Source organism: Primulina eburnea, chromosome 15 (assembly GCF_022965805.1).
Source record: "Primulina eburnea isolate SZY01 chromosome 15, ASM2296580v1, whole genome shotgun sequence".
Taxonomy (NCBI): Eukaryota; Viridiplantae; Streptophyta; class Magnoliopsida; order Lamiales; family Gesneriaceae; genus Primulina; species Primulina eburnea.
The window spans coordinates 30,181,974-30,254,062 of record NC_133115.1 but is presented as its reverse complement, the minus strand read 5'-3'; the positions used below and the strand labels follow the sequence as shown (position 1 = coordinate 30,254,062).

The 72,089-nt window shown below is 33.7% G+C and overlaps 4 protein-coding genes across 4 annotated transcripts; all 4 read right to left on the bottom strand.

Annotated features, from left to right (window-relative positions):
* Nucleotides 1-23,665: 23,665 nt before the first annotated feature.
* On the bottom strand, nt 23,666-25,672 carry LOC140813952 (uncharacterized). Its single transcript, XM_073172785.1, has 2 exons — nt 24,969-25,672; nt 23,666-24,539 (listed from the first exon to the last, which is right to left on the bottom strand). The coding sequence occupies exons 1-2, from the start codon at nt 25,626-25,628 to the stop codon at nt 23,748-23,750; spliced, it is 1,452 nt and encodes a 483-aa protein (XP_073028886.1). The 5' UTR covers nt 25,629-25,672; the 3' UTR covers nt 23,666-23,747.
* Nucleotides 25,673-29,203: 3,531 nt separating this feature from the next.
* LOC140814515 (uncharacterized) lies at nt 29,204-29,916 on the bottom strand. Its single transcript, XM_073173529.1, has one exon. The coding sequence runs from the start codon at nt 29,718-29,720 to the stop codon at nt 29,346-29,348; it is 375 nt and encodes a 124-aa protein (XP_073029630.1). The 5' UTR covers nt 29,721-29,916; the 3' UTR covers nt 29,204-29,345.
* A 9,861-nt stretch (nt 29,917-39,777) lies between these two features.
* Nucleotides 39,778-45,690, bottom strand: LOC140814214 (ubiquitin carboxyl-terminal hydrolase 24-like). Its single transcript, XM_073173131.1, has 7 exons — nt 45,341-45,690; nt 43,937-44,578; nt 43,647-43,834; nt 43,073-43,317; nt 41,875-42,020; nt 41,448-41,624; nt 39,778-40,257 (listed from the first exon to the last, which is right to left on the bottom strand). The coding sequence occupies exons 1-7, from the start codon at nt 45,356-45,358 to the stop codon at nt 40,069-40,071; spliced, it is 1,605 nt and encodes a 534-aa protein (XP_073029232.1). The 5' UTR covers nt 45,359-45,690; the 3' UTR covers nt 39,778-40,068.
* A 16,059-nt stretch (nt 45,691-61,749) lies between these two features.
* LOC140815060 (protein IQ-DOMAIN 11) lies at nt 61,750-64,635 on the bottom strand. The gene is made up of 5 exons (XM_073174163.1): nt 64,162-64,635; nt 63,755-64,063; nt 63,280-63,495; nt 62,730-62,861; nt 61,750-62,642 (listed from the first exon to the last, which is right to left on the bottom strand). The coding sequence occupies exons 1-5, from the start codon at nt 64,234-64,236 to the stop codon at nt 62,019-62,021; spliced, it is 1,356 nt and encodes a 451-aa protein (XP_073030264.1). The 5' UTR covers nt 64,237-64,635; the 3' UTR covers nt 61,750-62,018.
* Nucleotides 64,636-72,089: the final 7,454 nt, after the last annotated feature.

Here is a 72,089-nt window from a genome sequence, read left to right as displayed (position 1 = left end):
GAACTTTTTCTTAAAAATTGCAATTATCCTATTGCAACAATAGTTGAGACTTGAGAGTACTTATCCGTCTTTATGCAACACAATCAACGATACTGCATATTTTTAGTAGGAAATTTTGGTGTCGACTCTTGATGTTTTTCAGTACATAAATGAATACATGATATATTCAAACCATTATATGAGAGAGTAGGTCTTATGCGAGACAATCTCACGGATCATAATCTGTGAGACAGCTCAACTCTACCCATATTCACAATAAAAAGTAATACTCTTAGCATAAAAAGTAATACTTTTTAATGGGTGACCCAAATAAGAGACCCGTCTTACAAATACGACCCGTGAGACCGTCTCACACGAGTTTTTGCCATCTCGTGAATATAAATCCGTGACACGAGATATATTTTCCCAATTTAAAGGGCAACTTTTATAATTTTCCTAAATATTCATTGACCCGCCATTGTTGATTAAGTGTTTTAACATTCAAATCTCTCTGTATGTTTAGAAAAAGCGAGAGGTAAGATCTTTAAAAAATCGTAAATAATTCTTCTCCGACATTGATGTCCAAAAATGGGCGAGCCAATTGGCCAAATAATTAATCTCTAACGCTACGTAGGTCCATTTAAATCTAATTGTAAAATATGACAATACATGTCCGTCCTTCCTTTAATTGAATTCTGAGTTCTGACTACTCCAAAATTTTAAGATGTTTTAATAATCATTTTGACCCGGTTTAAGATCCAATTTTATTAATCAAATAGTTATCCATAAAATTGGATCTTAAACGGGTCAAAATGATTATTAAAACAACTTAAAATTTTAACGATAAATATTTGACTATTAATCTATCCTTATTTAATCCACTCAACCAAACACACACTGAAAATTTTTCTTATTAGTAAGGCTTACTGAATCTGTTTCCCATAAAAACGTGTATTATAAGACTAATCAATAAGGCCTAAAATATTTTTAAAATAAGAAAACTTAGCATCGGCGAGTGGTTTGGATAAAATTTCAGTTATCCGTTATACAGTGGAGACATATTCCAATCGAATATTCTTTTTCAACACATGATCTCAGATAAAATGAAGACAAATGTCGATATGCTTATTTTGAGAATGCAAGACTGGATTATGAGTGATTGTGATTCCACTTGTGTTGTCGCAAAAGATAGGTGATTATGTTGCATCAATTTCGTAGTCTTTAAGTTGTTGAATCCATAACTATTGGGCACAACAGCTCCCAGCAGCTAAGTACTCAGCTTTGGCAGTTGAGGTGGCAATTTATGTCTGTTTCTTCCTAAACCAAGATATTAGTCTGTCTCCAAGGAATTGACAAGCCCCACTCGTACTCTTTTTTTCTAATTTGTATCCTAAATAATCTGAATCTAAATACCCAACTAAAATGAAATATGAGTCATTAGGAAGCAAGAGTCCTACACTCTGAGTAGCCTTCAAATATTTCAAAATCCTTTTAGCAGCTAGATACCTGATTGTTTAAGATCTGATTGAAAGCGAGCACAAATACATATTGCAAACATAATATCATATTGGCTAGCAGTTAGGTATAACAATGACCTTATTAAACCTCGATGCATTGTTACCTTGATTGATATTCTCCCTTCGTCTTCGTCAAACTTCGTCTCTTGGAAGAACTTTTTCTTTAATTTTAATTAGTATCACTCGAGTGATGTACAAGATGTTATTTAATATAATTAATTATTAAAATTAGTAAGTATGAACATTTGACTAAATAATTAAAATAAAAATGGACTAAATTGATTATAGACCGTACAATTAAAAAACAAGAAATAATAATTTAAATTTTTTTGAAAAACTTCTTAAATATAATGTTTGTCGTTGAACTTTTCTTATTGTCATCACTATCACATATAAAAAAATTTAGACCACTAAGATTCGTAAATTTGTATAAGATGACATAAAACTTACCACGGCTAAAAACGGGATTCTTCAAAATAATTTTACATGAGACAATGATTGACCCCAGTTTTTGTTTTAATTGTCATTGTCTATGATATAATCAAAGGATATTGTGTTTGTTGGAATTTAAAAAGAAGTCTTGGATCCGAAAGGTCAATGACATTATTGGAATAAGCATTGTATGATATGCATAACTTCCAGTAAAAAAAATTCCCTCCTAAACATGGGTTTTGAGCCTCGTCGCGATCATTACAGTTCCATTGAAATATCCAAGAGAATGATATATGTTGCGCATCATAACCAAAGTTTCAGCCTTCAAGTTTAACTCATGATTCGATACTCTGGAACGTCTTATTGAAAGGGGATCGGTTACGGTGGCTGGAAACGCAACGGAAGCACAAAAAATTTCGATTTTAGCATATATATTTCGGCCACCATAGATTTGTGTAGGAAATACAATAAAACACCAAAATGACATTCATAGTGTGTTTAGAAATAGTTACCTATCAACCTCTTGAGGTTGATGATGGCTCCAACTTAGTTGATATACAACTAAGCTCTTGATGGCAAGACAATCTACAAGCTTCACCTTGTTCTTGAATCTTTCCTTCAAAATTAGGCCCACCACTAGCAAAGTAGAACCACTTTTATTTTGCACTAGAAAAATAAAAGGATTTTTCAAGGAGAAGTATTTTTCTTCCTCAACACTTGAAGAGAAAAATTGAGAGAAAACTTGAGAGAATTGTGTATAGAGAATTCGGCCATCTTGCATGAATGAGGGGGAAGGGAGACTTGTCTTGGACTTGCAAAAAGTAGAGACAAAAGTAGCATGCCATGCCTTGATAGTTGCAAAAGTTGTCTCCAACCCTTCACCTTCCATGCATGCATATTATATGGTTTTATTATCAAAATAAAAACCATGGACTAAATTTAATTATCTCAAACATATTTGAGACTAATTAAACATTAGTTGAATTTACCCAAGTCCCACTAGTCAAATAATTAATTTAAGTTGAGCTCTACAAGACTCAATATGATTTAATTAATTCAACACTTGAATTAATTTAATTATTTGGACTCTACTAGGTCCACTAGTGTTTAATTAATTCAACACTTGAATTAATTTAATTTAGTCCATAATAATGTTTATGAAAATCACATTTTTCAAATACATTATTCACTTGGCCAAATTTTAATTTAGGAACACTTCCATAAATTAAAATTTACGTTTCTCTCATAGAAGTCATACTTCTATTTTTCCATACACTTATAAACTCATTTATAAGTCGTTCAACACATTGAACTAATTTTACTTCTCAACGGGATCTAGAAAGCCAGCACTTGTGTGGCCCTCAATGGTTCATTGATACAACTAGCCGTGGGTTCACATCTCCATGTGATTCGGACTAAACATGTCCTTATTTGAGCATACCCCAATTGCTCCATTCTTACTTATCAACTCCTTGATAACAAGAACGTCAGAACTCAAGTCTGATAGCACCCAACGAATCATGTTAAACACCTAGCAACATCGCTTACATGATTCCCTAGGTATCAAATGATAGTGCCTGCAAGAACCATTCAATTATGGTTAGCGTACAGTACGGTCCCTTCAACTCATATATCCCGACCGATTCGACAACCATTGGTTTATCGAGAGTTGTCAATGAATCGATGCTATGTGTCATGTTGTAGTTGCATCGATGGTGTAATCTATGAAACCCCTTTCATAATTACCACCATACTCTGATCAGAGATTTCAATCTACATACACATGAGAACACATAGGATATCCATACCCGAAGGTAAGCGGTGAATCCCCGACTACAATGCATCGACTCCTATATGTTTCGACAGAACACCCAACCTTGCCACTTGATGACCCCATGAGAGTCGGTAAACAAGCCAAAGTGTAATTCTAGCACATAGAGTCTCAATGTTGTCCCGGGTCATAAGGACTAATGGTGTACAACCATAAACTAGGACTATTCCACTCGATAAGTGAGAACCACTTGGAAAGTCCTTTTATGGAGGGTTGTTCAGTGCACTCTACAAGGAGCACCTATCTGCATGTTCGGACATCACAATGTCCCCTACCAATGAAACATGGTACTCACATCGCAGATACTAGTCTCTAACTCGAGCGGCCTATATCCTTCTTAGTGGCGGCTGAATCGACTAGGAACCGTTTAGAATATACAGTATTCCAAATATGAGTTTCATGATACTCATCATATGAGCATCTCATATTCTTTCTACTATTTGTATATTCAAGGACTTTATCTATGTAACTAGCATGGGTATACAGATAAAGATGCGCCAATATAATAAATTCAAATATTATTAAAATAAAGATCGTTTATACATAGAGTTTCATCGTGAACACTCGGCCAACACTTGGCTCGACGGGCACCTACTCTAACAATCTCCCACTTGCACTAGAGCCAACTACCCATATACTTCAGACCCATTGATTCGCAATGCTTCTCGAATGAGGGTCCTGGTAAAGGCTTAGTTAGTGGATCAGCAACATTATTTGCGGAGTCGACTTTGTCAATCATGACATCTCCTCTTTCCACGATCTCTCTGAGGATGTGGTACTTTCTCAATACGTGTTTGGACTTCTGATGAGACCTCGGATCTTTTGCTTGAGCAATCGCTCCCGTGTTGTCACAAAACACAGGGACATGAGCAACTCCATTAGGAATGACGCCCAACTCTTGGACGAAATTCCTTATCGAAACTGCCTCCTTTGCTGCAGCTGATGCAGCAATGTATTCTGCCTCAGTGGTGGAATCCGCTGTACTGTCTTGCTTGGAACTCTTCCAAGAGACAGCATCACCATTGAGCATGAATATGAATCCAGAGGTTGACTTTGAGTCATCAATATCGCTTTGGAAGCTAGAGTCGGTATAGCCTTCCAATTTTAGTTCTCCACCCCCATAGACCAAGAACAATTTATTGGTCCTCCTCAAGTACTTGAGTATGTATTTCACAGCTTTCCAATGTGGAATACCAGGGTTCGATTGATATCTACTCACTACACTTAGTGCGAAGGCCACGTCAGGACGTGTAAATATCATCCCATACATGATGCTACCAATTGCAGATGCATATGGAATGCGTGTCATCGCCACTATCTCTTCATCAGTCTTGGTAGACATGGACTTGGATAGGGACACGCCATGACACATTGGTAGATGTCCTCTATAGATCAAGACTGGATAGGGACACGCCATGACTCATCCATCCAGAACCGCTTCAGGATGGTATCAATGTATGTGGACTGGGTGAGACCAAGCAATCTTTTTGATCTATCTCTATAGATCTGTATTCCCAATACAAAAGATGCTTCACCCAAGTCTTGCATTGAGAACTTGCTTGCTAACCATATCTTAGTTGATTGCAACATTCCTACATCATTCCCAATGAGTAGAATGTCATCAACATACAGCACCAGGAATGTCACAGCACTCCCACTGACCTTCTTATACACACAGGGTTCCTCAGGATTCTTAGTAAAATCAAACTCTTTGATTGTACTATCGAATCTAAGGTTCCAACTCCTAGATGCCTGCTTTAGACCATAAATAGATCTTTGAAGTTTGCATACCATATGCTCACTTCCGATAGATGTAAACCCTTCGGGTTGAGACATGTAAATCTCTTCCTTAATATCCCCATTAAGAAAGGCTGTCTTAACATCCATCTGCCATATCTCATAGTCATACCATGCAGCTATGGCTAGCAAAATCCTTATGGACTTGAACATTACAACTGGAGAAAAGGTTTCCTCAAAGTCAACTCCTTGTCTTTGAGTATATCCTTTTGCCACCAATCGCGCCTTGAAGGTCAATACCTTCCCATCCGCCCCAAGTTTCCTCTTGTAAATCCATTTGCACCCTATGGGAACAATTCCCTCAGGTGGATCCACGAGATTCCACACTTGGTTCGAATGCATGGAATTCATCTCATATTCCATTGCTTCAAGCCACTTGGATGAATCGGCATCAGATAATGCTTCCTTGAAGGTCTTTGGATCACATCCTAGGTTAGGCTCATCATGGTCCTCTTCAAGAAGCAGACCATACCTCATAGGTGGTCTCGAGACTCTCTCGGATCTCCTAGGAGCTTGTATCTCCTCTCTTGGCTCTTCGGGTGTGGGTTCTATAATTGTGGGTGTCTCTAGAACTTCTTCGAGTTCTATCATCTCCCCTTTTCTATCCAATAGAAATTCCTTTTCCAAAAAGGTTGCATTCCTAGAAACAAACACTTTTGTTTCTTGGGGATGATAGAAGTAGTATCCAACCGAATTCTTTGGATATCCCACAAAGTAACATAAAATGGATCGACTATCCAATTTATTTCCCACTACCTGCTTCACATAAGCAGGGCACCCCCATATTCTAAGATAAGAATAATTGGGTGGCTTACCCATCCATATCTCATATGGAGTCTTGTCAACTGCTTTTGAATGGACATTGTTCAACAACAGTGCCGCTGTCTCAAGCGCATATCCCCAAAATGATGGCGGCAACTCCGTGAACCCCATCATAGACCGAACCATGTCCATCAAAGTCCGGTTACGACGCTCCAAAACATCATTCAACTGCGGTGTATTAGGCGGAGTCCACTGCGAGAGAATCCCATTCTCCCTAAGATACTCTTGGAATTCGGCACTCAAGTACTCACCACCTCGATCCGATCGAAGTGTCTTGATGCTTCGTCCCAATTGCTTCTCTACTTTACTTCTGAATTCTTTGAACCTTTCAAAGGCTTCAGACTTGTATTTCATCAAATACACATACCCATACCTCGAAAAGTCATCGGTAAAGGTGATGAAGTAGGCATGTCCATGCTTAGTAGTGATGCTAAGCGGACCGCACACATCTGTATGGATCAAATCCAATAACCCTTTGGCTCGCTCCACATGGCCCTTAAAGGGAATCTTGGTCATCTTTCCTTTTAGACAGGATTCACAAGTCGTGAGAGCATTAATATCGGACATATCAAACACGCCCACTCCCACTAGCTTGTTCATCCTTCTTAGGGAAATATGTCCTAATCGAGCATGCCATAATTGTGCCGAATTAAGAGTATCTTGTTTGCGCTTGTTTGTTGTTGTTACAGCTTGGACATTGTTAAGTGGGATATCTTTCAATTTTAAGGTGTAGAGATCGTTTTTCAAGTTCTCCGGTACCAATTAAACATTCGTTCTTGTAAATGTTGCAAACACCTTTGCTAAATAAACAAGAAAATCCATCTTTGTCCAACATAGAAATGGAAATAATGTTTTTCACCAAATCTGGTACAAACAAAACATCTCTCAAAACAAACTTAAAATCATTGTTCAGATGCAAGTAAACATCTCCTACAGCCTTGGCAGCAACCCTTGCCCCATTGCCCATCCTTAAGAAGGTCTCACCTTCCCGGAGCCTCCTACTTCTTCCCATCACCTGCAAATCATTACAGAGATGTGAGCCACAGCCGGTATCCAATACCCAAGAAGTAGAGTTAATTGAAATGTTTACTTCAATATAGAACATACCCTTTCCAGAACCCTTCTGGGCAAGATATTCCTTGCAATTACGCCTCCAATGTCCAGGCTTCTTGCAGTGATGACAAATATCAACAGTCTTGTTAGCTTTATCTGGTGTAGCTACCACAACGGGACTCGGAGCTTGCCTCTTCAAGGGCACGTTCTTCTTGGGACGTTGGAAAGAACGCTTCTTCCTCTTCCCACGTGGATCGGTCTTCGTACCAGATGAAGAACCCACATAAAGAACCGACTTCTCTTTCTTGATGGTGGACTCAAAAGTTACAAGCATGTTCACCAACTCTTCAAGGGTCGGTTCCATCTTGTTCATATTGAAATTCACCACAAAAGGATCAAACGAGCTAGGCAGCGATAACAGCAACACGTCGGTGGTCAACTCCGAAGGCAACATCAAATCCATGCCAACAAGCTTGTCCACGAGTCCAATCAAATTTAGGCCATGCTCATGGACCGAGGCCCCATCTCGCATGCGCAAAGTGATTAGCTCCTTGACGGTAGCATGCCTAAGAGGCCGAGTCTGCTCACCAAAGAGCTCCTTGAGGTGCAAATGAATGTCAGCAGCACTCTTTGCACCCTCAAAACGCCTCTGCAGCTCATCATTCATAGAAGCCTGCATATAACACTTGGCCTTCAAGTCATGGTCACACCAATCCTTGTAGGTCTGCAATTCCTCAGGAGTGCAGTCAGTCGGAGCCTTATCAGGGGGCGACTCATTTAGTGTATATGCAATCTTTTCCGAGTTCAAGACAATTTTCAGATTTCTTAGCCAAGTGAGGTAGTTAGGTCCGGTTAACACATGTTTTTCGAGTATGGCAGAAAGCGGATTGCGAATTGAAGACATTGTCAAATAGTACTGAAAAGTAAACAGATAAATGTTAATGACTATTTTAAAATATTTAGTAAGATATAAAGTATGGACTTTAACTTTATAAATGTTTACTCCCACTGTTTTGACATCTTTCACAACCCTCTAGTGAAAACGGGAAACTCCTTTCCTCAGTAGATACGTAAGGTCCAATTAGCGAATCATGATCCCGAATAATATCAGCCAATCACAATTCCTAAAAGGTAGTTTCCAATTGCATCACAATGCAATCCTCTACGTAAACTTTTGTCTCACGTTTGATTAGGACCCAATAATATGACGTCGTTCATCTTTACGTGTCAAGCCTAACCCATCGATATGGAACCTTAATGGACGGTCGCCATGAGTTTCCCCAATAATATGAGCCGAAATCATGAGAGTTCCACGTAGTTCACATCACCATGTCAATGGATGTCACAGCTTTCCGGCACCCAAAGCTCCCCCAATAATATGAGCCGAGCCCCGAGTACGGGTAGCGTTCATCATGCACCCATTGTCGATGGAAGACAAGGAAATTATAAACAAATTTATAATTCCCCTTTTCGGGCTTGATATTAATTTTGAATCTTATTCAAAATGAGGGTTTTTAATTTTGAAAGGTCTCATCATTAATTTTACTTTAAAAGCTCGCCATTTTTGATCGTATGTTTGCCGGATTCATGCAACTTTGTTATTATCATAATAATAACGCACATACTTATTATTTATAACATATCATGCATATATTATAAACAGTAAACAAACAAGGATGATCAATCGCCCCAATACTAACGGACCGTGTGAGCTAAACACGGGCCTAGGTCCAATCCTAGGGAAATGCACGGGATGCAAATGCAACTATTACATAAGCTTCCAATATTTACATGTCTTCGATCTTCATAATCATCATGGCCACCATCTTCCAATCTTGATCATCCACTATACTAATATTTACAAATAAATATCCATGGCAAATAGGGATACATCTCATGGGGTGGGAACGGGCCATAAACCAAGCCCACTTTATGAATTGATAATTATTACAATCATTCAACACAAAATATCCTAGCATACACCTAGCAAATTGGGCTTGGGCTTTTGATCATCCTTCATGCATAATATCACATATCATACACCATCAATTAATTATCACAATAATTAATTGATCCAATATTATATATCTTGATCCAATCACTAACCGCCACGATTATAAACTAAATTAACAAAGTATACAAACACCTTTGTCTACTTTCAAATTAATTTATTTATAACCGAATTTCTTATAAATCACCATTTACTATAAATATTTAAAGTCCAATTTAAAATATATATTTCATGAGAAAATATTTGCAACTTCGTTATTTTAAACTTAAGGGCCCTAAAATTATTTTTCACCAAAAACCGTTTTGGCCCATTTAAAATCACAAACATGTTAGCCATCTAATGGCCCAACAACTCAAGGCCCATGACACTTTGATAATCCAAAACACTTTTGTAAAACCCTAGTCGTCATCGCCGTCGCCGGATTCCGGTAACAACTAAATTTTTTTTTATTTTGAAAAGAGGGGCGTTCGGGCAGCCCGAGCTGGCCGAGACGGGCAGCCCCTCGGGCAGCCCGAGCTGCCCGACACGGGCAGCAACATGCTGCCCGAAATGTCCCCAAAAAGGCCTTGGTATTTTGTTGCAAAAAATACACTCATGCGGTTAGAAATCGATCTCAACATAATATCTTGTATTTGCTACACAAAAACGTAACCATAGCTCAGATACCACTTGAAAGGGGATCGGTTACGGTGGCCGGAAACGCAACGGAAGCACAAAAAATTTCGATTTTAGCATATATATTTCGGCCACCATAGATTTGTGTAGGAAATACAATAAAACACCAAAATGACATTCATAGTGTGTTTAGAAATAGTTACCTATCAACCTCTTGAGGTTGATGATGGCTCCAACTTAGTTGACATACAACTAAGCTCTTGATGGCAAGACAATCTACAAGCTTCACCTTGTTCTTGAATCTTTCCTTCAAAATTAGGCCCACCACTAGCAAACTAGAACCCCTTTTATTTTGCACTAGAAAAATAAAAGGATTTTTCAAGGAGAAGTATTTTTCTTCCTCAACACTTGAAGAGAAAAATTGAGAGAAAACTTGAGAGAATTGTGTATAGAGAATTCGGCCATCTTGCATGAATGAGGGGGAAGGGAGACTTGTCTTGGACTTGCAAAAAGTAGAGACAAAAGTAGCATGCCATGCCTTGATAGTTGCAAAAGTTGTCTCCAACCCTTCACCTTCCATGCATGCATATTATATGGTTTTATTATCAAAATAAAAACCATGGACTAAATTTAATTATCTCAAACATATTTGAGACTAATTAAACATTAGTTGAATTTACCCAAGTCCCACTAGTCAAATAATTAATTTAAGTTGAGCTCTACAAGACTCAATATGATTTAATTAATTCAACACTTGAATTAATTTAATTATTTGGACTCTACTAGGTCCACTAGTGTTTAATTAATTCAACACTTGAATTAATTTAATTTAGTCCATAATAATGTTTATGAAAATCACATTTTTCAAATACATTATTCACTTGGCCAAATTTTAATTTAGGAACACTTCCATAAATTAAAATTTACGTTTCTCTCATAGAAGTCATACTTCTATTTTTCCATACACTTATAAACTCATTTATAAGTCGTTCAACACATTGAACTAATTTTACTTCTCAACGGGATCTAGAAAGCCAGCACTTGTGTGGCCCTCAATGGTTCATTGATACAACTAGCCGTGGGTTCACATCTCCATGTGATTCGGACTAAACATGTCCTTATTTGAGCATACCCCAATTGCTCCATTCTTACTTATCAACTCCTTGATAACAAGAACGTCAGAACTCAAGTCTGATAGCACCCAACGAATCATGTTAAACGCCTAGCAACATCGCTTACATGATTCCCTAGGTATCAAATGATATTGCCTGCAAGAACCATTCAATTATGGTTAGCGTACAGTACGGTCCCTTCAACGCATATATCCCGACCGATTCGACAACCATTGGTTTATCGAGAGTTTTCAATGAATCGATGCTATGTGTCATGTTGTAGTTGCATCGATGGTGTAATCTATGAAACCCTTTTCATAATTACCACCATACTCTGATCAGAGATTTCAATCTACATACACATGAGAACACATAGGATATCCATACCCGAAGGTAAGCGGTGAATCCCCGACTACAATGCATCGACTCCTATATGTTTCGACAGAACACCCAACCTTACCACCTGATGACCCCATGAGAGTCGGTAAACAAGCCAAAGTGTAATTCTAGCACATAGAGTCTCAATGTTGTCCCGGGTCATAAGGACTAATGGTGTACAACCATAAACTAGGACTATTCCACTCGATAAGTGAGAACCACTTGGAAAGTCCTTTTATGGAGGGTTGTTCAGTGCACTCTACAAGGAGCACCTATCTGCATGTTCGGACATCACAATGTCCCCTACCAATGAAACATGGTACTCACATCGCAGATACTAGTCTCTAACTCGAGCGGCCTATATCCTTCTTAGTGGCGGCTGAATCGACTAGGAACCGTTTAGAATATACAGTATTCCAAATATGAGTTTCATGATACTCATCATATGAGCATCTCATATTCTTTCTACTATTTGTATATTCAAGGACTTTATCTATGCAACTAGCATGGGTATACAGATAAAGATGCGCCAATATAATAAATTCAAATATTATTAAAATAAAGATCGTTTATAAATAGAGTTTCATCGTGAACACTCGGCCAACACTTGGCTCGACGGGCACCTACTCTAACACTTATTATATTTAATAATTCAGAGGTATGCACATCATCTAGAAGATCAACTTTTCTATCTGAGTGGAACGTCTTATGAAACTTAAATACAACCTTTTCATATAGGCAAAAACTTGTGTGAAACGGTTTCACGGGTTGAATTTGTGAGACAGATCTCTTATTTATGTCATCCATGAAAAAATATACTTTTTTATGCTAAGAATATTGCTTTTTATTGTGAATATGAGTAGGGTTGACTCGTCTCACAGATTAGTATCCGTGAGACGGTCTTACATGAGACTCACTCAATATATAATTATCATAACGAAAAGATACTATTAGTCAATGGAAATAATTCAGTTTATGCCTTCAACATGCTAGTTCTAATTTTTTTTAAAAAAAAAACATTCTAGTTAATATTGGTCAAAATGTTCATACTGTTAAAAGTAAAAATTTACGGTAAACAATAAAAATCTCAAAATCACATATTAAACTAGACATTTTATAAAAAAAAAAAAATTCTACTCAATTGTGTTCTTCTTCACAAATTGAGTGACATATTTATAGAATTTCTTGGGAAATAATTCAAAAATAAATACATCATTACATACATCATCACACATTATTTTTCAATATTTACAACTCTTATTTCAATATTCAATAATTTCAACTCTTTATTTCAACACATACAATAAATTTTGATGCCCAACTCTTTCTTTAGTAGGTCTCTTACACAATCTCAAGAAGTTTTATTCGTGAGGCTTGTCAACTATGTTCATATTTACAATAATAAGTAATATTTTTAGCATAAAAAATAATAACTTTTCATAGGTGACCCAAATGTGAATCTACCTCACAAAATTTATTCGTAAAACTGTTTTACAAAAAATTTTTGTCCTCTTCCTACAAATTACGAACTTGACCACTGCTTTAAATGGATTAATTTAATGGACATGTGAAATGTTTCAATGTCTTCCTTTTGCGGTGAAGACAGAAAGTGTATATGTTAATTAATTAAAAAAAAAAAGGATGATATGTCTTATACTTTTTTATAAATAACTATCAAATTTAATCTTCCCATTAAATAATTCTGCACTAAATTGTTTTTAGATTAGAGGATTTTATTTTCTTCAATCATACCATTTGGGGAAAATTACAATGCTCGTACTATATATTTGTTTCTTTGTAATTCCAGACATTTATCTTTCAAAACTAAGTTTTAATCTAGATTTTTTTTTTACAATTTTAGTATTTCTTTTGTAATTTTAAGTCATTTTTCATCAGAGTGTTGATGTAGTAGTGTCAACCAAAGCAGCAATGGTCAACGTCGTGTTAACACTCTAATGAAAAAAAATACTAAATCTCAATTTCTTTAATAAAAAAAATATCAAACTGAAACTGAATATTTTAACTAATTTTAAGACAAAAATCGCAATGAATCTAATATATATGAGCAAAAATACAGTTTTTCAATCCATTAATTGATCTCCATCCTAACTTCCCCACCACGCACCATGTCCCTTTCTTCATCCTCACCACCTTCATTACTTCCCCACCACCATTTAAAACTTCATGTAGATCCTAGTTGCAACCACTTGAAGCTATCTATCCAAATTTGGTGGTGAAATCTAAATTTTCTTTTTCTCCAACCCCTATAAATATGTTATTATTTTTCAACATTTTCACACAACAATCTTATTCTTCTAATTCTATATTTCTCTGCACTTAATATCAAATTTGCAATTATTTTCAACGCATTTGCTATTCGTTATTATTTACTTTACACATTCACCAAATTTAATTTCAATTGTGCCGTCTTTAAATCAAAAGTTTCATGTTGGTGAAGATTTTGCTTACATTCCCGACTTTGATGACGTCAAACTCGGCCACGAGGAAGAAGAGGCTATGGAACTTCACAACGAAGGTGGTGGGAAATTTTTTTGGACATTATCATCTGTCGGAGGACACGACGCAATGACAAGCACGATGATGGGCTGAGCCAGGGACGGAGCCACCCCAAAGGCTGGGGTGGGCTTCAGCCCAGGCTAAAATTTTGGCCCAAAGTAGTAATATGTATTGGGTTTTTTTATATTAAATTTTAGCCTTCTTAGTAAATTTTTTGAGCTCACTTTTAGCTCATTTCTTTCAGCTAAATTTTGGCCCAAAGTAGTAATATGTATTGGGTTTTTTTTTTGTAATAAATTTTAGCCTTCTTAGTAAATTTTTGAGCCCACTTTAGCCCATTTCTTTCAGCCTATTTTTTTAGGTCACTTTAGCCCATTTCTTTCAGACTATTTCGTAGATGAATGGCATGCTTTTCATTTTTTAGGACAACAATTATATGATTATGGTATGCATCTCAGCCCAAGATAAAAAAATTCATGGCTACGTCCCTAGGCTGAGCAAGTGAAGTAAAGTTTGGGATCACTTCGACATTGAAAAAACCAGATACAAATGATTCTTTTGTTGTGTGTAGAATTTCCAAGAATATATATTCTTACAAAACATGTGTGGTCCGAGTAGTACCGAAACATTGAAAAAACATTTGATCAAAGTACATAAGTTTGACCCTGATACTTTACAGCTACTCGGCGGAGAACCAACTCAACAACAAGTTAATCATATAACTGCTGAAGGCTTTACAATTACAAAAGGAATTTATCGAAAAGTTATTGTTAAATTATATACGAAATGTTGTCAACTTTTTGTAATAGCTAAACAAGATGTTTTTGTAGAATTTACTATTACTATTCAACCTGATTTTTACAATTTATCTAGACATATACTTAAGAAATATTATTTTGATATATACAAGTAATACAAAGAGTCATTAATTTCGCATCTTTCAAGTATAAATTGTAGAGTTAGTTTAACAACTAATAATTAGACTAATATAAAATTATAATCTTATCTTGTTGTTACATGTCATTGGATTGATGAAACTTTAACTATGCAAAAGCAAAAAAACAGCTTTAGATAAATTAGAATAATCTCACACCGGATATACTATATTTAGTTATATTTAAATGTTGCTAATGTTTATGAAATACAAAGGAAAATAATGTCGATCATATTAGATAATGTGAGTGCCAATAATGTTGCGATGTATTAGATTAACTAAGATCAATTTTAGTAGGTAATTTGCTTCATCTTAGATGTAGATGTTATATTATCAACTTATGTATTAAATATGCCTTTAAAAAATCAAAGTATGTGATAAATTATTACATCAAAAAAGATATGGCCGTGATTGGAAATCGGAGTAATTGCAAACTGAATTAGAGCGAGTAACCAGCCAGAGCCAATGGAAGAGTCGAAAGAAAAAATCATAATGGAAGCAATCAACTTCTTTCAACATTTGAAAAGACAAAATTTTTAAAAAAATTGGTTACAACAATATAGTCCAATGAGATACAGATATATTTAAGCCAATATTTTTTCAGACTCCAGAAAATTTCGATGTTCTATAATGGTAGAGAGTACATTCACAACTTTATCCATGCTCCAAATCAATTTTTCCAAAATGCGGCAGAATTATTAGCGAAGAAATAACTAATTTAAAGCCAAAAATGCTTAGTGTGCTATAATGTATACAATATTTGTTTGCAGCATAAAAAAATAGGTTCGTCAGAGCGAAAGACGAAGTTTCAAGCTCAATTTCCGAGGAAGATTTGGAGTATTTCAAACATATTTTAGTAAATTATGATGAATTTTAGATTTTTAAGGTAGACATCAATGGTTCATTTATATTTATAATTTTGTGTGATGTATTTTCTCAAGTCAAAGTACTGAATAAAAATATTTTTTTCTCATCTTTTATTTTTTCCCATTATCATTATTCTTTTTAAAAAAACCATGGAACTGATTCGAGCCGAACCAGAACTGGTCCATAAACTACCCATTGGGTAGTGGGTTTGATTGGTTCTAAGGCAAATACCTTTGAACCTTACCAAAACCGGGTCTGAGGAACTGATAAGCATGTCTAGTGGCATGTACCATTCTAATGAAAAAGATGTCTGCTTATGTGTTATTATATTGCGGTGCTACACACTCGTTTATAGATAAGATATCTGCTGAGTTAGGCCTAAGAACTTAGAAAAATCATATAGAATAAAAATTTTTGCAAAGCGACTTTAGAAACATGTACTCTATATTGAGATGTAGACATCTTGATAGCAAGTCAAAATTTCAAGAAGGTCTAATCCAGCTTAATATGATGGGATTTGAAGTAATCTTTGGGATGGATTGGTTATCTAAGAACCAAGACATTATAGATTGTCGTGGAAAGATGGTGACACTCAACTCTCAAAGTCGAGAAGCATTGGTATTCCATGGCAAGACTAAAGAACATCTCACTTTCTTCTTCCCAAACATGAAAGCCATGAAGCGTGGAGAAGATTTTTATCTTGCAATGATAATTGAAGTTAAAGAAGGAATTGAGACCAGACTAGAGAAGATTCCAATAGTTCAAGAATTCTCAGATGTGTTTCCTGAAGATTTATGAAGTGTATCTCCTGATCGAGAAATTGAGTTTGAGATCAACCTATTGGCGAATACAGTGCCTATTTAAAAAGCATTATATCAAATGGCACCAGCAGAACTCAAGGAAGAACTTCAAGAGATATTAAAAAAGAAGTAGATTCGACTAAGTGCATCCCCGTGGGGAGCACTTTCTTATTTGTGAAAAAGAAAGATGAGAGCAAGAGATTATATATAGATTACCGAGAGTTGAACAAGATCACAATCAAATACTCCCAAGAATTGATTATATCTTTGACCAACTAAAAGGAGCTAAAGTATTGCAAAGCTCGATTTGCAGTCTTGATATCATCAGCCGAAGATAAAGGCCAAATATGTTCTTAAAACTAATTTCAGAACGAGATATGGATATTACGATTTCACAACGATTCCTTTTGGCTTAACGAATGCCCCTTAAACTTTGATGAATCTCATGGACTGGGTATTCAAACCATTTCTTGATAAATTTGTGGTAGTCTTTATTGACGAAATCCTTGTCCACTCTCCAAGCAAGGAATACTATGCAGAACACTTTTGGATTACTCTCCAAACCTTTAAGAAGAAGGAGCTTTATGATTAGTTCAAGAAATGTGAATTTGGCTAGATAATGTGACATTCCTAGGTCATATAATATCCGATAAAGATGTATCGGTAAACCTCTTAAAAGTACAAGCCATCATGGAATGGCCAAGGCTGAGGCCAGTAGTAGAGATTCAAAGCTTTCTAGGGTTGTCATGTTATCACTGAAAATTTGTCGAAGGATTTTCTTTGATAGTAGTGCCACTCATTAAACTCACACAATAGAACTTTAAATTCAATTTGAGTGAGGAGTCCGAAAAGTTGTTGGAACATTTCATGTTCGCAATCTTGATTTTGATATTAATAAAACTTGTTATTTTGTTATTAATGGTTTATCATAGTGCACATGATTTTGTAACTGATCAGTTATCTCACCTAACTGAAGCTTTCGAGAACGCCAACTGATTGCCTAAGCTGAATCAGTCCAACTAATGTATCAAAGAACAGTTCAACCGATTGATAAATTAGGTAATTCAGCAGAAGACCTTCAGAAGCCCGGCCAGTTGATGAAGTGCTCAACTGATAGAAAGTCCAATTGACCAGTTCAACTGAATCAGTGTAACCAGTTAAGCTGACGAGCCAACTGATTTCACCAGACAAGTTCAAAGCATCAGTCATGAATCAATCAGTATGGAGAACATGACAAGCTTATTTAATGAAATCCAGTTGTGTGCACTGGGTAAATATTTGTACTATCAGTAGTACAATTATGTACATTGCAGCAAAGATTAAAGCCGAGAGATTCCTGGAGACTTGTCGGAAAAGTCGAGACACAAAGTACTAGGAACAAATTCAAGCTGCAATGTGTGGCGCCCCAAACCTCGCCACGTAATCATGCAACATGTGACGTCATATGCATAAAAACGTTCAACACAATAGTATTCATCAATACTAAACAATAACAACATATGCTCGTACGTCAACACGTACCTGATAATCGAGTATATATACAATCTGGCTATTTCTTTGATCCTGAGGCTTGTGATGTATCTAAATAATTCAACAACAATATCAGATCATTGTCACTGTATCAACATAATCATAACAGCATCAATATATCACATCAAATATCCCGACAACAATTAATTCAACAAAATATAAAACTCGATTATAAATTATTATCGCTCAACAATTTAATATTCTGGTGTATTTAATTCACAATACTACTATCAAATATACCCTAATTAATTTAACATCAAATAATAGGCTATGTTACAACATCCGTCAAATTGTGAAAACTTTATATCAACGTGTAGCCTATACTTCGTAGACTCCGAATATATAATCAGAATTAATAACAACTGACAAACAACTCTCCAATCTCAATCTAACGATTAAAAATCCCTAATTATAATAAATTAGGAATTACTCAAAACATCATCACTATAATCATCTCTACTTCGTTAAAATCATACACTATTCAACAATCTTCAATTTCAGTATGATTTTACAATTTATCAGATTTATTCCAAAAATCGACGAATTTCAAACATCACCAAAAATATAAAATTTATATCTCAAATCGAAGACATCGTGTCAACGATCCCAGAACTGAAGTCGGTTCGTCGATTGGATAAACCGATAAGTCACAAAATCGAAAAGAAATATTTGAAACAGTATTTTCTACTATATCTCGTTTTTTTGCCTCTGATCCTCGTAATTCTCGATCAATTTGGTGGAATTCAATGAATTCCACCGACTCAACATTTATTTATATATTTTTTTATTTTTTTTAATATTATATTGTATTATATTAATAATATAATATAATATATAATATTAATATTTTAACACCGGTATATCTCTTTGGACCAGTCAAATGATCAAATTTTCCAAAACTCAAAACATGAAACTTCTAAATCTTTGAGTTTTCTACGTTATATCCAAATTTCAAATCATTTGGACTTCATATGACCAACATATGTCATATTTCATTCTTTAAAAATCATTAATTATTTAGTAATCTCATATTACTAAAGCAACAACTTGTAATATTTAATTCAGACATTACACAATGGATACAATTATTGAGTCTCACTGTACGATCAGTTTCCTTTCTATAAATTGAAGTTCAATGAAGACCAATAAAAGAAGAAACATATGAAGTGTGTGAAAAACAGAGAGAAATGGAACGCACATTGCATATCAGCTTTCAAGAAGCAATCAACCCAGATGGAACACTTCATCGTGTTATCAGCTTAGATTAGAAGCACAATTCCTCAGTGTGTGAGAAAAATTTCGTGTTATACTCAGCGATCAGTTCTCAAATACACACACACCACTCAAATATTGTCTTGCAAAAAAATGTTAAACTTGTGTATGTAGTCTTTGACACACATACGTTAAACAAGTGTTGGCTGGAAGGTGATGCTTTCAGTTTAGGCTAGGAGTTCAGATGAGGCAGTAGTGTAAGTCCTAAGCTGATTGGGTTTGTACAAGTAGTTGTATAAATCAAAGTATTCTAGTGGATCCTACCCGAGGTTGAAGTCTCCGTATTGGAAGGGGTGACGTAGGAGCAGTTGAAGTCTCGAACATCCATAATATATCTTTTGTACTTAACTGATTAACTATTGTTTTCCAACTGACTTTATAAGTTAGAGCATCCGTCAGTTTGGTTTTCACCATAACTGAATTTATATATGCGAAAACCGATTCCTTGTTTTTCAGTTATTCAAATTACATAAGTTAAAATGTTTTCTAATATAACACGTTTCTTCACGAAGGACTACTTCGAGTTTCTTCCGTGTGGTTTTTAAACCAAACTATATTTAATTCATCGGTGTTAACATTTTTAAAACACGAGCTATTACAGCTCATTGATTTATTGTGTTCGAAGCATCTTCGAAGGTGCTAGCACACGATCCTTCAAAAGTGCTTTGAAATACTGAAGAAAAAGTTATCCTCTACTTTAGTCAGTGTACTATTAGCTGATGGAAATGACTTCACCAGTTCACCATCTACAGCGATGCATCAAAGCAAGGTCTTGGGTGTGTACTCATGCAGAAAGAAGAGTGATTGCATACGCATCAAGACAATTGAATTCGTAAAACAAAATTGCCCTACATATGACCTAGAGTTAGCTGTTGTAGTATTTTCCCTGAATATTTGGAGGCTATACTTATATGGAGCTAAATGAAAAATATTCACCGATTACCAGAATATCAAATGCTTATTCACACACAAAAAAAAAAAAACTGAAAATGAGACAAAGAAAGTGGATAGAGATTTTGAAAGACATTGACCTAACAATCAGCTACCACCCAGGAAAGACGAACAAAGTGGTTGACGCTCTGAGTCACAAGAACATGGGAAATATGATCATAGCTTCTATATTTGCTTAACCATGTTTGTGTGAGGGAATTAAGCGAAGTCATGAGCAAGACACTAACTTTACAAGAATCAAAGCTCAAGTCGAGGACGGAAAGAAATTTGAATATCAAATCAACCATAACGGTGTGCTTTGTATGCAAGATAGACTTTGTGCGCCAAACATTGAAAAGCCATGTAAGAAGCAAGAAAGTCAAAATTTTCCATCTATCCCAAAAGCACCAAAATGTACAAAAATCTAAAGAAATTTTTTTGTAGATTGAGATGAAGAGAGATGTTGCAGAATTCGTCTCCAAGTGCTTGGTATCAATATTTTATAATCGGACCGGTGATCGAACTGATTTATCTTAAAAACTATTCAACCCGTCGGACCGAAAAATCGTTATATTATATAAAATAATAATATAATATAGTAAATAATATATTTTAAAATCTAAAGATCATAAATACGTATATAAATAATAAAAATAAATTTGTCTAAGTTTAAAATCTAAACAACATGTATATAGTCAAATATAATTTTTTCTACATTTGAAAAAATCAAATATGTCTAATATTAATAAAATAATATTTTAATAAAGTTCAAAGTCCAAATAATCATATATATATAACTAAAAAGTAAAATATTTAATTTAAATATAAGAAATAATTTTTTTAAATAAAATTAAAATTTAAAAATAAAAAAAATTTGTGAACAAATCGAACCGGTTCTTAATTGGTTCTGACCATAAAGTGGTTTAAAAAATTGTTCCGATCCGGACTCATGATCGATTATCGGTCGAACCGAGTCTATCCACAAACACCCATATTCCATCATGGTTCTGTCGTGATTTTGGCAATCTCAGTATGGAAACCATGAAAATTTTCTTCCATTTCCGTTGCGATATTTCTAATGATTGAAGTAATCCACCGGGTGTGTGGTGTTAAGCTTTCATTTTCGACATACCAAGCATAATTTGATTCGTTTGCACACTAGGAATGAGGTCGTATGCGCAAGCGAAGTTAGACACAAATTTAAGATAAAATTACAACTTTTTGGTCCTATAAGTTGTTCTCTTTTTAATTCTAATACTTTATGTTATCAAATTTTAATTTTAGTATGTTTCAATCTTTGATAATTTAATCATTTTTCCACTGAGAGTGATTGTGACACTATGTGGAGTAGGTCTCATGTGAGACCGTCTCACGGATCCTAATCTGTGAGACGAGTCAATCCTACCCATATTCACAATAAAAAGTAATACTCTTAGCATAAAAAATAATATTTTTTCATGGATAACCCAAATAAGAGATCCGTCTCACAAATATGACTCGTGAGACCGTCTCACACAAGTTTTTGCCCACTATGTGTGTAAGCATCACATCGACTTCGTATCAGCATTTCTTGGGCAGAACATCAATGACCTGCTAGGAAAATTACTTAAATTGAAAAAAAAAAGTAGACAAAAACAAAGATAACGACTAAAACTGAAATTTAACAATATAGAAATCATAATCGCAAAGAGACAAAATTATAAATACCAAAAGTACAAATTTTCATAAATTAGTTTATTATATAAAAAATAAAGGTCTAAGTATGATATGTATTTATATAATAATCTCATGCGCCCCATGCCCATAACTAAATGAATAGGTTTCTTGTGAGATGATATCACAAATCTTTATCTGTGAGACGGGTCAATTATATCGATATTCACAATAAAAATTAATATTCTTAGCATAAAAAATAATGTTTTTTCATGGATGACCCAAATAATAGATTCGTCTCACAAAATATTATCCGTGAGACCGTCTCACACAAATTTTTCCCTAACTAAATAAAAGAGGTTAGAAGTTAGATAGATTACATTTGGTACCGACAAAATATTTTTAAGTTTAAGAAAAGTCTCATTTTTTAAGGTACGGGTTATTTAATTTTCGTAGCTCATTTTTTTGTTATTATTTAGGTTTATGTGTTTTTTTTTAATAGTTTACGCACAGTGTATTTTTAGTGACGAGTCGAGCAATGATTGGATTGAAGAAGTGGAATGAGGAACTCAAGTCTGAATACGCGTTTTGGGACAGGCCAATGTCTTGACTAGAACATTTTTTCAAGTGGAACGCGTTAACAGTTTGTAGTTTTACGATTTATGATAAATGTATTTTTGATTGTCGATCAATGTTCATCTACTCTATCCATTCGAATATTCTTGAAAATAACATCTCTATATTATTATTCAAATCCAATTGTGTATAAATCCTTTTTTTGTTCATGCCCTTTTTGTCATTTTACTTGCTATTTTGTTATATCAACTACATAATGGCAAACTTACTTTTTCATTTTTCAATTTAGGTTAAAACAATTAATTTCATGTTTGTCCTCAATGTTTTTATATCTTGTAGTTTTTATGTACAAGATATGTTCAACAAATTGCACATAAACTCTTATGAGATTATATCACGAGTCAATTTTGTGAGGTGAATTTTCGATCAGACTCGACTCATAGAAAAATATTATGTTTTATGTCAACGTTAGTTTTCACTGCAAATATGTATCGGATCGACACGTCTCACGGATATAAATCTATGAGACTGACTAACAAGAAAACTACTCAAGTTTAATCTTATATATTTATTATGTCATATCATATTAATTAGTTTTATTTTAGTCATGTAAGTTAGCATGCTTTTTGAATTTAGTCTCATAAGTTATCAAAGTTTTGTTGTCATCCAGTAATTTAGAAGTTTTTTTTATCTCTTTTTGCCAGAAATCACTTAGTTCATCGAACATGATTTATTTGATACGGATAATCTCTTATCTGACAACAATAAAACATATATTATTACACACATTAAAAATCAACTATGTAAAAAGAAGGAAAATAAGATAAAACGACTCACAATACTTCAAAATGTGAGGAAATATATTTGTTGTTTCTCTTTATTTTTTTCACGTAGATTTTAATGTATGTGATATATGTTTTATTCTTGTCACATGACTCACGTATAGTAACATTTGTGTCAAATAAATAATATTTTAGTGGGTTTTGGTAAAAAAAACAAAAAAAATAAAAAATTACGCGATGAAAATCAAACTTCGACAAATTTTTGACTTTGTGAAATTAAGGACAAAAACATATTACACCTCTGAGTATATTAACACAGAAGAAAGATTTTGATAATGATCAAGCACTGACCCTCCTACTTGCGAACGAACACCGTCGCACCTTCCCATAATCCCTCACCACGACGGTTGATATGGGCATGATTAGTGGCAATACAACGGAAATTACTACAAAAAATAACGAAATGGTGCCGCCAGGAGCAATGCTTGTCATGCAAGTGTCATATGTAACTGTCAGCGCGAAAAGTGACACTCTAATTTCAAGCTGCATGGGAATTCCAGAGGTCAGACAGTATATAATTTGCAGTGACATAAAGAATCCCATCGAATTGAAAAGCAGAAATAGCCCATATGACAATGGATTTTTTGTCCCCATAACCGCCTGCCCGGCAAAGTGTGGTGGTGGTTGTTTGACTGTGGAATTAGAAATAGGCCAGAAGTCTTCCTGCCAGACGCCACCTGGTGGGCTGAGCACTGCTTGATATGTTGCCGTTGCTATCAACACAGCTAGGACGAGTAACGTGGCACGGACTTTACTTGAAGATTCGTTTTGTTTGTTGAACTTCAAATACTCAAACAATCTTTCAGAGGTAGATCGGAGTCGTCGTCGTTCGGGTTGGTCGTGTGACGAATTGGGAGAAGAAGCCATTGAATTTTGTTGCGATAATGTTGCTTGCACTTCTTCAAATCTTTTACCACCGGATGCCCTAACCATTTCCTCTACTTCGCGGTCAGCAGCACCATTTGATAGTAATACATCAAGTGGGGTGAGACAGCTTTTGTTCAAGGAATTTATGTGTTCCACCACAATGTCTTTGTAATGAAAACTCTCATCCAGCAGTAAATCAAAAACCTTGTAACGAATTTCAGTCCATAATAAGTAACTTAGATTACACAACCAACAACAAAAAAATGAAATTGAGATGATAGTTGCAGTACATTGAAACCCAAAAAACAATCGAAGTTACTGGATGAAACCAAACTTACTTTGACGAGCTACGAGACTAAAACTCAAATCAAACCAGATTATTATATGAATAAAATTTATCTGAAATTCCAATTTACAATATATTATTTTGACAAGCAATTTGGAACTACCATTCCATTCAGGATCAACAAGAAAAAACCCTCCTGAAATTTGGCAGACGGCCCCGTCCGACAGCTCTAGCCACGGGCCTCTTGTCCAGTAGTACAATCATCTCCCCGATAAAGGGAGAAACTATCTCCGGACAAAACAAAAAACCCTCCCCAATCACAATAAAAAAAAAGTCAGTGAACTCACCTCGTATTGCTTCCCATAGGCTGCAAGATGGAAAATGTTGTTTCCTCGCCAATCTTTCATATTCAGAACTTCCCCTTTCTCATGCCTCACCACGAAGTCAACCAATTCCTTAAAAGCCTCGAACTGATTGTTCGTAATAGCAAGATGAAAACAATTTTCTCCTCGAGCAGTCATTTCCTCAATAGACTCCAAACTAAAAGAAAGCAACTCCCTCATAACTTGTTTTCTTCCCTTACAAACTGCATAGTGAAGTGGAATTCTCCCATATTTTCCTTTGACAAAACAAAGGTGACTCCCAGTTTTTAATAACTCTTTCACAATCTCTAAATTCCCATTAGCTGATGCAATATGCAAAGGGCTTAAACCATCTTTGTTTACTTCTGCTGCCAATTCGGGTTCCAAACTCAGGAACTCCTTTACGAAATCCAGGTATCCACCGAGGCAAGCGATATTTAAAGGGTTATCTTCTTCGAATAACGTTGTTGCCTTCAATGCCAAAGGATCGCCTTTGATCAAATTCTGTAGTGTAAGAACATCTCCTTTCTTGGCTGCCTCGACAAGCATCCTCTCCATGAATTTTCTTCTTTTTTTTGGAATTATTATATTGGTTGGACTTGATTCGATCGAGGCAATGAACTTAGGTGATCTTAAAAGGGACATAAAGTCAACCGTTGAGGATTAAATACGTGTTCTTGGTGAAATGTTATTATTATGAGACAGTCAACAACTGCGGATTAAGTTGAAGTTATTTTGATTCGGATGATGAATTTAGGAAGTTTTAATTAAAAGGACACATGCAATCTTGCAAATTAAATATGTATTTGGTGACATTTGATTATCTTAACCATGACATAGGAGGGGAGGTCAACGATATCATTTTTTATATAATGATAACTATTATTTTTTTTACCACAACTTTTATGTCATTTTAGTTTTGATCCATTAACTTTTGAAGTAAGTTACTTTGATAATGACAAGATATCGAAAAATAATGATGTACATGTCATCGGAAACTGCTATAATGACATCAAAAATGCCTGTTGTGACATTGAAAATTGGTAATTTGTCCGGCACCAAATCGACAATTGGAAACAAACACCTGAAAATTAAAAGTTGGTACCCTAAAACTAAATTTTGAATTAAGATAGTTGGTGTAGTAATGCATGTTATCCAGTGTTATAAAAAACGGTAGGTCGGCGATCACCCGTCGCCTAGTGTTAGGCGGTATTTTGTGTTGATCATAAATTTATAATTCTTATTGTTCATTTTTATATTTCTCCAACAATTTCTCTATATCGGATTATATATATATGTTAATCCGCAAAGGCTGCCCTAGGTGGATTTCAAATTGACCAGGAGTTCTGCTGGTCACCGTCTATGCAACCTTTTAATGTTGAACCACTCAAAGGAGTCATCTTTGCAAAAATCTGGGCGTTGGGTAACTACCCGACGCCTAGACACTGCCTTTTAGAACACTAATGTTGTGTTTTTAAAAATTTTGAAATTTAAGATTATTCTAATATCATAATATAAACTAGTCGATGCAGTAATTCAGTGATAATAATGTACAAATAACATATGTGACCCATGACTAATCTAGACCATGTCGTAAAGGTTTATCTATTAATTATTATATTATGCGTTCGATCTCTTGGTATTTTTCTCAAATGACTATACTACGTTGATCCTACCTAAGTATTAGTATTAACTAACTGGTCATCAGAAAAGTAAATTTAATAGCATCATAAATATTTTTTTTTTAGAAAAAAAAAAAAAAGACAACGAAAGTATTCTAAAGACAACAATCAATAATTACTTCATAATACCTCGTACAAAATCAATTTATGTATTTCCATTCTTTTAAATTTGACCAATTCTTTCAATTTAATTTAATAATTGTAAAGTTCATTGCGTGGCCGACTTTAGTAAAGTCAGCATCCTATTAACCGTATGTTGGGGAGGATGATACAAAAAAGAGAGCCCATGCTTATTGGGCTAAGAAAAGGGTTGTAATCCATTTTTTGATATTGTGGACAAAAAATATAGAAAATGTTATAAATATATTATCATGCAGATGATTTTTCATATTTTACTTAGATTTGAGATATTTGTAATCAAAATAAATATAATTAGATAATATTTGTAAATATTTGTATGTTGTATTTTTCATATAAATAGAATGATTGATTTCAATAAAAACTGCACATGATTATTGATTCATTATCTTTTTTTTCATATAAATAATTATCTCCATTCATTTATCATTTCTCTTATACTTTATAACACTTTATTAGTGTGATATTATAACTCATTGAGAATAACGATAAATATCATTATGTGATGATCATGAAGAAGCACAATGTTTAGTCAATACTCTATTTTATGAGATATTTATTGGTGTTCGAAGTATCACAATTATAATTATTGATACATTAGTACCTATTAAATATCATGTTTTATAATTTTGATGGCTCTAAAGTAGTACAACATGATTTTATATTACTCAAATGGGATAAGGGTATTTGTAGATTCCATCCCTACAATATAGGAAAACTTACTTCCTACACATATTGTTTTCCAAACATACTGATGTTATTTATAGTTAGACATCGTTTGACGTGAAAGATTATACGTTAGTTGATTACATATATTTATTTCATTCAATATTAAACTTACATTTTATTTAAAAAAATAAAATTATAAATCATTATATCATTCGTAGTCGTCTAATCATATCAGTCACACGACTGTGATAAAAAGACTATACGAACACATATGGTTACCTGAAATTTTGCTACAAGTAGATCGCACCATGGAAACTGAGAAAGATGAATATGAATGTGTAAGTTCTTTTTTTACTTCTCTCCCAAAATATATGTAGACTTTATATGAGATTTTGGTTTGGTATTGATGGATATTTCTAAAAGTAAGAGTAAGTCTATCTATCGGATCAATGAGAGTTGCAGATTCGATTGAGATATGAGTTGAAGAGACCATACTATACGTTAACCATAATTACGGTTTTTGCAGATACTGTCAGTGATATCTTGAAAATCATGTGAAGATGCTAATAGATGCTCTTACTATGATTTGATGGGTAAGACTCGAGTTTTGATGTTTTCTATCAAGTGATTGATGAAATTAATGTGGTTAATTAGGGTAACCAAAATAAAAACAAATGTTGTTTTGAAGCACACGAAGTTGTATCCGAGACAGCTTTCTCAATTGTATGAATTTCTGTTATTTAAATCATACTGAACGAATTGTTTGTAACCGCATAAGAAATCCAAAATCCAGGGCTTAAAATTTTTTGAAAAAATAAAAGAATTCTATACACGCGTACAGCAGCTGCCCGCACACAGACACAATAAATCTGGAAGGTGACTGCCATGATATGTTTTAAATTAAAAACATTAAAAAATAGGGCAGCGTGATGCCCCTAAGAAACGATGCTGCTAGCCGGCGGCTGTCTGTAAATTTTGGACAGCGAATATGGCAAAAAGGAAGGCGCACCAGATGGTCTTGGGTAGTCCCTGGCCCATGGGCTCGATAAATTGGGTGTGAGTGTGATTTTAAAAATTTTCAAAAATTATGGATCAAAATTGATATTTTATAAAAATTGAATAATTTTGTCATTGAAAAATATTTTTAATAAAATAAGGGGTTTTCTTATAAAAACAAATAATTAAAACTCTAATTTTTATTATTTACGATAAAATGTATTTAAAATAAATTTAATAATTAATAAATTGAATAATTAAATAAAGATAAAATGTATTTAAAATAAATTTAATAATTAATAAATTGAATAATTAAATAAAGATGTTTATTTAATTTTTATAAATTAATTAAATAAAACTTATCAAATCAATTATAAATTAATCAGTCGAACTTTTGTCTTAACACAAAAATATTATAAGATCGTCTCATATATCAATTTTGTGAGAAAGATCTTTAGTACGACCTAATTTATGTGAAAATATTATTTTTATGTGAAAATATTATTTTTATATATAAATATGAATCAAATAACTCGTCTTACGAATATAAATCCGTTAAATAATCTTAAGTTAATTAAAATAGGGAGATAAGATAAGATGCCTATACTTTATTGTACATGTAGATTGTTGATAGCGAATATAATATAGTATATATGTAGTGTTTCTCCAGATGAAATCTACAAAGTTAGATGATAAATTTTCTAATATACAACAAAATTTTGCCAACAAAAAATATATATCTAATTTATTTCTTGAAACTTTATATAAATCATGCAATAATTAAACAATTTTTGATTTATTTTCGCATAAAAATTTCAAATATCCAATTATTTATTAATATATATGCAATCAATCTCCGCCGCACAAATCTATGCGGCTACAACGAAAGATTGAGATCCAACTCTTCACCGTCGTTTTCCTCATCATTTTTGGTCTTCGAAGAAGGACCTGGTTTTCGGGCCTCCTCGTATTCATTGGCCCGTGCAGCCAGCGGCGGCGTAAAATCTTCAAACCGAAACGTCGGATTCCAAGCAGAAGCGGCGGCGGCGGCCTTCTCATTGTCTGATTTCTTGTGGTGCGATTGGCTGTTACCCATCGCCAGGCGTTCCTTTAGTTCTCGGCTGCTTTTAAGTAAAGCAAAGAATTTCTCCATCTCCTCCTCTTCATCTTCTTCTTCTTCATCCGCATGATCTGTTACAATGTTATTGATCTTCTCTTCCATTTTCCTTTTCTTCTTGTCTCCTTGATCCATCGGTGGAAGAATAAGATGAAAGAGATCTGGGTACGACTCTCCTATGGATAAAGCTCGATTTGGTGGGCACTGCACAAATACTTAAATACACAGTTTGAAGGAAAAGTGTCGGAAGGAAAACGACGAGTTTGCAAACACAACCTTTAAAAAGAGAAATAAATAATATTATACTTGAGGAAGAATTACAAATGAAATTGTATTTGAAACTTTGAGTAAAAATAGTTATTTATATATATATATGAGATAGATCGATTTGATTAATAATTACCATAATAATAATTATATTTTTTTTTATAAATTGAGTTAGATAAAAAATTTGATTTTTACAATTATTTTTTGAAATGATATCACAATGATTTTGTTAGTCAAAAACTTGTGTGAGACGCTTTCATGAGTCGTATTTTATGAAACAATTCTTTTCTTTGGGTCATTCATTAAAAAATATTATTTTTTAGTTAAGAGTATTACTTTTTATTGTGAATATCGGTATGATTAACATGTCTGATAGATAAAGATTAAGTAATAAAAAAATCAAATTTAGATGATAAAACTCTAACGTGTGTGGATAAATAATAAAATAAGGCGGCTTAGTAAATTCAATATTGGCATATCAAATATATTAATTATTAATTGAGACATTTTCTCAATAATATGTAAAAGATAACTAATAACCAATTAGTACGTATGTCGATCGTGTGTTGTTAACGCGTATATTTTACTTATTTAAATTATTTTAAATTTAATAGTATGTAATATATACAATCAATTAGAATATATATTAGCCAAAGAAATAACATAGAAAATTTAAATACTCATATTTTTGAATAAGAAAATATAAAAAGTTCTTCAAAAAGTTGCTGTCGAAAAAAAAAATTTTAACATAAAAAATAATATTATTTTATAAATATGATAAAAAAAAAGCTTTACAAAACTAATTCGTGAGAATATGATTTTTGTTTGGAAAGGAATTATTGATATAATTTTCGTAAAAATAACTATTAATTTTTTTCTTAGAAGCAATAAATATTAATTATGACATGACAATTTTTTCTTGAGTCAATATATATATATATATATATATATATATATATATATATATATATATATATATATATATATATATATTATCAACGATCTATATTTATTTATTGCATATTAAATAAGAAGAGTTTAAACTAGACAATTTTTAGATATACCAGTATTTAGTAACATGTGATGTGTCATATTAATTTTTTTTGTTTGACATTTTTATGTAAAAATACATTATTTTATTAGGATATGATATTCATAAATCGATGATTAGATAAGATTTATTAAAATAATTTGAACTTTCAGATAATTTATAGATAAGTTAGAGGATCAATCGAAAAAAATAGAGATACGTACAAAAATTAGTAATAATCTCACAACAGCAATGTTGAGTGGGTCTCATGTGAGACCATCTCACGGATCTTAATCTGTGAGACGAGTCAACCTTACTAATATTCACTATAAAAGGTAATACTCTTAGCATAAAAAATAATACTTTTTCATGGATGACCCAAATAAGAGATTCGTCTCACAAATATGACTCGTGATACCGTTTCACACAAGTTTTTGTCAGCAATGTTAGAAAATAAATTAACAATAATATTCTCTCACAAATCTATCTTAATCACTCTCCCAAAAAAAAAAAATAGCTAGATTATATTTTACCTGTTATCAATGATTCAAATTGTGATGAAATTCAAATTTAGACAATATATCAGAGTTGAGACTTAATTATAACAAAGTTTTCCTCAAACATGAAAAATAGGAATGATCACTCAATATTAACTCAAAAGACATGAATATTCAAATCCATACATTTTATAAAAGTGTGAACCAAATTTAATAGTTTTTCATTGTGTACGGTCAACTTTGTCATTGATTTGTACACACTTGAGTAATTTAGTAAAGTTATTTTTGTAAAATCAATTATTATGATAATGTCAAAATTGGCAAAATACATGTTTGTTGAATAAGAATCCAGTTTGATTGAAATATCAAAATACTTCGATTATTATTATTATTATTATTTTTATTTGGTTACAGATAAAATAAACATATTGTATATTGTCAACTTGGTCATTGGTTTATACACACTTGAGTAATTTAGTAATGATATTTTTGTAAAATCAATTATTATGATAATGTCAAAATCAACAAACTATGTGTTTGTGAATAAGGATCCAATTTGATTGAAATATCAAACTATTTTGATGATTATTATTATTTTTTTTTTTACACATAACATGAACATATTTTTTCCTACGAACACTTTGATTTTTATTATTATTTTTTATTTGGTCATATTTTGTTGAATAATAATCCAATTTGATTGAAATATCAAAATGCTTTGATTTTTATTATTATATTTTTTATTTGGTTACAGATAAAACGAACATATTTTTTTTCCTACGAAAATCTACGTATTTGTTGAATAAGGATCAAGTTTCATTGAAATATCAAAATACTTTGATTTTTATTATTACAGATAAAGTGAACATATTTTTTCCTACAAAAATCTTCTTAAAAATCATATAATATATGTAAAAGTTGTAAAAGAGTTTTTGTAATCGAAAAAGGTCATTTATCTCTCATATTATTATCTCTCCTCTCGTCTCTTTCCCTATTAAGAGTAAGTTTCTTGTGAGACGGTCTTACGAATTTTTATCTGTGAGACAGGTCAACTCTGCCGATATTCACATTAAAAAGTAATACTCTTAGCATAAAAAGTAATATTTTTTATGGATAACCTAAATAAGAGACATGTCTCACAAAATACGACCCGTAAGACCGTCTCACAAAAGCTTTTGTCTACCATTAAATAAAGTTTATGTCCCATTAAAATTATGATGCAAATTCTAAAACCTTTGCCACCAGTTTTTGTCATCGGTTTGCCGCCGTACGTCATCAAAACTTAGAAATAACTATATATTCGAAAAGATCTCGTCATAATATTTCAGAGTGCTATTTCGCAACTTTGTTTCGACCTTTTTTTCTTCCGATCGTTCTTCCGCCGTCATCCGCCACACCGGGCCTCCTTCGTGGCTTGGACCTGATTTTTCAAGGCATTTGGAGTTCGAAATATTGCCCTACCTTGAGTTTCATAGGTAGCCGATGAATGAGTTTTTAACCTATCAATTTAGCTCGACTTTTGGTTCGATTTTGGTACTAATATTTGATCTTTGTTATATCTTTGGATGTAGGTACAAATGTTGCCTTGATTCGAGGTATCAACAGAACTTTTAGCCCCTGTTGGTAGACTTTACAAAATTTTTGTTTATTATGGGCAAAAAATCTTCCTCAAATTCAAATAGGTATCGATAAAAAGCTATATTTATTTAATCTCCTTGGCATCTTTGATAATTTATTGAAATAAAAATTATGATTAATTTTGTTTCTAAACAGTAAGTTATTTGAACTAACCAATCCATCAATTGAAAATAGAACTGACTAAGGTACATCAATTGAAGATTTCAAATTTGTAGTATTTAATTGAATAATATATATCCAAATTTGATTACTAACAAGTTGTTTAGTTTATTTCAAAATTGCAGATGTATTCACATTTAATATGTGTTGCATTTTCAAAAACAAATATTCAAAGAGTGGGTATTATGTGAGACCGTCTCACGGATCCTAATATGTGAGACGAGTCAGCCCTACTGATATTCATAATAAAAAGTAATACTCTTAGCATAAAAAGTAATACTTTTTCATGGATGACTCAGCTGACCTTAAGAGGGTTTTTACCGGTTCGGTCGACCCTGGCAGCAAGGTCACTGTTCTGAACCAGTCAATGGATGACACATCACAAGTATTTTCTGTTAGTTAGGTTGGTCAAAACTTAAAAAAAATAAAATATTAACACATGACAAAATGTGAATGAGATGAGAGCAGTGTCCACAAAGGTACGATGGAATAAACCGGATTTACCACCCCTTTCCATCCCACGTCTACCAACTGACAAAATGGGTGGAGTTTGTAAGGTGGTCTATGCTGTCCCGCTCTACGCCTCTACCAAATAGAAAAGTTGAGTGTCGGACATTTTTCAACCCATCAAAACGACGGATGTGAGCCAGTTTGTCTTATATAACTAAAACCCGCTAAGCGAACATGTCATACCAAATAGGAGGATTGAGTCGATAATTTCTCAATCTATACAAATGACGGATTGCGAACAGTATATGACACCGCATTAATCACAGTTAATAGCACGTATCTTCATGATTACATTCGAGGATTTCAAAAATCGAAATCTTAAAACTTTAACGTAGTCAACAAAAAACATTTAATGGATATAAATACGAGTAGTTGCATTTACTCATGCACAGTCTTCCACTACCATTTAATCCTCATAACAGCACCTTTCCATTTCCCACTCACATCACATTGTGAGTATCAAAAAGCTGTGCCATGCATCCTACAGGACAAATTCGATCAGAGTACAGTATAAAAATGGTGGCATCTGCAATAAGAAACCATAGTACTTGTAGTAGCAGAAGAAGAAGAAGAAGATTAATAGGAAGAACAGAAAAAAGTACAGCAATATGGAGTTGGGTTTTGCTAGGGTGTTCCTCATTGCCACTGTGCTTCTTGGTGTTCTCTCGATGGATGTGAAAGGAGCAAGAACTCTGAAGACATTTGGAACTTCCACTGGATCTTTTCCGGGTTTCGGTGGATCCTTTCCCAACCCGGGTTTCGGTGGATCCTTTCCCAACCCGGGTTTCGGTGGATCTTTTCCCAGCCCGATTCCGGGGTTTGGGTCGCCGACATTTTGCCCGTTTCCGGGACTTTGGTGCGCTCCAGGCCAGCCCAACCCGCCGACTGACGTTGCCAATGCTGCTGGTGGGACTGGCTCTCCATGATAAGGGTTGCCGCTGGGGCGGCCGTCTGTCTCGTCTTTGATTTATAAGTACTTTGTATTGTTGGTTTTGAAATTAATTAAAAAAATGAGTTCTATTTGTTTCTCCGCTTGATGTTTGGGTTGGCTGCCTATGCTTATTTAGTTTTCTATGGTGGAAAGAAATGGTATTCATATTAGCGAAAAGTATCATGATATCATGAATATTTTTCTATCAGATTAATTCTTAAATTGTTAAAAATATTCTTTTAAGAACATATCTCTTATGAAAGAGTATCATGAATATTTTTCTACGAGATTAATTTATCTGATTTATATTTGAAGTGAAAATTAATATTTTTGATATAAAATATAATAAATTTTCATGAGTAGATCGAGTAAGAAACTCGTGTCACAAATTGACTCAGCAAACAGTTTCATACAATTTTTTGTGTTATTTTCAAGTTTCTTTATGATAAGGCAAGGCTCCTTAGATATGTCAAACAGACCGGCTTGACCCACTTTAGCACGATATGAAGCGGCGATGAACAGACCGGTCCATCATTTGGCTAGTTGGAAAAACTTTAATTCAATCCATCCCACCACGAGTTGCGGTTAGACCCGCTAACCCATAAAATATTAGGAAATTGTTTTAAAATAAACTATTAATTCCTAGAATCTAATATTTATATTCTAAATAAAAAAAACTCAAATATGTAATGAAATTGACTGTTCATATCACAAAAAATAAAAGTAAGCTCATATTTAAGCTGTCAAATAATATATTAAAAAATAACATATATATTAATCTATTTTTTAATTAAAAATGAGTAAAAATCATCTTTAAATTTAGATTTTTTTAAAAGATTACATCTTTTGAAAATTTCCACATCAATAACAAAAACTTTTTTACATATTATTTACTTCTCAAATAATTTATTACTTTAAATTTTTTATTACCTTTTGTAGTTTTAGAATTATTAGAGATGAAATCTCAAATAATTAGCTTGATTAAACATATAAACCTTACTATATATTACAAATTTCACACAACCACCTAATAATTAAATCAAACGAGAAAATAAGTATTTAATAATCAATAAAAAGATTTATTTTTTAAAATAAATGAATGCCATCCGACCCCACCCGACCCGACCGGTTCTAACCCATAACCCAGACACATTAACTCGGATTGACCCATCTTCAAATGGCTTGTTAAACTTTCATCCCAATCCTTATTTTTACCCATCTTCAACTGACGGGTTTTTGGCGGGTCGTCCCATCATGAGTTGACCCGTTTGACATCTGTACTATAAAATTCCCCATCAAGTATACATATGGCTTTGTATAATTTTTTAAGCAATCTCCTTTTTATAAATATCATATTACGTACTAGATTTTTCCTTTTTGGATTTAAAAATCCAAGAAATTAGCTTACCAAATACCATTCCATGTCTCAGCCATTATTTACAATCAAATTAATTGGTAATTTGGTATTATATATCTATATAAAATGGAAACTATGAAATTAAGGATAAAATGTGCCAGGTACTCGGGCACTTTTCTTTTCCTGGGCAATCATCATTATAGCCCGGGCCCTCAAGCAAATACCTGGTTACCATACTATTCAGGTCACATCGAGAATTACACCGCACTTGAGTGTAATTGATACCTGTTGTCTAAATATGTCAGAACCACTTGAACTTGGAGTGTTCTAGAAACCATCGGAAGCTATAGTATAGGCAACCGACTTGCCATACTTAGTAGGTGACACTGAAATCAAGGTACCTACCACATTTCCCGCTATAAATAGCAGCTATACTTCTCATTAATGATTCTGAAATCTTTGAACTCTCGAACTTACATATTTTCTCTCATATATTTGTTTGTGTTCATTTCTAACCTGCTGACTTAAGCATTGGAGTGACCACGCTGTACACCCCTCCGGCGCCCATTCACGTGTTTCTTTTCTTGTTTGCAGGTGTTATCATAGCCATTATCTTCACTCAAATTTCTAAACACTAAAAATTACTGATTTGACTCGTTGGAGCCCCTTACTCGACTCATCCATGTCAGCGACGTCGCATCAATCTCAATTCTAATCTGCCTTGTCCTCTTCCTCTATTACTGCTTTGCCGCTAATGGACAAGTTTCTAAACCAAAACTTTGGCTAGAATCAGCCAATTTTAAGAAAGAAAAGTGTCACAAATCCCAAAAAAGAGGTCCAAGTCATAAATATAACGAGTTGAAGTTCGCATGTAACATCACCCAAAAAGCTCTCGCATCTACCTCACTTCCAGTACTCTGCTATCTTCGTTTTCACACAAAGGTGTCACATGATATTCGTTTAATATCCTTATTTAAAGCTATCTTTGTTCATAGAATTCACATTCGAGAGGCGAAGAATGGAAGCAATGAGAATGTACAAAGCTATCTTGATGTTGTGTCTAACCTTGTTCTGTGCTGAAAACACCATGGTCTCTGCACAATGCCGAGGGGATTTCCAAGGTCTCGTACAGCAATGTGCGAGATATGTTCAAAAGAATGGCCCTACACAAAACCCATCTCAACAATGTTGTGAAGTTGTCAAAACAATCGACTTTCCCTGTGTGTGTCCACACATCACCAATGATGTCGAGCAAATAGTTAGCATGGAGAAAGCCGTCTTCGTCGCTCGGTTTTGTGGGAAGCCATTAGCCCATGGAACCAGATGCGGAAGTAAGTAGATGTTTCTAACAAGTTATATACATTTCTTGATGGTTTCTTACTTGATTCCCATTCTTCTTGTGCTTAGCAGTAGCTAGTCTGAGGTCGAATGAGTAGTTTCCCTTGATCACCTATGCGTACGTAGTTGGCGAGGAAATATTGAGTCGCGTTGTTGGCCCATGCGGCAGAAAGTATACACATTTAACTGCTATCGAATACACCGAGAACACTACCGAAAAAAACTTCGTGGTTTGATGACATGATCTCTCTCTAAACGGGAGACAGAACTAGATTCAAATCTCCATCACATTGTTAAAAAAGATAATAATATTAATAACTACATGCATGGAACAACTTTCCTGCTATTTCCTCAAGTTGATCTCAGGCAATACGGCACATGGACATACAAATATATTTATTCATAATTTTGATATTTTTCTACTCTCTGTGCTGCAGGTTATATAGTTCCATGAAGTTAAAAGAGTCTCAAAGACAAAAATATGGACAATTCATCATGCGCAGTAACTAAAAAAGCTCGAATTTATAATAATTTTCGATAGTAATAAAACAGTACTGGTATGTTTACTAGCTAATTATGTAAGAAATTGAAATGTATGGCCTGTACCAAAGAAACAATGTCGATGTTTAGCATGAATTAATGTATGTCTTACTTTTGTCGCTCTGGTGCCGGAAATCGACACGGCGGGTGTTTTTAATTCCCGGAAAATTGATCAAAAAACAGAAGACATCGTGTATAAATAAACTTTAAAAGTGCAAGCAACCCATCCCTAAAAAATCTCTTTTTACTGCTATGATCTTAGAGAACACCCATAAAATAATAACTAGAACCACAATGAATCCGAATTGAAATTATCATATGCATCGATCCAAGCGGTTCGATCGTGACTCCATCTTTCATTTGAACTGGAACTGGAAGTGTATTCAAGTTATATCTAAATTTTGAAAGAACATATTTTTGGATTATTATTATTATTTGATTATTTTACACGCTCCAAATGACACAATTTAAACAAACCTATTTTAACGAGTTATAACTATGATGGCTATAAAATCAAAGAAGAAAATGGCTGTTTCATCATCTGCTGGCAAGATCAAGCACTTTTCTCAGTTTCGGCCTGGAGATCTATACGATGCAGCAGATGATCGGTTCAAGTTTTTGCACCTTTGCTGCTTATCTAAAGGAGATATTGAATGGCCTTTTTTCACTTGCTTAATGGCATATAATGCACGGTTAGGTGCTGAACTTCAGTCACTGGCTTCTTCCGAAGTCGAGGGCCGTCTGTTTTCCCATTACAGTAGTCCGGTTGCATGCCTGAGGTAAAGTACTGCATCTCTTGTGTTATTTTACTAGTGTGTATCCCGACTAATGTAATAGGAAATACTGTGGTAGAAAAGAACAGGATTCTAAAAAGCCTTTAAGCTTGAAGCTCGACAAAAACGTCCCGTTTTGGAGAAAAGCGGAAAAAAGCTGTTAAACTGTAGTTTGACCGAATTAAGTGTAATTAAGACGTTTAACTAAGTGTGCTTAAGCACAATTAATCGCATATATTTATTTTTAAATTTTTTTATTTTGAATGTATGCCTTTTTATTTTAAAATAATTAATTAGATTTATAATTTAGATGTATATTTTTTAATTTTAATTATGATTAAACATGTCTGATAATGATTAAACAAATATTTAGTATTTTTTAATGTGGTCTAGTTGCAAAAACAAATAAAGATTGTAATTTTGAGATTTTTATGTTTTTATGAATATGAGAATTAATGTAGCAGACTTAAATTATCATATTTATGTATTATTTTATCTATTTATTGATTTGAGATAATTACAATTACACTAAAGATAAAAAACGTTTTTTCACGCTTAAGCATGTGCTAATCTCGCTTAAGCTTGAAAAGCTTGGAACTCGACATCTGCGCTTCGAGGCGCTTCCGCTTTTTAGAACCTTGGAAAAGAATAATAACGTTACCGATGATCGTATAGACTCGATGTTGTATCGATATTGCCATTTGTGAATTGTCCGTAAGTAGTGACCTCAACTTTTCCTCTCCTTAAAATCAAATCTTGAGAAGGAAGAGAAAGGATCTTTTTTTACTATTATTTCTTAAAAAAATTTGCAACAAATACATAGAATCCACATTTTGGAAGTCCTTGAAAACTGCATTTCAAGTATTAAAGGGAGACGTTTTTTGTTGCAGTAAAAAATGCATTTCAAAAATTTTCACATATAGTTTTAAATCGTTAGCTAACACATGAACCAAGACCCTAGCCCAATTGAGCTCCTGAGTCGTGAAGCTTAAGATGTGTTAATTGTTACTGATCCCAAGCTGTATGCAAGCATCCTCAAAATAATCAAGTGTACGATTTGTTGGTATATAATTTTTTTAAAATGATTTGAATGAGCAAGCAAAAGTTTTGTTTCACATGTAATCCTAAAAATAACTTTCTATCAGTAAATGATAAAAAAATCCCATAACATTTATCATGTATACATAAATCTTAGTAAATTCCATCCACAATTTGTCATCAGATCATATGATATACAATAACGTTAGGCTTCTTCTCTAAATCTCTAAATGAACAAAAATGCCACAGATCTTCTGTAGCTCTTGATTAAGCAACCGGCTTGATCTCTCAATCGCCATCAATAGCGAAATATTTAAGATAGACAGTTCAATGCTCAAGTAACTCACGATGGCCGAATCAACGAATCCGGATTTAGTTTTCTGAATTCGTTTTTTTTTTTTGCCACTACAGTTGTTTGTAGAAGAGAACATATGCTAGATCATGCAACACTTTGCTCGTAGTAATGGCAGTAACAGATGCGTCGTCACAACGCAACCACTGGTTGTTGGGGTGACGCACGTCAGCGGTATAGTGGCCTCTGGATGCTTCCCTCCCATGATGTGTGATGGAGGAAACAAGCTCGTAATTTCGGCCCTGCACATTTTAGGAAATGTAATCCTGGTCAAGTTACTTTTTATTTCATAGAAATCATGGACTGTATGTAACTCCCAATATCCTCATGACGCACAAGCTCAATTAAGAATTTCAAGAATTGGAATTATTAAACGCTTCAAATATTACAATAAAAACGTCAGCAAGGAAACAAATAGAATCGCACTAAATGCACATAAGGCTGAAAATAAATGAAGCAGAAAATACAGGAAATGAGGAAAGCTTATATCTTTGGTAGTCCCTTTTCACATCTCAAGTTTTTTTTAAATTCTGACCCGGAAACTTACGAGATTTGTAGAGAATTTGACAGCATTTTGGGTGGAGAATGCAAAAATAAGTACTCTGCATTGTCATTCTCACCAATGCTTCCCCACATTTCATGGCCACACCTATACATATTAACTCATGGCAAAAAACTAAACTTTATGAATGGCGGGAGGCAGTGGCGGAGCAGTCAGTGACCTCCTACCACCTCAGCCGCCTAGGCAACTGAATTTTTTTTAGCAAATTTTTATACGTAATTATATAAAATTTACAAATAATCATTATTTTTTATGTGATATATGTAATTAAATAATGTTTATGCATAAACAAACTCCATACAATATATTACAATCTAGACAAAGTGTAAATAAATATATAAATGCAAATTAACAAAAAAAAATTAAGGTGGTGACTAATGGCAGCGGCGACTGGAGATGGATTGAACCAGGTGTTGGAGGACACTGAAACCAAAAGTAATACAAAAAATGGGAGATGTTTTTATTGTATCTAGGGTTTTTTTAAATTGATTGACTTTGCCTAATTTTTAAAATTATTTGATTTTAAAATCATTGACTGCCTCGGCCGCTAGCTCGCTTGCTTGATAGCCTCGGACCGTCTATAAAGACACCGCCTTACACAAAGGCGGGACGGTCGAGGGCCACCTACCGTCTAAGTTCCTAGACGACCGCCTCGACCATCATTTAGAACACTGTTTTCTATTTTTTACTGCATAGACATAGCCACGAAGAAGCCATAGACAGATTTCAAAATGCTGGCGAGCATTATTTATGTCCAGGGACAAAACAAACCAAAAGGATTTGATCTCACATGCAGGTTTCATGACAGTGAAACAGTCACAATTATTAAGCTACATCCAAGGAGCCAGAAATGGTACATAAAAGTATTACCTCTGAAGCAGCAGAAACAAGCAAATCACGACTCAGCACCAGGTCAAGAGGGAAGTACACTGGTTTGTGTAATTTGGTACTACCACGGCTATCATAGCTGAAACGCATCAAGTGTAGAATCATTATCTTTGGAAGCGACTGTATTTTTACAGATTTTCTGGCCGCTACTAGTCCAGCCTGAAAGTTTAAAGAAAAGGAACATATCAATCCCATTGAAAAAAATTACGAAAATTTTGAGAACGAAGAAAAAAATCAAAATAGTTGACAGAATATGTATTGCATATTTTCCAAAGGCCCAAGACGTGGAAAATTGTAAGTTCAATGAATTGTGATAAGACAAATGAATATTTGGAAAATTAAATATCCTCCAAAAGATATATATTATCACGTCCCATTGATAAAAATGATTTAAACTAAATCGACATACTTTTCCAGTGGATGATGCTCGGTATTCCTCGAGAGTTTCTGAGGCTGAAAAAGAATGAAGAGCATCTTCGATTGTTTGAATTGATTCATGAGAAATATCTAGATGGAGCAGAAGAAATGGCTGAACAGTAGCAGAGGCTTTGTTGCCTGTAAGTAAAAGAATAGGAAACATCATTAATTTTTAAAATAAACATTTCAAAGGTATAACATAGAACATTGAACTAGTAATCGAGATCACTGATAATATACCAAGCTTTCAAATGACAACAATATAATCTTAGCACGGGTGATCATACCACTGAAAAATGCTTATACAACATGACTGACTTGAATTTCCAAGAAGGACAACAAATTTTATTTAACTAATCAAACCTCAGAACGTTGGCAGGATCACTGGGGCTGTTCCCTCAAAATATATTTGATCCTACAAGCATTTTCAATGTTAAGAAGTACGGTATCACTTTCACCACCACAAAATTTATAATCAAAAGTTGAAATATCCAGGGGATTTGCTATGTCCCACTATGATGACCACAACTAAAATTATGTGAGGTGAATTAGATCAATAAAAAATATCTAATTATGGGGGATCTAAAACTATTAAAAACATCGTGCACTATTTTTTCGTCTGGTTCATCTAATGGCTCATCTAAGTGAGCCTAATTATTATTATAATATAAATCATGAATACCATTGAAAATTTACAGTGTTCACTCTAATTGGTGTATTGCAATGTATGCTTCTCACCTATCTTAACAGTTCTCACTCAATTAGAGCATTAAATCACAACTATTTAAAAATATGCGAGATTGCTAAGCTGACAAGGTGTTCGCCAGAAAGTAATACTAAGTTGAGAAAATAAAAAAAGAATGAGAGAAAAAGGAAACAAAACAAAAACCTTTTAACTGAGAAAAATCAGAAATGGTGGTATGATGGGAAATTTGGAAAAATACAGATAAAAATACCCACATGGACACCAGTTTGCGTCAACTAAAAGCTAAAGAAGATAATTTGAGACATTCAGTACAATGTTACTTTTCTGGTCAGAAAAGAATGCATGGATCTTGATACACATGAAATGGTCCATCGGTTAAATATGTAACCATGCACTCATACTTATTATAAATTTGTAAGCAACAGTCCAAACATCATACACAAAATGGTAGGAGGGTACCCTAGCCAATCACTAGGTAACATACCTTTTGCCTTCACAACACTTCGCAATTGTCCGCCAAATATTTTACTCAGTTCCGAGGGGTTAAAATTTTGGGTTCTTGTCACTGCAGACGTATTCTTAGGGCCAACTGTCTCCCATTCATCATCTTCAGATATAGAAATCAAAGAAGGTTTCCGCCCATCTAATTGGGGTTGCCCCTCAAACTTTAGCAATTCATCATGCATTTGATGCAAACTGAAACTTAAAAATTCTTGTGCGTCTTCTTGTCTGCGTACAAAGAGCATACAAATGTTTTAACTCCTTAATTGAGAGAGTTTTGCTAAGATATTACGGCACATCAAAATGCATAAACACGATATTTCAACACCAATTTCATAATGCACCTGCAGCTACTTCTAATAAATCATGTGATGTATTGACGCAACTCGATATGGAGGCTGATTTCGGTGAATATTTATATGAGTATGATCATTCCTACAAGCCTCGAAGTACTTTTGACATAAGCGATCAAAATTATCAAGTACAATTCAGACTGAAATCAACACTTCATAGCCCAAAGGTGACAAACAATGAAAACTTAGTGGAAAAGCACAAACCTAAGCCTCCCTGAAATGCTAGAGGGAACATCAGGGCTAAAATTTTTCAACACAGCTTCAAACATGATAGGACTAAAAGCCCTTCCAGTTTCAAGTACATTAGTATCTTTCTTCTTTATGGTGGTTCCTCCTGGAAATTCAAATTCCGCAATGAACTCTGCAAATGCATTTAATGTTGGATAGCCAGCCTATAAACATAAAATGGAATTTATTTTTATTAAAACCATAGTATACAAAATCTAACAGCCACATGCCACTTTACAAAGTAAATTGAAGTAAAGAAACCAAACCTTTGGAAAATTCCGATTCCTTAATCCTTGTAGCAGAAGAATAAATGGAGAACAGGACAAGAGAGCTTGGAGTGTTGAATTAAGGAAACATAAATTCCCAGAGTTAATTAAACCTCGAGGTAGTAAATCTCGAGCAACTAAAAGGTGGTCATCAGCCTTCTGAGGGGCCAATTCATTATGTGCTTTAACTGATGAGTTATTGATGGAATCACTGAAGTTTACACCATCAAACTCTTGCAATTGTGAGCTAGATTTTTTAGATGATTTTCTTTCATTATCCAAACCAAGTAATGCAGGAAATTTTGTTCCACTACTTGTTGCTTGATTTCTGTCATCACAGGCATGATCAGAGTCTGCAGTTCTTCCATTATCTTTCACATTTGGAAAGTAATTACCGGATGGTTTAACAACCAATTGTTCATTTCCCTTTTGCTCTTCAGTGGGATGTGAACAGACTGGTCCATTTGGAGAACCAACTTTCATGCTAGATGTACTGCTAAAACTACCAAATGTCAATTCAGGTATCCCCGTTGAGGAATTGGCTTTAATTTCATTCCTTTCACCATTATTTTTAGCCACAAAAGACGCCTTATTTAGCAAAGATTTGGTTTCGTCCTCCGTGAACGACCCAAAAAGTAACACCTACAGAAGAGGAAAGTAATACTTTCAGCATTTAATTGTTCATAGATCGTCAACAGGCACATCTTTGACCGACATGTGTCTTCCCAACAAAAGGCCAGAGAATTAGGCAACAATCAACAATATTGATTAAACTTTTATGTCTTGTCATTCTGCATTAATTTTGCATTGTTTAAGGTCATTTTATATCAATTGTGCCTCCCAAATGGTGTACTAGTACAATGTACATGAGTTTAGCATTAGAAGTTCACTTTATGTGTCAATCATTTAAAGAATAATATCAGTGAAAATCTACTAATTTTTCCATTCAAGGACTCATTGAAGAGTCTTGATGTATTACCGTCTTTTTTGGTGACAGTAAGTTCAACAGAACAATGCACAAAAACAGGATACATGCAACTGCAAAGCACCGTTAGATCAGTATCAGGCCTTGTTAAATACAGACAAATTAAAGTAAGGTATCATCTTAATTGCACAGAGTAAAATTTTGAATCTTTTTTATAACGCCTCACTTCAAACCAAAAATCCAGAGAATCCACATTTCAAAATCATCTCTTATAAAAAAAATATTTAAAAGACAGTCGACAGAACAGTAAAACTCGAAGGCCAAGAAAATATATAATAAAACCACATTCACATAATGCCCGCATAAAAATGTGGAAAACCCATCAAAACCATAGACTAATATCAGGATTACAATATCGAAACAAAGACAACTAAAAGCAATTTCAACCAAATAAAGGGTTTTTGAATAAGAGAACCGACCTTCGAGGGATCACCCATGTTGCGAAGAAGTTGATTCAGAAACTTAGGACACTAGCTTCTGGGTATGTAATAAAGAAGAAAACGTCTAGGAAAGCTTCTGGTAAAGAGTAAGGAAAGATGAGGAACTTTATTTTCAGAGGTGACAGAGAAGGTTGAAGAAGACATATGAAAGAAAGACAACACTGAACAGAACTTTGACCTCAATCAGGCGCATCAACAAATTCCAGTAATGGGATTTGCTTTGATCTCCGGTGGAAGAAGAAAGATGGAAACTTTGATGAGAATTTTTGCTAGTTTTTGGACTATATCAAAGATTTAGGTTTGCACAAGAGTGGTGCAGTTTAGGATATATACTCGCAGAAATTGGTTTCTATTTTTTATTTAAAAAACCGAATAATAATAATAATAATAATAGGGAAATTTGTTTTTGACTGATTAATACAAACTAATTGGAATTAGAATTTATTGGAATTCATTATTAAAATTAGGATTTTTTTAAAACAAATCTAACAGGACTAGAAGACAAAAGAATGTGTCTCATGTTAGACCGTCTCACGGATACTAATATATGAGACGGGTCAACTCTACTCATATTCACAATAAAAAGTAATACTCTTAGCATAAAAAATAATATTTTTCATTGATGACCTAAATAAGAGATTCGTCTTATAAATTCGACCCGTAAGATCGGCTCATACAAGTTTTTGCCAAGACAAAAATAGTATCATTAAATTAAAAATAAAAAATTCTAAAAAAATTTGATTTAAAAATTTAAAATTTATTATTAAATGAATTTAACTGAAAAATCAATAAATTTTTTTATATATAAATTTTAAAATTTTCAACTTCAAATTTATCCATTCAAATATATATTTAGATTTTTTTTTTCACTCTGTTGACTGATGGTCCTTGCCATGTAATTGGACACTGTATGAACGCCCCTGTGTCAGTTTTTTTTTAAAAAAAAATTCGCTAATTAGCGACGGTTTATGAAAATCCGTCGCGGCACGCGGACCCCACACACGTGATGAATTTTTCTTATCAAATTTGTATGTTTTAAAAAAAATTTCGGAAATTAAAAAATAATGTTAAATTAAAAATATATTATTATTAATATAAAATAATAATAATTCAAATTTCTTAAAAAATTTGAAAGTGAATATATTTAATTTAAATTAATAGTAAGATGAATAAGTGGACAGCGGGACCTACAAATAATGAGTGTGAATGTTAAAATGAATGTGGGAGAATAGATGTGTTAATGTAATGTGTATGTGGTATGTAGACCCTACGATTTTTGATGACGTGGTGGGTGTTATAACACCCATCAATGCGGATGCCCTAATCCCTGTAAAATTTATTAATAAAAGCAAGTATATATATATATATATATATATTGTGCGGGGAATAATAATTATCAATCGAAAGATCAGTCAAAACATGCTTTAAGCCGTGCCAATAATTAAAAAAAAACTATAGTTTAGTGAAACATCAATAACTCATTTTTTTAGAGTAAAATTCTTTGTTTTGGTGATAACAAACATGATCGAGCTGTTTTATTAGCCAACTGTTATTTTATTTTATTTATAGGTGTCGAGCTAGTTACCGTAAACTCAAGCTAGATCGTATTTTATTCAAGATTCTATTTGGACGGTCTGCCGGACCAGCTAGATATCCTAAATTCAAGTTATACAACTTTTATAAGGATAATAACTGCTCGAAACACATGATCGGATATATCAAGTTGCTATCAGAAGTTATTGAATGCAAATGTATAAAAATCATCTTTGGGGATAATTCCAAGGGTAAGGCTATGGGTAAAGAGAAGATTACCCATGACAAAGTCGACATCAGAGATGTGTTGTTGGTTGAAAATATATGTTATAATTTGATTAGTATTAGCCAACTATGTGACAATGAATATTTTGTTGAGTTTCACAAGAACATATACTGTGTCAAATCTGCCAATGGTGATATTATGACAACCATACTTAAAGAACAAAATACTTATAAAGTTAGCTGGAATGGTGAACACTTTGTTACTCCTAGATATTTTGTTGCCCCTTAACTCCTAATCAATGCTTTAAGGGCCACGTAATGCCAAACATAGCATCATTCTCACAAACCCCATAATCAAATCTAACTATATAAAGGTATCCAAGGATCATAGCTCAACGTGCATATCATATATCGATGTATGAATAAAATGATGTGTGTTAACATAATATGTATTATATACATCGATATACCAATCATGAATGTCATGTATGCCACATCAACTCAACAAATAAGGCATATAGACACATTTTTTCAGTCAAATCAATCAAACATATATTATCTGACACAGATACCTATCGTATGTTACTTGGTCACAACATACATCAATTCTTCGTCTCCAATCAATGTAGCTTTATGATTTCAGTAGAGAAAATCTAGCCACATAATCGACATATTTATTTAAATCAACGAATTAATTTAAAATAAAAAATTTAAGTATCAAAAATATTTTGAAACTTTGAAAATTCATATCAAATTGAAATCAGAACATAATTCAATTCCGGCTTTGAAAATCAGTTTCTTGTCGGTTATTTTATCGCATATATTGATCTTGAATTCAAATACATGTTGTTCCAGCGATTCAATAAATAAAAATTCCGAATCGAGAAGAAAGTACCTCACAAGAACGCTCTCAACACGAGGATTAAGAATATCTAATTTGTTTGGAGTTTCGACAATGTTTCGAGATAGATTCGAACAATAGAACTTGAATTCCAATTTGTTTCTTCAAACTTGCAGAGGAACGAGAAGGAGTTTATCGGTCAAACTCATTCTTATCAACTTAAATAGTGTACAGATGAAGTGTGGGCACTGGGTGCAATGAAATGGTTCCCTAGCGCACCACATTCTGCACGGAACGTACTTACAGAGCCACGCGCGCTGGTGCGCAGGTTCCTGCGCAGTTGCGTGATTTGTTCTGTCCGAAACGCTATTTAGGTTTCGAATTAGCAAAGGTGGTCAACATGAAAATTTTAGATTTATGTCTTGGCTTTCATTTGCCATTGACCTCACTCGGTTTGGATATCAGACGCGAGAGTTATGCTCATTCTCCCAAAAATGTGTCTTTGTCAGATTTGCAATGCACACGATACACTTCAGGATGATTTTGCCCCTATTTACAAATGGATTTTGACAAAACTCAAAAATGAAAGTTTTAATACTTTGTATTAGCTTTCTAATTTAATTAGTTTCATTTCATTTGGACTAATACTCATATGATTATGCTAAAAAACGTAACATTTGTCACTTCTCTATTGCGGTTCAACATACTTTTCAAACACAAATCAATTACTACTTCAATATTTCATTATCGCAACATATTTTCTCAATTTCATTGTCAATTATATACTTCATATACTTAATGATATGACAATTTCATGAATTATCGAGAATCAAAATATGATTTACGATAATACGATACGAGGTCCTTACACTTTGAATGGTAGTAAGAGTTTGTCATGACATAAGAGGCTAAATCATTTAAACGTAAAATATATTGTTAGTCTAAGCAAGAGTTGGTGGTTGGATTGTCCGAAATTGATTTTACTAAAAATAAGATATGTATTGCATGCCATTTGAACAAGCAAATAAGATCTATTTTTAAAACTAAAGGGTGTAACTGTTCTTCTAAATGATTGGATTTAATGAGCCTGAATATTTTTTTAGTCGTATATCAATAAAGAGCCTAGGAAGAAAGCGATATAATCTAGTGATAGTGGATTATTATTCTATGTTTACTTGGATAATCCCTATGTCATCCAAAGAACATAAAAGTGTCTAGTTGGTCAAAATTTTAAAATATCTTCAAAATGAGAAATCTATTGTGATAGATAGGATATGAAGTGATAGAGAAACTGAATGTACACAAAAAAATGTCTTATCCTATCTAGATGATCTAGAAATCAAGTATGAGTTCTCAGTTGCGAGGTCACAAGAACAAAATAGTGTTACTGAAAAAAGAACATGACCTTGAAGGAAGCAACTAGAACAATTATAGTTGATTTTGGGATCTCTCAACATTTTTTAGCATAATCTGTGAACATATCTTGCTATACTCAGATCATAACTATGATAATTAAGAAGCAAAATATGACTCTTTATGAGATCTGGAATGACATTAAACTTGATATATATTATTTTAAAAGTGTTTGGTTGCAAGTGCTACATTTATAATAATGGTAAAACTTATTTGACTGCTTTTGATGTTAAGTCTGATGTTGGTGTTTTTCTTGCATATTTATATGTTAGCAAAACATATCGTATGTTCAACAACAAATCTCTAAATGTTGAAGAATCTGAGCATATGTTATTTGCTGAATTATATGTATGTCCAAATGACAAAGATGTTGATGTGCATGATTTAAGTAATAGATTAGATTATGCTAATCTTGAGTGTAACAGTGGCTGTGAGATTCATTTAAAGAGATCAACTGCAGTAGTTCTCGAGTCTGGTCCAGCTGCAGATGAAGATCCTCCAGGTAACTGTGCTCATGAAGAGGATGAGCAGATAATTGGAGCCATTCCCAAATGTTCACATTTGGAGGTAAATTCTAAAACATCCTATTGTTGGATTAAAACCATATGGCATCCAACCATATTTTGTATGACAAATTTTTTTGTAAATTTTTTAAATTCCATTGTTTTTGGATACGAGAAAATAATGCACCTGACATTTATAAAGCAAAAAAGATCAAAACTTAAGAAATTTTCAAGGATTTAACAAATCATCTAGTATAAGCTTTAAAGGTTATACAAATAAGGAAGGTTGCTCACCACATCTTTTCAATATCAAAAATTTACTTTCAATTAAGCTTGATTGTAAGAGAACATTTTCTCATAAGAAACAAATATTTTATGTTGTTAAATGTCATAACCTCTGCGCATTACTTGTTTGTAATATTTTGGGAAAGGAAGAAGACACGTGGAAACAATTGTCATTTTTGGAAATGCTATTGGTACAATCCAAAAAGAGTCGTTCAAATTTGAGCGTCGTACTTCTTCTATAAAAAGATCATATTTCAAATCTCTCATACTCTACATACTATTTTGAAAATCCTTGATTATTGAAGCTTGAGAGCCTCACTATTCGAAGATATGCTTAACTTTTCTAAGAAAGTTGATAAGCTTTCATTCGATAACTTGAGGATCATTTTAAGCTAATTTTATTATTCTAAAATATTTATAACTGACAAAAAAACTCTTTCTGATCATGTTGCTAGTTGTGTGTTAAGCTAGGAGTTTCAGTAGGCCAATAGTAAACCCTACTGAAGTGGATTTTTGCAAATTACTTGTAACTACCAAAGTGTTGTAGTGATATGTTTTTAGAAACAGAAGAAGGAGAGAGATGAAAGAGTTTTACTACATTTGAAATTCTATAAGCAATTTTTATATTCAATTTTTTAATACTTTAGGGAACTGTCGATCTTAGCCACACTAACTTATCAATGTTCAACTAAGTTCAGTGAGCTTTATTCCGCACATTAAATCATTTTCTAGCATACTGCACTCAGCGATGGTGATGATACTTGTGTTTTCAAATCCATCACAAAATTAAGAGAAATTGAAAAATTTGAGAGTTTTCGTTCACCCCTTTCTTAAAACTCAGTCGTTCCTAACAAGTTATATCAGAGAAAGGTTTTTCCTGATCTCTGAACACTGATACTTCTATAGCCTCATTCATCAAGGTACCGATGTTCTTTAAAGAAGAATTTGATGACTAAAAGATCTAAATGAAATCACATATTGTAGCACAAGACAATGACATTAGTTATGTTATTACTGAGAGACAGTGAAGATTGTGAAAAAAAACATTGTTGTTGCTTTTACTAAAGAAGCAACACATATGATTGATAAGCCAATGATGGAATGGGCTGCTGAAGACAAATAATTTTTTTTAATAATGTGGAAAATGATATATTCTATAAAACTATGGACAAAAATACATTTTGCAAGATCAAAATACGCTCAAATGTCAAAGAAATTTGTGAAAAATGACTCAATATGCGAAGTGAATGACCAAACTAAGGAAAAAAAACTAGATGTGGCTATACAAAAATTTGAAAATATAAAAATGAAGCCTAGAGAATCAATGAATGATTTAGCGGTGTAGTAATTGAACTGATTGCTCTTGGAAAAGACTATGGAAACGGAAAAGTTGCACTAAAAAAGTGATGAGAGAACTCCAAAGAGAATAAGATGTTAAAACAATTGTCATGAGAGAGACAAAAGATCTCAACAAGCTGGAAGTGCACGATTTATTTTCTAATCTAAAGGCATATGAGTTTGAATTGGAAGAAAGATCAAAAAGAGATTCAAGCTCAAACAAAGTCACCAAGGCACTCGCAGCAGCAACCATCTAAACATCTGCTGAACAACTAAGTGGTGATGCTATGTCACTGAAGATTGAACAAAAGGAACTAGTAACTGAAGAAATTATCGGAAAATGGGTAGACTCGGAATATGAATCATTTGAGTCAGACAGTTCTACAAGTGAAAGTAATGATGAAGAAGTTCAATGTCTTATGATTGATACAGAGCTGGATCAACTCAATGACGAGGTATTTGATTTCATCTCTAGTGAATTTACATGAGAAGACCTAGTAATTTCATTACATGTGATGATATATGAGTATAAGAGATTTTCTCAATCGTTAAATGAAGTTAAGGCTAAGCAAAATAATCTTCTAATGAGCATACTGAGCTAAACTGGAAAGAGCAAAGCGAAGTGGAAAGGTACAAATTTCAAGCTAAAAATCGAAATGAAATAGTACAAATTGAACATCAACATTTATTTTCTAAGAAAAAAATTTGTCCATAATGATAAATACTTGGAACAAGTCCTCAATTTATCTTGAGAAAATGCAAGAATCACAAAATCCATCTGGAGACAGAAAAAATCTCGGCTTTTGTAATCAAGAGAATAGTTCTACTGACACCAATAAATCATATATGTAGAAATGTGAAGCTAAACTGATTAACTTTGTAAGATCCAGTATGATATATGAACATCAGAAACGTGTGATACAAATCGAGAAGCCTACTAAATTGATGAACAATGGTATGAGTTTTGGTATTGGATATGAACAACTATAGAGGAAAGTTCCTCAACAGAGGTAGGCACACCTCTATGAAGGGTAAACCTCTCCAAAAGAATAACAGAAAGCCCGTTCAGATGAGATACATATTGAACGAGAAGAAAAACATGGTGAAACAACACTATAACATCAAAATCATAAAGCACAATAGAAATATGTTTTTACACATACCCTGCCGAATAAACAATGTGATCAAACACTAAAATTACTTCAAGTGTGGGTTCCAAAGGGATTAATCTAATTTGGACCCAAGTGTAAATAAGTACCAATACCTATATTTGTTTTTGTAGGTAAATAAAGATAAACTCTTTAAAAAATCAATCTGGTGTCTCGATAGTGGGTGTTCGAGAGACATGACTAGCAAAGAAAATTTGTTACACATTTGATCAAATGTGAAGGACCCAAGATCACATTTGGTGACAATTCAAGTGTAAAACCATGGATAAGGGCAAGATTACTAACAACATTTTTATTACTGCTAATGTTTTATTAGTTGAAAACATCTAGATTACTTGATCAGCATCAGTCAGCTTATGATAATGGATATTTTGTTGAATTTCATAAGAACAACTGCTTGATAAAGGATGATGATAATACCACGCTGTTAACATAAATTAGAAATTTGAATACTTATAAAAATTTATTGGAATGATGATTATCTTGCTAATCATATATGTTTTGTAACTGTTAAAAATGATAAACATTGGTTATGGCACGAAGGATCAATCACTTGAACTTCAAGTCAATCAAAAATTTGTGCAAACAAGATTTGATTATTGATATGCCAAAAATTAATTTTGTGAAAAATAAGGTCTATTTAGGATGCCAATTTTGTAAGCAAGTAAGAATTAATATTAAAAACAAATGGAGTGATTTAACCTCTCGATGTTTGGAACTACTACACATGGATCGTTTTGGGCTCATATCAGTACTAAGTTTATCGGGAATTAAATACACCCTGGTTATCATTGATGATTTTTTTAAAATTTAGTTCGGTTATATTTTTGAGTGGCAAAGATCAAATTAGTGTCCAACTGATTAAAATTTTAAAACACATTCACAAAGAAAATCCTATGTGATAGATAAAATTCAAAGTGATCGTGGAACAAAATTTTTAAACAAACTTCTTGAAAACTATCTAGATGAACAAGGAATCCGACACGAGTTTTCTGCGGGTCGAACACCTCCGCAAAATGGTGTCGTCGAGAGAATTAATATGACCTTAAAATAAGACGCAAGAACAATGCTAGTTAATTCCATCATTTCTCAATGATTTTGTGTAGAAGCAATTAACACTTCTTGTTATTCACAGAACATGACCATGGTCTACATGAAAGCTGGGAAAATCCCATATGAAATCTAGAATGATCGTAAGATAAATGTTTCTTACTTCCATGCATTCGGTTGTAAGTGGTATATGTTAGACAACACCGAGAAGATCGAATCACAAAAATTAATTTCTTGTGATTTCAATCTTCTCCTTTTTTCACATGATCGATTGTTCTACGTATTTAACACGAATCAATTAATTACAACACATAGAAAATTAGAGATTACTCTTGAAGCGTGCTTACGATCTTCCTCTGCACTGGATCTGCGCTTCAAACCTCCAAGCCTTCTCTGGTGTTCTCTCAAACTCTTTGTGTAGGATTGTGTGTGGTCACAAGTTACAATATCACATATATATAAAATATATTTGTGATATCTTGTAACAAAAAGATAACTAGAATATCTTTTAAAATATAAATTTAAATGGACAGAATATATTATACCATATCTAGAAGATTAGCTGATAAACTTCCATGTATCTGTCTAGATAAATTTATCCCACATATACCATAAATTATAACTCATATAATTTATCCGAGTTTATATTAGAGCCACCAAAGGGACCTGGTCGGATTCAATTAAATTAAGCTCCAATAAATTAATTTGATCCAATCAACTCATGATTAATCAAAATAATTTATTAATCTTATTCTTCTCCACTAAAAGAATAAGATTGCACTCTCAATTTAATTGATATTACTGAAGCACAAAATCAATAATTATATCCTCTGATTTATCGACCCAACAGTATATTCATAACAATAACAAAAACCATGTATCTGTTTTTTTATGACAAATCTGCTGTTGGTATTTTTCTTGGATGTTCTATCGTTAACAAGGTTGTAGAGTTTTTAATAAAAATACTTTGAATGTGGAAGAAACTATTAATGTTTTTTTTTTATGGAAATGAACTTATTAATGATCATACTAACCTTTCTGATGCAAGTAGTAAGTCGAAGAATACTTATTTAAAAGAAGACAATGGAGATGAGGTAAATGTAAACCAGATGATTCATCAATCACCATGCCCGAGGTTCCAGATTAGTCAGCAAGGCAGGGCACTGAAGATCAAGAGATTGTCATAAAAAACAAAGTCAACTTGAACTTAGAAGGGGGGCACCATGATGGCGAGAACCTTACTAAAGAGTCCCTTGTTGAAGAAATCCATAACAATGATTATCTTGTCTCAGTGCCTTGTTATAGATAGAGAAAAAAATCACCCGCCTTCGTTGGTGTTTGGTGACCCTTCTGCAATTCTTAGAACTAGGCAGCAAACGCTAAATGAATACTTTCATGTTGCTTCATATCCCATTTAGAACCAAAGAAAATAGATGAAGCTCATTCTGATAGTAATTAATTAGAAATTATACAAGAAGACCTGAATCGGTTTAAAAGAAATAAAACATGACTTTTATTAGGCATACCTAATCAACAGTTAGTTATAGAGACAAGATGAGTTTAAACAAAAATCTGAATGATGAAGGAATTGTTTGTATAAACAAAGAAAAATTAGTATATCAAGGATTAAGAAAGAATAAGACATAAATTTTTCATAGACCTTTGCACTTGTAACTAGAGTAGAAGCTATTAAAATCTTTCTTTCCTATGATGCCTTTAAGTACTTTAAGGTTAATAAAATAAATTTTAAGAGTGCATTTTTGAATGACTTGATCATGAAGGGGTTTATGTTGAATAATCTTTTGACTTTGTTAATCATACTTTAACGACTTTGTATTTAAATTAAACAAAGTTTTGAATGGTTTAAAACAAGTACCATGAGTCTGGTACGACATTCTATCACAATTCTTGCTCGAGATTGATTTTACTATAACTTCACTAAAAATTATCATATTTTATTAGCTCAAATTTAAGTTTATGTTATCATCTTCGGATCTGGTAACCCTAAGCTTTGCCAGAATTTTGCCAAGTTAATGCAGGATAATTCAAAATTAAAATGATGGGAGAATTAACACTCTATTGGGATTACATTTCAAGCAACTTAACTCTGGAATATTTATAAATCAAACCAAATATACTAAATAGTTGTTTAAGAAGTTTGGTACTAAAACTTTCTCTTCTGTAGCAACCCCCATGAACTCATCAACTAAGCTGGACAAAGATGAAAGGAGAAAATCGATTTAAGTAACAACTATGACTTCCAGAGCCTTACAAATTTTGATGATCTTACAGTTATTACTTGGTTGGAAATGGATTTGTGGACACTACAGTTAACGATATAAATGAACCAAGCTATTTGTGAGCTATTTGAAGCTCGATTCGTTAAAATATCGTTCAAGATCGTCTAATGAGGCTCATTATGATAAACAAATCAAGCTCAATCTTTAAAATAATCGGCTCGTTAGCTCTTGAAAATATTCGTAGGTAGGCTCGTTATTCAGATTTTATATAAAAAAATAGTTTTGATATTTGATTTATAGATATTACACTTTAATTTTGAAAAATATATGAAACATAATAAATTTACAAATTTTAATAAGAATTTATATTTTTCTCTATATATATAATTTAATTTTTAATGAATTTAATGATTATTTAAATTAATAATTTATATATATTAAGTTCGTTTAGCCTTGATAAAAGCTCGAATAAGCTCGCGAGCCACAAAAATATTCGTTAAATAAAGCTCGAGCTCAGCTTTATTATAAAAGAGTCAAGCTTAAACATTCAAGAATTCATTTCGGCTCGACTCGATTACATTTCTAACTATAACGTGGAGTTAAAATTATGGAAGAATATTTGTTATCAAACTCTCCTCTGAGCTCCCTTGTCATTTCTAAAGAAGAGAAAGAGCTTGAAACTCCTATTAACGAGCTGTCTCAGTCTAAGTCTGAGTCCACCCTCAATCAATCAGAGTCTAGCCAGCCTTTCTTAGACCAGGAACCTCACAAGGAATATAAGGGAGTGTTTCAAAATATTGTGTTATTATAGAAGTGAAGAAGAATTAGAATATTAGTGTTTTATAAATAAATTATTCTAATATTAGATTTTTATCATGATCACTTTTGGAGAATCCAAATCACTATATGACAACTTTTGAATTTCAATTAAATTAAATAAAAGCTAATGCATAATCTAGATTTAAGAAACACACAAAACTGATTTTTTAAGTCAAAAGCCAAAAATCATTTTTTAAATGATGACAGACAATCCGAAGAGAGTGTTCACAAAATATTATATTTTGTATAAGTAATTAAATTTATAAATTATGAGAATGTGATAAAAATCAGAAGTGAGCAGTGTTTGAAAACAAAATTTAAAAACCGAAAATCAAAAGTAAGTAGGGTTTGATAAATAAGTAATTCTATTATTATTATTATTATTTTTTTTACCAAAATCAATTTTATAGAAGTAGAAATAAAATCTCACCAGCTTTTGGATTTGGATTAAATTAAGCAGAAACTGGCGAAAATCTGGAAAAAATAATCACATAAAACATATTTTTTAAAATCGCAAGACAAAAATCACTTTTTTTTAATTGACTACAAACACTCTTCTTTATTTTGAGAGCCTGAAATTTTTTAAAATTCCGATTTGGTATGTATCAGCCATCAGATTGGAGCACAAACACATTTCTAAGTTCAAATGCACTGTTACTGTTCAAGTTAGAAATGATAAAAGCACTTTATTGAAACATGATAAGTTTATGGCTTTACGTAGGAAGAAATAATATTTGATATATGACTATATCCCTTAGAAGAATTAAATATAGAGAGCTGATGAGTAACATAACTGAATATGAGATGAATTTCAGTGTGATAAATATGTGTATAAGATTATGTTATAATTCTGTCATGCTTAGTGAAATTTTAAAGATCTTTTTTAGTTTCTGGTTCAATGCATATTGCGACACAACATTTTCAAGCTGTATATATATATATGTATATGTATATCATGTTGTTTAGTGTTTGATCGACCTCCACTTGATGATTATTCACAAAATACTTACCCATCACACTCTCTCCCCATAAGAGAATAAAAAGCAAGTCGAAGAACAAGAGCAAAAGCATTTTTGGAAAGACAAAAACTTGTCTGAGACGGTCTCACGGGTCGTATTTTTGAGACGGATATCTTATTTGAAAAAATATTATTTTTTATGTCAAGAGTATTACTTTTTATTGTGAATATTGGTATGGTTTACCCGTTTCACTTGTTAGGATACAGTCTCACATTTTTGGAAATAATGATTAAGCCTTATTCAATCAAGACTATCTTTTAATTTTGTAATAATTTCGTTTTCACATTCTACGCCTTATCTCTTGATTTATATGTCATTATAAAGACAATGTTTTGATCATGACATAAATCGGTTTCGGACGATATATATCTGTTGTATGAATTTCTTTTGTGCGCCGGTGTGAAACCCCGGTTGCGGGGGAGTGATATTTATCATACAAAAAATTATCCATCCCCATCTTTCTCCTTCAACTTTTCTTTATTTTCTTTGTTTTTGTAATTCTTTTTTAAATCAGATTTACTTTTCTCCATTTTCTTCGACGACGTTGCCACACAATGCTACACAACTCAGTCTCTTCTTCTCCACTGCTCCGCCTTATCCCCGCCACCAACTTCAAGCCGGCGGCGACGCTGCTACTACCGCCGACTGAAGTACCATCCACTAGAATAAATCTCCATGTGGGTCTCCAGAAAACGAGCAAGAGAGGCGTCTCGGTGGTGACACGCGCAGGAGGCATCAGCCCTTCCAGCTATATATTTGCTTTCGCTCTCCCTCTCTCTCTTCTGACCGTCACTATCTTCACTTCCATAAGAATTGCTGATAAGCTTGACCAAAAGTTTTTCGAAGAGGTAAAGTTTTGTGGGGATTATCTTCAGCTTCTGTTTATAGAATTCTTGTGGGTCTTTTCTTGTTCTACAGAATATTGTGTTTTTTTTTTTGCTTATTCATTTTGTTCGGAGATTGTAGGACCTGGGGTGAATTTGCTCGGTAGTTTTGACGGTTTATTGGCAGAGATTTACTTCTTGTGGAGTTGCACTAGCATTAGAGAGTTAGCTGGTTCAGGCCACAAATTGCTCTGAAACAATCCAAGGGTTTTGCTGAAAATAAATAATTAATTCTTCTGAGAATTGAAAATGAGTGCTTAATTAAGAATTGTGATTCATTTCGTTTGAAGACAGAGAACAAAGCATCACTGAAATGATGGCTTACTGTTAATAAAGATTTGAAGTGGTTGTTTAATACCTGAGAAATAGCAGTGCACCACCATTTTAAGGGAAGAAAATTAGTTCCTAGAGTTTGTTTGAGCTTTAGATTTTTTGGAGTCGAACATATTTGCAGGCTGGAAACTTGAGAATATAAATAAAGCTCCATCCTTTCTCTATAAAGTAATAATTGGGGTCGCAGATTGGAAACTTGAGAAGATAAATCGAAGAATGGATAGTTGAATTATCGAAACAACTTTTCAAGTAGCCTGTGAGACTATCAGGTGTGTTTTTATGTGTCTAGGAAGGTTAAGCTTGCAGATATATCGTATAAGTGGCGGTTTAAGATGTGATAATGGGCAGCAAATCAGTATTGATTCTGTTATGGTTTTATATTAAATATGTTATGCTGATCAATGACCTTAGAATCGTGGAGCAACTTTAAGACTTTATGGAACGAGAGGTGTAATGTGCAGCGATTGTCATGTCACGGTAACTATATCAGTAGTCTGTAAGTGCTAGAATCCTGCAAGGAAATTTCGGTTGCTTTTCGAGTAAAATCGTTTTATTGGTGGGAAAACAGAGTGCCGAACCTAGAGATCTGGCGTGCAATTTTTAAGTTCTACATTTCAAAGCCAAGAACTTTGGAGCAGAGGGTTAGTAGGTGCAGTCACCCTCCCCATTCTTGCTAAAATATTTTTGTAAACTTGTCTATTTTTCCTTGTGATGTTTACACACAACTATGATTCAAGTTCCCAAATTTTTTTATGGGAAATGATGGCTCGGCCACTAGGTGTACAGTATATGAGACATGAACTTCTTCAATCTCTTTTGTTCCACGGTCCAGCTTGCTGTGAATGAGGCCATCTTGGAAGCAGATGAGGACGACGTCGAGAATGAGAATGACACTACATCTTCAGACAAAGAATCTGCTCCAATTCGCACCCGGAATCGTCCTAAACGAGAAGTTGTGGCCTAAGTTCGGTTTAGATTGGATGATCGACGGACTAGATGATCATTATACTCGTTCATTTTGATCTTTGTTGTAAGGTAGACATTATTATTGCCTTTGCTTTTGATCATTGATAAAATTTATATGCATCAGTATGTAAAATATGTGGACTACGTTATATTTGAAATTCATAAATATATTTACCTCGAGTTTTCGTAAGCCAAGTTTTTTTTTTATATATATAAAACATTTAATATTCATTGCCCCAGGACTTTCGGTAAGAGATTATTTCGATGGAGAAACTCTGCAACTGGAAGGGTTTTCTTTTCTGTATTTTTAAGATAGAAAGACACTGGTATCTTTAATCAACGAATGACAATTGATTTTCTTACGCAAATATTATTTCAATGAGATTACGACGAGTCGATCTACCTACACGTTTTGCTTTTAATGTTATATGGGGAGTTGTTTCACGTACTGGTTAATGTAAAACAGATGGTGGATCCAAAATTTATCGTGTCATAGAAATGAAATTGCTTGAGCTTAATATAATGAAAAATCTAAAATTATGACATAAAATGAAAATATCTCAAGAAAGTTTTAAGATGAGAACCAACTTTTTATTTATAAAAAAAACTTTTTTAAAACTCCTTTTATTGACTTGTCAAATTCGGGAAAATACGTCAAAATTTCACTCGATTTTGAAATTCTCGAAAGAGAATAATTATAAATAATTTTCTTTCATTTTGACCACTTATAACTGCTTGATTTGAATATTTGAAGTAAACATAAACTCAAAAAAAAATGTGAAAAAGGACGAAAAAAGAAAAAATTCTATTTAAGTTATCTTAATTTTTTGTTGACTACTTGAAGTAAACATAAACTCAAAAAATAAGAGATTCGTCTCACAAAATACGACCCATAAAATCGTTTCACACAACTTTTTTCTTTCTAAAGTTACAACACTTGAAAAAACTCAGTTTAATAATGTCGGAGGGAAAATACGGGAAGTGATCCTTGCAAAATTTTGGATTTACTACATTAGTTGGATGAAATTGTTTTATTTGAAAGAAATGAATTGAAATCTATAATTTGAAATTATGGTTTTGAAATGAGTATATTTAAAATGAAAAAAAAAAACAGACACACACACTCACACGTGTGTCGTAAAGTACGGGTTTTAATTTTTTTTTTTGTTTGAATGATTTTTTGTTGGATGGATTTCACACACTCACACGTGTGTGTCGTAAAGTATGGATTTTAAAATACAACTAATATGAGTATCATTTCAAATTCATCCTTCACATCTTTCCCCAAATAAACTCCTCTCTTCCAAATCAAATTCTTTCATTCAAATGCAACCTAGAGAAATAACCAGAAAATATTCAAATTTCGAATATAATATTTTTATAAGAACATTTTTTTTTTTGAAATCTTTTATAAGAACATTTTTTGAACATCTAAAATGCTCCTATTTCACTTGGTGGTTACAGGGTTTACTATCATGTTACTTTATTTATGACCAGTAATATGAGGTAATACAATTGGTTTTGGCAAACTGAGGTGGGATATATGGAATTTTCCTCGTAGCTTATGTAGAGCTAGAAAGGCTAACATTTCTCAGAAGGCCATGGCGATAAGATTGTATATTTTATGTGAGGCCCACGGTCGAAGAGGGCAGCGGTGATCGCCAGTGCCATGAGTTTGTATATACAAGAAGGAGAGGGATTCCAAAACTGTTTAGGTACGAGACTGTGAAATTGATAAATGCTTAAAAAACTTGATATGTACTACTCATATCAAGAAATGGTAACCCATTCTTCTTTTCCCAGTAATACAGGATCAGAACAATATCCATTTAAATTCAAACATTGGTCATGTATTTCGTCGTGGCAAATGACTGGTTAAGACTCATTATAATTAGGATAACTGATGGAAAAGATGGATTTTCTATTGTGGCATATGACACTAGTTCCATGGCAGATCTTCGATAATTTATATACTTGATTTTCAGTGAAACCAAATCGAGCACCCCAAACTAGACAAGGTCTTACATTTTATTGTCTGATCAAATTGGCATATAACCGTGAGTGCAACGCGAATCCCATTTCGGTAAAGATTCCCCCGAATCCAGGCGCGAGTCCTTTATGCTTATGGTTGATTTTATGGGACCTTGCAGACCCTTTAGGCGTGGGGATCTTTGAGATAAACTAACCGGATTCCTGAACCAAACGCTGCTTGTTAGCTCGCTGTTGATGGATGATATAGGAGACAGGTAATGCTTATGAGGAGAGTTAATCTCGGAGCAGACATCTGAATTGATTGGTCTTAGTCTTGGTGAGCTCAGTGATCTAGCTTTTGCTTTGGCTGACTCAGTGGAGGCCATGTATGCAGGTGTTACTGGAGAATCTGCGCAGGATATATCCTCTCCAATGGAATGTTGCTTCCTGTGATGAAATGATCTTTTTGGGGCGTAAACCGGAGAATCCGGCATTCCTGCTTGATGTTGTTTCTGTGAATATCTTAAATTGAATTGCCTGCCAGCAAGTTCATCTTTGTTTCTTGCATTTACAGGCAACATTCTATCCAAGTTTCCAAGGTCATCTCGTTTCGCCAGCTGGGCATCCACCCATTGCTCTAACCAATATCTTTGTCTTCCATATACCTTCTCGCGTTCTGATTCTGCAGACCTCTGGATATATATTGCCATATAATTAAATCTAATCGGAATTATTTCATGTTAAAACGACTTTGAGGGATTGAAAGCTTAGCAACTGACCCGATGATTCATGTAGTATTCTTTTATCCTTTCTCTCTTGATAGCAGCTTCTCTCTTGCTCAAAAAGATGGCCTTGGACTCTTTCTTTGTCAATGTACTGTCGTCCCATCTTTTTTGGCTGTTTGAATCTATCTGCAATTTTGTAGAATATGCAGGTGATAATCTGACCATTTGTCATATGAACATGAAAAATAATTTGCTTGTTGAATTATCCAAAGGATAAAAGGCGACTTCCTCAATCGCTTGGACCCCATGACTACTAAGGTAAATGAAAGGAAAGGGAAAAGAAAAAGACAAAAGAGAAACCATGTAAACCAGGTATTGAACACAATGAAAAGAAACAAGAAGAAGATAGGAAAGAAAAATCTAGCTGATACCATGATCGTTTGGTTAAATTCTGTGTCCCTAGAATTACAATTTCACCATTTTAAGTGAACCTTACAACCCTTTGTTAGAATGATAATGAAACTTTAAGTAAAAAACTGTCTTCCCCTGTTGGTATCTTTAGGCAATTACTTGTGCATTAAGACAAAGAAGTTTGGAGACTTACCTTGATGTCCTTTTCACCAAATTCCTGTAACTTGTATTCTTGACAGTGTGAACTATCCTTACTTCTTTCGCTTCTCTTTGAGCAGACTTCTGTCTGGATATTTACAATGGACTGCAGACACCTGAGGGTGTTCATGGCTTGCCGTCGAACAGCCCACCCTCGAATAAGAGCTTGAAGCTTAACTACTCCTCTGAGTGCTCGTAATGCTTTCCTTCCCTGTAAGCGCCATTAAAACGTGATAGAGGATTTCGTCACGTGTACATGAAAGTTATGCATGATTTCTTTGATTTTAATGCACTGGACCATACTTCTGGTGTCTTTGAACTATTAAAAAACTCTAATCTGGTGTTGAACTGGAATAAGTTTGTTCGTCTCTATATTTTTTTTCCCTCACAAAAAAACTTTAGCATGAACACCTGATCGAGCAGATAATCATTTTTTTTTAAAAAGGGGAGAACATTATTGTGAAACATACGAGATAGCCTCGAAAAGCAGCTTGAATTCGGGTGGCAGCAAAATCTTGAATTGCCCTGTCGTGGTGTTGATAACGTAATTCTGGACTGTTGACATGGATATTAAATTCTGCAGATTCTTGATCTTGATTCCCCTGTCGGTGCGCATAACTAGTGTCCGTAGTGAGGCTCCTGATTTCAGCAGGCACCGTTGCAGCAAATTCACACTGTTCTGCATCTGCTTCACACGGTGACCTTTGTCTTGGTGCAGATAATGGGGCTAGTTGTTTCGTCTTCAGCAACTTGAGCATCCATTTCTTTCTCTTCTCCTTCTGAAAACATCTCAAGAAATTGAGGCACATCACTCTAGGTACACATCTAACCTAATAAATTCACACAAATTATATGAGCATGTCCGTGCATCGTTTACCTTTTCAAATCTTGAATGTGTCTCTGAAATGAACAGCCTCTTAAACAAACTGAACCAGCTCTTCTTCTTTGCCATCAATATTTAGATTTTTTAAAGGAAAATCTAAATTATGAGCTACTCTGTTGCGAGAATGTTGAGTTGGAATACATGATGCATATTTCTATGTAAACACTTCACAGCTAGAAAACACAGCACTAATAATTGATGGATTTTTCTCAGAGGACTATATATAAACAGAGTCAAGAATATTTGCTATCTTTCATCTTTTTCTTCAATAATTTATCATCCCATCCTTTCCTGATGAATTCTACATGTGTTTGGCACATGGGCTTCGCTCCATAAAGTCAGAAACAATCAGCGATGAGGGGTCTTCATATTTGTGGAGAGAAACTATATATGCATCATATTATAAGAATCTTTTACTTTATAGAGTCACTGTACCTTGCCTACTTTCTTTTTTTTCCTTCTCGACTTGGATATGTTGGGTTCAGATTTGTGTCCAAAAATCGATCAGTCAAAAAACATGCATGGCATGATAAAAGTTGCCCTTTCAAAATTACACTAAAAAAGACTATCAACTGGTTGTCGTGAGCAACTCTTTGCTTATAAAGTCGAGGTCAAGCATGTGATCATATCAAGTGACTACTTACTCGTCGCAAGACACATTTTAAGTTCGATTCGAGCCACCCCTATTAGACGTCGGTGATTTATCGCTAGTGATTGTTCGTGATGTCGATTAAAAGCATATTCTTATATCAGTTAACCGTGAGTGTATACATATCTGAGAAGAGATAGAATCTCAACTTGTTATGTGACCATCTTAAAGTGGTAGTGTTCTTTATTGAGAAAAAAGAGTCTAATATTGTTGTTGGATATAAATCCAAGTGAAAGGGATGGATTATTGAAGGATGTGGGGAAATTCTTGATGTGCAATGAATGATAGAGTGCATGCAATAAAACAAGGCAGTGTAGAGTGAAATACAGCTGTTGAGGGGCCCTTTGTGTTTGTCATACAAGCAATGGGAAATTGCTCCATTTCCCACAACGTGGCAGTGTTTTGTACCATTATGTGTTGTGTCTTTTCTTACCCTTTTGGTTCCTCAGATCACAGGTTCTGATGAGTGATTTTGTATCATTAAATGTTGCGTCTGATTTTATACCTTTGTTCCATACCTAACACATTCTGATGAGCAACTCAGATTCAGTATATTTTGATTAATAAATAATTTATGTATTTGTACAACAATTTTACCTTTGTGTTCGAGTTTAGACTAGTGTCAGCAAGTAGAGGTGGGAAAAAATAATGAAATTTTCGGTATAACGAAGTTATTTTACCGAAAATATCGAATTTATCCAAATTTTCGACTCACCGAAGATTTAGGTATGACATGGTAATGATACTGAAATTTTCGTTACGATAAGGGTATGAAATTTGAAAAATACGGACGGAAACTTTCGACATGCCGGTACAGGTACAGGGTCTATTACTTTCTTGAGCCCATTGTCAAATTACTTTCTTGAGACTTTTGTTTATATTGGGTCCATTAACCCAAAAAAACATCGATTGATGAATGGGCATGCCTTACTTATTTTTTCAGTCCAATTATTTCGAATAAGGCGTAGCTGTCTATTTATTCTGACTCTCTTCTCTGTGTGAAGTTGAATTTAAACAAGTCGATATTGAATTAGTTTTGAACTTTATTTTGATGCCATTTATCAGCAATCAAAATAGACAAATAAAAGGTAAACGTGATTTAGAAGGAATTTTTTTTTTGTTTTGTTTTGAGTTAGGAGTATGTTATAATTGTGTTTCAAATCTGATAATTCGTTTCTGACTTAAAATCTTGGTGTAAAGCCATTGCAGAATGAAAATCATTTTATATAAAAAATTGTGTAAAGCTTAATAAAATTTTTGACATTAAATAATATTTTTGTGAAACGTTTAGAGATATGAAAATAGTAAATTTAAAAAGAGATGATATAATCAAGTAAAATTTTAAAAATATTGACAAAGAAAGTGGAATATTTTGTTGGGATATGATGATTACAAATAAACAAAACATTTACTAAAATAGTTTTTATGATATTATTTGATTAAATGAAATTGAAGTATTTTTGTATCTTTAAGGGTATTTTTTGTTAATCAGAAATTACGTAATGACCACAAAATTAGTTACTCCATGTCTCTCATCTATTTTAATATATTATAGACTTTATTACAATAGATGAGCACTTTAGAGAAACTCTTTTTGTGGAAAACTGTTAGGATCAGAAACATATTTACAGTTGGTGTGAGAACCTGAATTTCCAGCAGCTAGAAATGTTTCAGCAGCTATCAAAATTCCAGCAGCAACTCATATTTCAGAATTTGGTATTTTTCCAACAGACATGTATTTTTTAGCAGACATGTATTTTCCAGCAGACAGAATTCAGCAGCAGAAGAGCGAGAAAGCAGCAGACAGTTACTAATTCAGCTTAGACTTGTAACTGAAGCATTAACATGGAATCAAGGCTGTTAAATGCAGATTATGGCCATTAATAGGGAGCCTAACAGTCAGATTTCGGCATATAAATAACAGCCTCAAATCCCTGAATTGGTGTTAGACAAATATTGAGATTATTACTGACATTTTCAAGCTAAGAGAGTGCCTTGTTCAAGCTGTAAAATCCAGTAGCGAGAGCAACCAGATTTCCAGTAGACTTCAACCGAAACTCTAGCAAATTACGGTAAGTGGGCTTATGTATAAATATCTTGAAATCAGTTTGTTAATATCTGTTTTAAAGCACAGTTTCTGTATGTTTGATTTCTGATATCTGATTTTGAAGCACTGAAACTCCCTAGTGAACTAATGGTAGAAATATATATTCTGAACATTTTTGAATTCTGATTCTGATTCTGGCCTCACCCCTTAGAGGAGAGAACATATAGGGGACTGATATCAGTTTAGCCATGAAATTCACTAACGTGCTCAGTCCTTACTAATTCTGATTTCTGTTCTGAAACCTGTGATTTCTGAATTCTGATTTCTGTCCCAAAAATAAGAGTTTTCTGTATATTATGGTATTACTGTTTCTGTTGAAAACTATTTCGAAAACTGTGAGTTATTCTCGCCCCCGCTTACTGAGTGACAATCATATCACTCACCCACCAAACCCATCTCAGATAAGAACGAGGAAGAATTGTTAGAAGAAGAGGAGCAACATCAGTTTTGGGGCTGGTGATGAAGAACGCCATCTTAGTTCTGATTTATATTTTATTTTCCGCTGCATCTGATCAGACATTGTATTTTCTGGTTTTACATTTCCGCTGTAAAACATTTATCACTGAGTTTGTATCAGACAACGATCATTATGAATAAAAGACTGGTTTCTGAATTTTGTGCTTCTGAGGCTTGTTGTTTTCGAATGTAAATTTGAGAGTAACGCCGGTGTCAACCAACCCCCGTCTCGGGGCGTGACAGTTGGGATGAATAATACTTTAAGATTTATTCGGAAATCTTTAATATGTTTTGACAATTTTCAAGTTGTTAAGATGTATTCTTCAACGATTAGACTTACTCAACCACTTGTTGTAAAACAAGTGTGCAAACGATTCGGTTATGCTAGTGATAAACACAACGGTTGTCAATTTAACAAGAAATGGTCTGAAAATTTTAATGAGCAAAAATGTGAAATTGCGTAAGTAGAGGACACATAAATTTTTTATGGATGTTCGAAGATAAAACTTTTACGTCATTCTTTCTTCCACTTAAGAAGATTTTCATTAAAAGACTTGGCTTTATAACGTATTTTAACAACCACTTCAATTAGGACTTATCATATTGCCTAGACTGAAACTCTTAGTAATTACTTTACAAAGCCTCAATATTTAAGAATTTTCGATTCACAAGCAACACACTAAATAATAATGATGACCCAATAGTTAGCTTTGTAACAGATTGACTTGGTTGATGTAGCACATATCAATCTTTGCAGATCTGATATGAGTGTGCTTTGATTGAGCAGTATGAAAGTAAAACTCCTAAGTATGCTAAAAAAATCTTGAAATATGCAAACTCTTGTTTTCTTGAAAATTTCAGCGATTTAAAAATAGTTTTAGTAGTCTTCTTCTATGAGATGTACTACATATATATAGTAGAATGCTTCAACGGTTGAAATCTCTTTCCAAATCATACGTATTGTTTCATGACAATATGGACATACTCCATACTTGTGATTAAATGCTCAATAATGTTATCTTAACTTTAAGTTTATGCCTTTGACAAAGCTGACATACCATATCTGAATATAGTAGCTTCTTGTCATTTCGGAATTTGGTAGGATAATGTGTGATATTTCTATATTGAGCTTTCAACTGAACGACTCAAAATGAACCATCCTTTTGGGAATCATCAATGCTCAGCTTTCTGTAGTGTGGTTGAAAAACAACGGTTTGAACTCATGCAACACATTCAATAGTTTGGATCAGTTACTTGTCAGATTATGTCTTGCAATTGGACTTAAATAAAGTTCAACAGTTTGATTTCTAGATCGAACAGCTTGAACTCCTAAAACGACTTGAAAATATCCAACGGTATGAAAAACCTGTTTTACAATAAAATGAGCTGTTCGATCCTAAATAGATTGATACTATTTATTTTGTCAATCATCAAAACTTAAGAGTAATAAAAATATTTTAACAAATTTCTCATTTTTGATGAGGACAAAACTAAGCTGGAAAGATATAAAATCAGTTATAAAAATATGTAAGATAATAACGATGAATTGTATTTCATTGAGAGAATAAAATGACAATTTTACAAATATATAAATTTGAAAACCTACTACAAAAAAAATCCTATGTTCTACAACTTGAACTGCAACTACTACCTCATCTTCTTTTTCGCTTTTCTTTTTGCCACCTCCAATCTTCTCCAAATTTATCCCTTTGTGTTGTTCTTTTATACTTCTAGTCTAGACTGAAGGCAACACCTTCCAGCCAACACTTGTTTAACGTCTTTGTGTCAAAGACTATACACACAAGTTTAATGTCTTTGTGCAAGACTTACTAAGCTATTCAATAAGCTCAACTCTCTGTATTTATGTGAGTTATTGTGTGTGCGTGTGTGAGAACGATCTACGAATACAATACGAAAGTGTTCTTACACACTGATGGAATTGTGCTTCTAATCTAAGCTGATAAAACTTTGAAGTGTTCCCTCAAATCTGGGCTGATTGCTTCTTGTAAACCGATATGCGTTGAGCGTGCCCTTCTCTATTGATTTTCACAGTTGTATATTTTTCCACACACTTGTATATTGATGATCTTGGTCTGATATTTATAGTGGCAATGAGACCGTACACCAAGACTCATCAAATATGTTCGTTACAATTTGAATTCGTTCCTCGAAATATGTCTGTACTTTCTGACAGTCATTCTGGAACGTTTTGGCTTTAAGCTCTGCTGCAAGCCTGCAACGTCCATTATTGTTCTTTGACTGGACAAAAGCTTTTCCTCAATACGCAAAACTGGATTCCATTTGAATAAGCTTGTCGTGTTCAGCAAACTGATTGATTCCTAACTGATGCTATGAACTGGTTAGTTAAACTGATCTTGAACTGGTTTGGTGAAATCAGTTGGCTCATCATTTTAATTGATTTCACTGCTTCAATTGAACTGGTCAGTTGGGAAATTCATCAGTTGGCCGGGCTTCTGAAGGTTTTCTGCTGAACTAACTATCAGTTGGACAATCAATTGAACTGGTCTTTGATATATCAGTTGAACTAATTCAGTTTGGGCAATCAGTTGGCGCTTTCAGTTTTACTTCTCGATAACTTCAGTTTTGGTCGATAACTGATCAGTTTCAGTTTCTGCGCATTTAGGTAAATTAATTAGAAAAAAAATTACAAGTTTTGTTAAAATCAAAATCAAGATTGTGAACATGAAATGTTCCAACAATAACAAGTGGTTTTGACTCCTTCTGTGCAAAATAACTTATCTAGACCCGCAGTCCTCCACATAGCTCTTGTTATGTCCAACAAGGTTGTATTCATCCGCTCCACCACCACATTCTATTGAGGTGTGTAAGTCTTCGTGAACTGTCTTTTGATGCCCTCATGATGGCAAAATGCATAATTTTCATCACTAGTGTATTCTCCTCCATTGTCAGTCATCAGACACTTGATTTTCTTTTCAGAATCAAGTTCAACCTGCACTTTGAAATACTGGAAAACATTTGATTTCTTCTTGATTGAATACACCTAACATCCCCAAAAGAAAGCATCAATGAACGAGATAAAGAATCTCGCTCCTCCTAGAGATATAACCGGTGCTTGTCAAACATTCGAATGAATTAGCTCTAATATGCTTTTACTTTTGGAATTAGAAGTGCCAAACTTTAATCCGTGTTGTTTACTGGTACCACAATACTCACAAAAGGGTAATGACACTTTTGTAAGTCATGGCAGCAACTTCCGTTCTGAGAAAATTTTCAACCCTCGTTGTAACGTCCCGAAAATCGGAAAGTCCACATGAACCACATGCATACAAATTATTAAATTTCTTTGGTATTTTATTAAATTCTTTTAAAACATAAAATGTATGTAAATTGTGTTTAATTATTTTTATGCATTTTATGCATAACTATTGATTGGTAGAATTTATTTCATGAAATTTTTAAAGGTTCATGCATTATAGATTTTTAAGTTGCATTTCGCTCTCGAACGAGGAACGGAGGCCGATGAATTATCAGAAAAGTTATTTTATTACATGATAAATTTATTAATTAATTTAAGATGTTTTAAAGGTAATTTTCAAGAATTGGGTTTTTTGGGGTATTTTACCCGCATGATTTTAATTTTTAACGGTACGCAAATTTTAGCGAATCGAAGAACTTCTTGAGGGTTCGGCTTATATTTTCAAAATCTTTACGACACGAAATATTTTTCGGAAATGTGTTTGAATTTAATAGGCATAATTTTTAAGCTTATTGAAGTTAAATATCTTTTTAAACTTTTAATTAACAAAGAAGGGCCCATTAACCTAATTATTAACTATTTAATTGTTGTATTATTTGCTACCCCACACCTATTTAACCTTGCACCAATCGACACCTTCCCCTCCACCATTATTTCTTTTCGGTTTCAGCATCTCAAAGAAGCAACCCATCGGCCATAGCTTATTCTTGCTTGGGAATTTCTCCGACGCTCCCCGTTGCTCATTTCTTCATCTTCTTGCATAGGAAACATCATCAGGCACGCATTGTATCATTATTTCTGCATCATTCATGTCGTTTACTGTTGGGTGTATGCATTTGGATGGGAATTTTCGATCTAGATTAGGACACGAAGGATTTTCGGTTTGCATGAGTTTATTGCTTCTTATTTGTATTGCTTCTCACGTTTTCTGAATTGTGGTGCAAGGGGCTGCTGTGTTAGGAGGGCAAAGGGCTGTACAGATCGTGATTTATGAGACTTAGATGCTGGTGTGTGCAGCGGGGTCGAGATCTGTGAAATTGAGGGGGGCCGATCGGATTTTTGTGGTTTGTGCGAGATGAGGCGCTCGATCGTGTTTCCCGTGGTTCAGCTGCGCGAGGACATTCTCCAGCCCTGGAGGCCTGGACCAGACCCTGGTGGGTCTAATTCAGGGTCTGGAATGGCTCGAACCATGCTGGAAACGAGGGAATGAGCGATCGAGCTAGGGAGAGACGAGTTGGTCTCGGTAGGGCCTTGTGGGTGTTTCTCGGTTCCTAGCTGTTAGTAAAGTGTATGGGGCTGGTGGCTTGGTTCTGATGGGTGCCTTAGGGTCTGGTCTAGGTCTGTGGTAGGCTGCTTCAGGGCTGGTGCCATCGGGGTAGGCCAAGACGTGAGTTTTTGGGAAGGTGAAGGTAACGGAGTGCAAATAAGGAAGGGCCGAAATGTCTTGTAATTTTCTGGAATTCAGCCATGAG

Bases quoted from the DNA above. Each gene is read 5' to 3' on its own strand.
- LOC140814214 (XM_073173131.1), bottom strand. The intron at 43,835-43,936 runs GTTTGGTTTCTT...TTATGTTTATAG, and splicing joins GGAATCGGAATTTTCCAAAG to GCTGGCTATCCAACATTAAA. The intron at 43,318-43,646 runs GTTTGTGCTTTT...CTTTGTACGCAG, and splicing joins AGCATTTCAGGGAGGCTTAG to ACAAGAAGACGCACAAGAAT.
- LOC140815060 (XM_073174163.1), bottom strand. From the start codon at position 64,236: ATGGCAAAGAAGAAGAGCTGGTTCAGTTTGTTTAAGAGGCTGTTCATT. The intron at 62,862-63,279 runs GTAAGTCTCCAA...ACAAAATTGCAG, and splicing joins TTGGTGAAAAGGACATCAAG to ATAGATTCAAACAGCCAAAA. The intron at 62,643-62,729 runs GTCAGTTGCTAA...ATATATATCCAG, and splicing joins AATACTACATGAATCATCGG to AGGTCTGCAGAATCAGAACG.
- LOC140814515 (XM_073173529.1), bottom strand. From the start codon at position 29,720: ATGGATCAAGGAGACAAGAAGAAAAGGAAAATGGAAGAGAAGATCAAT.
- LOC140813952 (XM_073172785.1), bottom strand. From the start codon at position 25,628: ATGTCCCTTTTAAGATCACCTAAGTTCATTGCCTCGATCGAATCAAGT. The intron at 24,540-24,968 runs GTGAGTTCACTG...ATTCGTTACAAG, and splicing joins CCTATGGGAAGCAATACGAG to GTTTTTGATTTACTGCTGGA.